This window comes from Pinus tabuliformis, chromosome X, assembly GCF_031772625.1.
Source record: "Pinus tabuliformis cultivar Carrire ecotype Pingquan chromosome X, CPIR1, whole genome shotgun sequence".
Lineage (NCBI taxonomy): Eukaryota > Viridiplantae > Streptophyta > Pinopsida > Pinales > Pinaceae > Pinus > Pinus tabuliformis.
In genome coordinates, this window is record NC_142308.1 from 1,521,211,120 (window position 1) to 1,521,283,208 (window position 72,089).

The 72,089-nt window shown below is 35.1% G+C and overlaps 1 protein-coding gene and 1 pseudogene across 1 annotated transcript; one reads left to right on the forward strand and one right to left on the reverse strand.

Annotated features, from left to right (window-relative positions):
* Window positions 1-21,430: 21,430 nt before the first annotated feature.
* Window positions 21,431-31,703, reverse strand: LOC149145838 (auxin transporter-like protein 4; annotated as a pseudogene).
* Window positions 31,704-32,622: 919 nt separating this feature from the next.
* Window positions 32,623-36,777, forward strand: LOC149145839 (uncharacterized). The gene is made up of 7 exons (XM_089452575.1): window positions 32,623-33,564; window positions 33,820-34,011; window positions 34,534-34,608; window positions 34,735-35,020; window positions 35,102-36,062; window positions 36,193-36,280; window positions 36,385-36,777. The coding sequence occupies exons 1-7, from the start codon at window positions 32,623-32,625 to the stop codon at window positions 36,775-36,777; spliced, it is 2,937 nt and encodes a 978-aa protein (XP_089308701.1).
* The last annotated feature ends 35,312 nt before the right edge of the window (window positions 36,778-72,089 follow it).

Genomic DNA, 72,089 nt, shown 5'->3' on the forward strand with positions numbered 1-72,089 from the left:
AGAGAAAAGAAGAGAAATTTACCTTACTTGTAGAGGGTACAGGTGCTTTCTCTTATCAACCTGAAACCATAGGGGGTTAGAAAAATTAACAAGGAATGTTAAAATAATATAGAAGTTAGTAGAACAGTTGAAATAGGGTCAATAGAGGAGGTCGTTACTTGGTCGTTAGATGCATAAATTAGTACATACACTGCTTGGAAACTAGGGAACCTAATCTCCAAAGTATTGTTTCACCATAATAGTTGAATACAAAAAGAGTGTCTAAAAAAAAATTTCCATAATAGAATCATAAGAATTGTATTCATTGGAAGGATAAACACAAATATCAAACTCAAAACTACTATCAATAATACATTGTGTAGAATACAACAGAGACAAGGGATTAAACCCTACCTCGAGAGTGTTCACTCGCACAACAGCCACTTAAATCTTCCAACTGATGTCACAGGAGCTTGGCAAGGTCAAGGAAAAGCAAAGAGATTAAAGTAATAGGTGAAAAACGAGTTCAAGAAGATGTCAAAGGAACTAATTTTCTAGAACTTAAAACCGGCAGAGCAACTAATCAAATATGACTAGTGTGATGACAAGGGCGAGGGTAGTTACACTAGAAATAACCCTAGTCACTCATAGCCATCAATTAAAATATCTATGATCATGCATCATTAATTTTTGGACATGATAGAAGTATTATATATGATAAAAATAATTCCAATATGATGCCATGTTGAAATGTGATAATGCATTACAATGACAAGGTCTAGAGACTTCAGATATTAGATAGATAAGCTACCAAATGCGTTGCTAAGGAAATTTTCAACATGAAATATATATTTTTATATATTAAACTTCAACCATGTGATGGTGTGAGAAACTGAAATTACATGATTGCCTCGCAAAAAGTAAATGTTATAACTATGTCTATTTCTATGACCACATGGATTTATGTGTTGGAGAAAACTTATAATTAGAAGAGACTTCCCTTTGGGCTATAGAAGAACCCTTATACACTAAGCTATGAATAGGTTTATGTGATTAGTGGTCATCATATGTATATATACATAAAAATTTTATTGGGAAGAAGGGAGTTTATAGAATTTCCTTTGTAGAGAAAAATTATAGTCAAAGGTTAAGCCACCACCTTCGCCAAGAATATTACATACATGTTATACATGTTATATATATCTATATCTATATATCTATATATATATATATATATATATATATATATATATATATATATATATATATATATATATAGGTATGAAAATATATATATATGTATGTGTATATATGTATGTGTATATATATATATATATCTATATATATATATATATATATATATTTTCATGCCTATATATATATATATATATATATATATATATTAAAAAGGTAATAATAATAAAATATGTTCATGAATCCAAGTTTACTTATACAAAACATAACATGAGCAAGGATCTGACATGAAAGTCATAGTAATCTATCGACATAAGTTGGAAATGGGAAATGGGTAATATAACTCACCTATAGATATATTTCAAGTGTAACTATAATGGATGATGCATATAATGGTTAGCTTTCCTTGAATTTTTCTTTAAGACAAAAATTGAGTTTAATTATGTGAGATCTCCTTGGTTGTTAAGAAAATAAATGTTCCTTTTTCATTATCATGGAAGAATGAAAGTTTTTGTTTTCTTTTGTTTTCTTCTTCGGGAGAGAAGTTATTGTTGATGTAAGGATTGAAAGAGTCAATCTAAGAGTTGATATAAATTGTCAAAACCTATTCATGGGTCGAGACCAATGCACACACTTGAACCATTTCTAATATTCCATGCCACCAAACCATCTAACAATGGAAATGATTTTCCAAGGCTTTTTAAACATTTAATGCATTTGCAACAACTTTGGAAGGGTTCCTAAATCATTGGATAATTGAATAACCTTTAAAATATTTTGGTCACATAGTTCATCCCCACACGATACTATCATTTACCATTCTCCATTAACCCTTTGCAGCCAATAATTGACCAAATAGAGGAAACTTTCTTTAGACCCCATCCACCAAAATACTTAGGCTTAATGATGGAGGACCACTTTACAAGGGGTATGCCCACCTATTTTCTTGTAGACTATAAAATTATATGCACAGGCTTCAACTCTCATTGATACTGCCTATAAGCATATAAATTATAGATGACTAAGATAAAAGAATTCATTTCAAAGAAAATTTAACAAGGATGTAATGTACATCCAAAACCACACATTTTTTTTTTATCTTTACTTAATCCAATAAAGGTATGAAATGATTGGCATAATATAATGATAGCTCAAAATGCATGTTTATATATATCCTTTTTATTTTCAATTTGTTTTCCTAAGTTTACAAAGGTTATTAATCTGTATATATTTGTATGTTTAAAGAAGGGATCGGGCTTTGACGACCCATGGGTTTAGAACATCTAAATGATCCTCAACTATTAGTCATACTATGTTGATGCCATGTGAAATATGACTACTATTCATTTAGTATTACTTCAACCCTTTTTCCTTAATTTTTATTTAATTTTCTTTTTTATAAATGTGAATTAAACTTGATATTAGTCCATTCTCAATCCCCTCCATGATTGTCATTAAAGTGCATGTCATATGGGTTCTATTTCCATCTACTAGACATGCAGTCCACAGTTCTTTCAAGGATTAAAATGGACTATTAAAATGGAATAGAGTGATTAGGTGGTAATAGTGATCCTCTTTACCATTTGGTTGGAATGACTGCCCTTTGAAATTTATTTGTTGGTATTGCTTTCCCTTGTCGTCCACATTTTTTGTAATCTTAAACTAGTGTTTGCAAAGTTTGGTTATATAATAAAAAGGATAAACATTCCAGGGATAAGTATTGGTTCTCTTTCATCTACCCACTATAATAAATTAAATGGAAGAGCAATATAACACATAAAATATAGTGGAAACACAAAGACAAAAACTCACAAAACCAAAGCGACACATGTATACATGGTTCAACCAATTTCGGCTACATGCATGGACAAATAATCAATCCTTCCATTATATTAACTAGCAACTAGAATGGATACAACCTAAAATAAATCTATTGTAACTTCATCTTCACTCTAACAGATTCTCCTCTCTTTTTCTCACACACAATAGTAATACACAGTCAAAACAAAATTCTCTCATATAAATTGAGGTTTTCCTTCCAAAGAAAAAATACCAAAATTAGCATAACTACCACTAAGTCTTCCACCTAATGATCAACACAAATTGACTAACTTATAATATTTTATAAGATAATTGTTATCTAATTTTTACTTTAGGGATACTACCCCTAAACCCCCGCCTGGGTGGTTGGGGTGGGGGCTAAAGGACTGATAGTTACCCCCCACCCCCCACCATGACACCAGTCAGGGGAAAGCCCCCCAACACCCTACTATCATGGAATACAATCCAACCATGGCTGAAACAAAATATCTGAATCGGTAAGATAATCAAGATCCATAACCAACAATGTTGATGCCTTGAAATGCTTGTAATGGGCATTTCCATTATTTTCCTTGAAAAGCATAACATTTGCTTAATTTGTCGAGGCTATTATTAGACTAAAACATAAAGAGATGGTTTGTTATTATTAGGTGCATAAAGAAATTTTATCTAACAATTTATTCCTATCGAGAACATTCAAATGGCTTTATGATCATTAATTATTTGGTAATTTGCAGGCCCCTTTCAAAGTAGCTTGACATAATATTGTTTATTAGGGTTTTTATTTTGAGGGTTTCAAAGTTTGCACTCAGTTTTAAAGATGAAATCCTTGTAACATCACTTTATTCTCTTCCTGACATAATTATCTTTTCAATTTACTAAAATTTCAAGCAAGGGTAGTGGCCTAACGAGGTTTAGATGTTGAAACAAAGGTTTGGATTCTGGGTAGTTTCTATTTTTTGACCATATTCCTCTTGAAAGGTAATTCTCACATTATCTATCTTATTCCTTTCATTATATATGGTTTCAGATATTACTTTCATATTTTGACATATTAAGGAAAAGTTTTTACAGTTTAAATACTCTTTCAGTTTGTAAGACAAATATTTTCTTTTAGGATTTCAAATGAAAAACCTATCAAATTTGTAGTGAAATGTTACTTAAACATTAGGCATACCATGGACAAAGATATTTTGTGGCCCTGTATCAGACCCCCTTTTCCCTATTCCAATTTTATTTATTTATTTATATCGTGTTCTTGGGGTTTACGTTATAGAGTTACTCCTCCGTATATCTATTATTCTTCTAAAATAATGTTTTTTCTTATGTGTTGAAAGGTCTTACAAACCATTTCTTTTGACTATTACTATTATTATAAAATTGTGGGTCTGAAAACCCTAATATGTGAACTAAGAAGTGTTTCATTTTTGTAAACCCTTTGTCCTTTTCCTTGTTTATCATCTCTCTAACCCAATACCTAACTTAGTTAATTTTGATTGTTATAGTTTAATGGATTAGGATTTTAACCTTGTGAGTCCTCTCTTTTCATTTTCTTCAAAGCTATAAGCTTTAATACCTTTTGGACTTTTATCTGTATCTATCATTTTTACAGGATTTTTGAAGACCTCCAGAGCTCAGAGAAAACCCCCTAGGTAATATTTACTATCAATAATATCAAATTGGAACACTAATTTAATATTCATGTTAACTTGTTAGATAAGTAACATATTTCAATCTATTAATTCTTTTTGTTTTGGTTTCAAAGTTTATATCTTCACATGAATACTATGTTTGTAATTTTAATAGAAAATTTTGGAAAGGTTGTTCATGTTAAGATTAGTTAGAGACCCTAAGGTTAATTTTCTGTTAGATCTTCTCTATTCCAGGACGTGTTTATGACTTAGGTATATGATAACACCTACTATTTCATAACAACTATGTGTTCCAAATCCAGTTAAAAAAAAAAATATTACACCAAACTTTTGTATTACCACTCTTGGATATGATTCTCATATTAAAATCTATCTGAGAGTAACCACACATGCTTCTTCACATCTTTATACATATTATGGCTTTATATAAAATTCTCATTTCCAAGTGATTTATTACTTCAAAATTTAGCTTTCTTTAACTTATAGTTGGACTTCTAATTAATTAATTTTCTTGGATCCAAAGTGTGCATGAGAAAACCTTTGGGATATGTTTAGTCACTTACTAAAAACTATGTATTTATTCTATGACTCTTAAGCCCTTAGCTATCCATGGTTTGTAACTCTATACCATTATTTTGATATATTTCTTACCTCCTATGCAAGTAGCTTCTCTAGAGTTTCGGATTGATGTCTCTATTTTCATTAAGGCTTATATATATGTTTTTTTGATAAATACCTTGATCTTTGTAAAAAAGATTGCTTGGTGGCTAGTTTTTACATAATTCCCCATCATTAAATTTCAGAAATATTCTTTTAACTATTTCACACATCTCTACTTAAGAAATTAAATATTATCATATCATTAAAGTATTATTTTCTTCCTCAATCAATCCTCTCTATGAAGCTCTTGGCCAAGGTCATTATTCATTTTTTCTAGACAAAATGTGAATAAAAATATCACTATATATTTCCTATGCATATAGGTTATATAACTTCTTTATAAAAGTATTTTAGACACTAAATCACTACTAAATAAAAAATTCATTGTGTTCAACCAAACACTTACATATATATAATTTACAAACATTGGTAATTCATTAAATAAATAAGAACCTTTTTATCGAAATTAATCTTACATTTGCTTACCTTGTTCATCGTATTTTCATATGCATAGCTTTGCATTATTTTAATATAAAATAGGCATGCATCTATTATTTACTTATTACCTGAAATAACATGAAAATTTGTATAAACTACCATATATTTTCTACTAAATACTATTCATTTGTGTCCTTCCTCTCTTTACTAAATACACAAATAATTATTTTTTCTTGAAGTAATCAACCCATTCTAATCTTCACTAATTATTACATTTTAGACACATGTACACTAGACAATTAATATAGTAAATTTTTTGACTTATCTGAACACATGAAATAAAGTGGGAAGAAGCACATTACATCCAACTAGTGAATTTCAAACACAACAATTGCCCTTGAGCCTCATACACTTTGTTGTCAATAACTAGTTATTCTCCAATCATAATTTCTTCCTTAACCATGCATACTCAGAAAGTGCCCTACACTCTTTTTGATTTTTTCCCTCATCTACTTTCATTTCCTAGGAGTTTTTGAATAGAAGCTTATTTTATTTTCATCTATAGCCCTATGTTTCTCTCTAGCAATGGCAGAAGTATCCACTCAACCAAACATAACACTTTTCTCAAGCTAATTGTCTCTTTGGTTATCATTATTCCTCCCGGAATCTTGGCGGATCATTAAAGTTATAACCAAGACAATTGTCACCTTAATTTTCCGAGTACCTTGGACTCCAAAAACCTAACAGTTACTTGATAAAAAAACATCCTAATTACTCATATGTTAGTTGCTGTAACATTTATAGTTAAGGATAATATTTTAATTCTAACTACACTTAATTACTTACATATATCATTCACAATGTTGAATTTTAGTGTTGTCCCCATAGCAAATGTCTCCAACCAAAATATTTACAAGTACACATAAAGCAATAAAATATACAAAAGATAATTTCAACAAGGGTATCACATCCCCCCCCACCCCAGCATTAATGTAAACACCATCGTATGTGTTTGTAATGAATTCATCACATATGGAAGAGTAAAGGAAATGCTTCTCACATTTTTTCTTCCATATCCAAACAAACCTCCTTAGGGATAAATTACTTCCATTGCACTTTAACCTGGGAAATCACTCAATTTCAAGGTAATGTTTCCCTCCTCTATAAAATTTGGTGAGCCTTGACCCAAAACATGGCTTTTTGTTTGACCTGCACCAATTCAAATCAATAATATGTATTGGATGATGAATATATTTCTTTATAAGTGATGTATGGAACAAATTATTCATTTTTATGTTGGATGGTAGTGCTAGTTGTTAGGTCACTAGAACTTCTCTTTTGGTATTTCAAATGGCCCACAAAATCTAGGTGATAATTTAGCAGAAGTTCCTAGTCTTAACATGCTCCTTTTTGGTCTAACTCTAATGTAAATATTTTCTCCCCCATTGTATTCGTTGCAAATTCTTCTATGGTACTGTCACATACCTCTTTCACATGATAAATTTATTTTTTATTTCAATGCTATAAATAATAATTGAGGTATTAGTTTCAAACTCTATATATCATCATTCCATCCTTTATATTGAGTTATGAACAATGCTTCCACTAGTTTATATATGGTTACATATTGTTGAATAATTCCCTTATCTCTATCATCTTATGTTGTCACATAGATATTGTGATTAGAACTCACCTTATAGTACTTTCAATACTTCCCTTCAATATGGTATGAGTTAGGAATTTTTCTTCTCATATATATATATATATATATATATAATTAATTAATTATAATTATAATTATAATTATAATTATAATTATCTTAACCCAAGTCCTTATAATTTTGCCTCTTCAAAAGTTATTTAAATACCTACTCCAAGCATGATATAATATACTTATTCAAAGAATCATAAGCTATGAATGAGCCAAAAGTCTGGTATACGTATTTTGTTGCTCATATACATATATGATAGGGCTATAAACTCTTGTCGTTAACACATAAATTATCAGCCATATTTAATAATGATATATGTCATTACAAGGTTCCAAGACTTATGTATGGTTTAATACCTTATCATATAAGGCATGCAAGTTAAAATGTGGGTCACTTGTTATACCTAGTTATACATTTGATAAGACACATATAGGTCATGTCTTCAACCACCTATGCATTATCGCATGATTTACTTACCATCCATAACTCACATATGAATGAATGGGATTTTTTTGGGAAATCTAATGATGGAGATGCATGAGGGTTTCTATAAAGTAAAGAATCTTGAATAACCTTTCATTTGAATTAATTTTTATTTGTGCTCGGCTGCAAGAGTTTTAGTCGACTTTATTATGTGTCCAAAGGTTTTCTTTGTCTCACAGCTGTTTTCCCTTATTCTATCCATGCTTTGACATGTTCACACTAGAAGAGAACACTGGTCGAACCATGGATCAAGTGGTAATGTATTTTTTTATTGTAATCTCTGTGGTGTTATTTTATATTTCAACTCTGCTTACTCTTTTTTTTTCCTCTGCCAACTTATCCATTTCTTTCCAATGGAAAGTTGCAAACAAAGGCTATAAGTTGGAGAAAACATGGAGGTCTCCTATAATATGCTTCACTATAGGTATTAGTCATTCACTCACATTTCTACAAGGTTAATTAAGTCCACATTTGTTATTTTCTTTGCCTCTCTTCATATATATATATATATATATATATATATATGTTAAGGATTTTCATTAACTCATCTTTCTCACTCTATGCAAAAATTTTCACATCCATGGAGTTAACATGCCATTCCATAAACATGGTTCCCTTAGGTTTTTGGTAAGTTTTTTTTATACCATGGAACTATCAATTTTTCTCATTTTATTATACGGTTTTTGGTCAAATTTTTACCTACAATTAATTAAATAAAACCATAATATCTTTATATTGTAATTTAAGGTTATATTCGTAGTCATGAATTTGGAATTGACGCATCCCACTCTGTCTATAACAAATTTATATTCAATGCATTAATTGGGAATTTTTATTATTTCCAAAAATATAACTGAACTCATAATGAGGATATAATAACAAATAATCTTTTGATAATTTGCAAAGTTTTTTCATTACCGAGTTCTATCCTCACTAAGGTATATACCCTTTACTCTCTTTTTCTTTAATAGGCACAACAGTATAAGTTCTTCTTTCTAATACAATCTCCAATATCTCTTCTAATTATTTTCATATAAGGTTTTCCTTGCAACTATGAATTATTGAATGGAGTTAATTTTCCTTTATTGTACCTTTTATGTAAGCTAATGCTCAACTATCGGCTCTAAAATAATCTCTTTATTATCACAAGTTGGTTGCATCTACTTTGTTTAATATATACTTGTGATCTTACTTTAAATGGCTTGTCGCTAGCAACCTGATTTCCTTTTTCTCTAGACCTGATAGGAAGGTATTCTTCATTTTTATTTTGTAACCCTATGAGGGTTATAGTTTTTCCAAAGTACACATATGTTATGTAACTAGATCATAAAACAAATGAAAAGATAGATCAACAACTTGAAAATAAGACTCTTTGAGGGGGAAACCTCCATTTACATTATATAAATTAAAAAATATTAGATTATTGAAATGAAAAGACCCCCTTTGTATATACAGGCATCTAAGGGGTCATAATATAATCAGGGCGAACATAATTCTCATAATGTAAGATCACAACAATAAAATTTGTGAGATTTTATGGGGAATAAGAATAACAATATTGGGGCTATGCCATTATTATAGGGATCTAACATGCCCATCTCCTCCATAATGGTGTTTATCTTAGCATTTGAGTAATTTTGGATTCTTCTAAATAAAATATTCATCATCCAAGGTGGATTCTTGAACAAGTAAGTTATTTCACTTAGTGGGATACTCTGAAATTTATATCCTTCATAGCTGCTAGATTCTTGTTTTTGTGATTGCTTCACACTACAATATCATTTTTCCTTCGAGATCAAGTTATAGTAATAATCTTTGAATTGGTAGCTTGAAATCTATAACCTTCTTTAAGCATGAAATGTGGAAATGGGGTGTACTTGTGAAAATGTAGGGAACTCCAATTTGTATGCAAGAGTACCAATATTTTGCAACACCTTGTAAAGGCCATCATACATGGGTAAATATTTATTAAACATCTTAGTTTTCTTGATGGAAATTTATTTTTATGGTTGTAGTAATAAAAATACCAAATTATCCAAATTAAAACTTCTTTCACTTCAATTTTTATCTGCCTGATGTTTCATTTTGTCATATGCTAAATTGAGGTTATCGTTTAACTATTGGAGAACTTGTTATTGATCCTTGAAGTGATATTCCACTACTTGAACCCTAGAATTTTTTCGTAAAAATGATGTGATGGATGGCGGATGATTTCCATAAATTTCCATAAATGGGGTCATTTTTTTGTTATATGGAAGGAAGTGTTATACCACCATTCTTCCAAGGGTAACTAATTGATCCATTGAGTTTTTTTTTTATCAAATACAATGCAGCAAAGATATCCTTCCAAATCTTTGTATGCTATCTCAGATTTCCCATAAATTGAGGATGATGATATGATATGTGAGCTAATTGAGTACAAGGAAAATAAATAATTCTATCCAAAAATTTCCAATGAAAATAGAATCTCTATCACTTACAATAATATTTCAGTTTCCATGAAATGTTTGAATTGTTTCTACAAATGTACTAGTGACTATATGATTTGAGAGGATGAGGTAATACACATAAGTGTTCATACTACAATGATAAGATTATTTCCATCAAACTTGGTTAAATTTGTGATAAAATCCATTGATACCTTTTACCAATGGTGACTTGGAATGGATAATGGTTGTAAAATAATTGGGGTCTTAATTGTCTCAACTTTATTTTGTTGGAAAGCTAAACATTCTGCGACAAACTTTGGAATATCAAATTTAAGTCCATTGTAAAAAAAAATCTTCTTGGCCTTGTGGTATGTTTCTAAAAATCCTAAGCTCCCTCCTATTGGAGAGGTGTGAAATTAAAAAATAACTGTGTGTATACATTGGGAGTTCTAGCTAAGATATAAGCGTTCTTTGTACTACAACAAATAATTTTTCCAAATAAGTGAATGAAATGCACTTGGATATTCCTGCAACATTTGAATGAGTGTCCATACATGTTCATCATTCTTTCATTTCTTCCTTTATTTATTTATCCAATGAGTCTAGATAATATAAATGGCACAAAAAAATCCTTTCACAACCTCATCCCTTCTTCAAAGTTCATCTGCAACAACATTTTTCTTTCGTTTTTTGTAGATGATTTCAAAGTCACAACACAACATCTTTGTGACCCATTTTAGCTACTATTTTGAAGATAATATTTGTACCAAGAAGTATTCAATACTATCGTGATATATTTTTACATTCAAACGTCTTCGGTTTAGGTAAGGGAACGATTTCTTCAATGCATGTAGGTTTGCCAACAATTCCTTCTCATAAATATGTTTCTGTAAATACTTTCCCATGATTGAATGAATTTCAAAGGTAATGGGTTTTCCTTCTTGCATCAAAACAACAGTAGTATCATTTCCAAAGTCATCATATTCCACAAGAATGTTTTTGTGAAGCCTCGTGTATCTAATACTAGAGGTAAACACATTTCCTATTTAGGATGTTCAAAGGCCATAGTGTACCTTTCATTAGTAATGTTGTTAGAGTTGTTGTTATCTTCCTATAATTCTTAATGAACTTTTGATAATACCCTATCAACCTAAGAAGCCCTCAAATATTCCTTAAGTTTGTGGGGATATTGCATTCCTTGATGGATTTAATTTGGTTGAGGTTGGGAAAGAAACAATTGGAGAGTTATTTATACAATTGCTCCTCCTTAAATAGTTTGATCAGCCTGTGAACATGTTAAACATGATATGTCCAAGACTTTTTATGGATTAGTATGCCATAAACATTTTCTACCACAAGTTTTCTAAAAAGGTTTTGAAAGTGGAATTCATGAAAAATTGAAATGTTAAAGGTGCATTAGTAAAGCCAAAAGGCATGACCAAAAATTCATAATGACCTTCATCAATTTCAAATGTTGTTTACACAATGTCAATTTACTTAATTATAATTTCATGATATACTAAATGAAGATCCAGTTTGGTGAAGTAAATTTCTCCATGTAGTTCATCCAAAAATTCTTCAATTACGGGAAAGAGAAACATGTCTTTAATAGTCATCTTGTTGATCTCTCTATAATCCAAACACATATTCCATGATCTATCCTTATTCTTCACCAAAACTAATGGCGAAGAGAAATAATTTTGTCTAGTTCGAATTTTACCTACCTCTAGCATTTATGCAACCATATGTTCAGTTTTACTCTTGTTGATGTAGGGTATCTATAAGGTCTAATGTTTAGAGGAACCCTTATTGGAATCAAGTGAATATCATGATCATAATCATGAAGAGGTGGGATACCTTTGGGATTCTTAAATACTTTAGAATGATTGTTAATGTCTCTTTGGATATATGGAGAAATGGATGACTTAGATGTTTGAACATCTAGTTAACATAGTTACACAATTATCCCTTGTTTTTCCTTCTACAAAAGCTTTTCCATGAAATTAGATTTCATTATACTATGAGGTTTATCCATGATACCAATTAATTCAATTTTCTTTCCTTTCAATAAAAATTTCATAAAAAATCCTTAAAAAATAAAAACTATCATCCCCAAAGATTGCAACCATTCCACTCCTAATACGATATATGCTTCACCCATTGGAATGGCAAGAATTAAACTCTAATTACATATTATTCCATGGTTAGACTAATATTATAGGACTTCCCTGAGCAATTTATAGTTCCTCCATTTGAAACCATCACATGACACTATTGTGCTAGATATAGAAAGAAACTTAAATCCTTGGCTATCTTATAATGAATAAAATTATGAGTGACTACCTCAATCAACCAACAATTTACCTTTTTCTTCCTGATATATCCTTCGATGTTGAGAGTTTGAGGAGTGGTAATTCTTGAAAAGTCCTATGTATATCCCTTATGACCTATAATTCTCCATTTTTCTACACATGATAGTTTTTCCCAAGAAATTAACAACTACAATTCTCTTATAACCAATCCATCCCTATCAAAACATCATATCATCCCAGTGATAGTAAATTAAATTCTATGGTGTTAAGATTTCCATTTAAAGTAACTAGGCATGCCTTTTCCCAATTTGAAAACTTCCTTTTTGTTCTAGTGGCTAGCTAAACTAGAAAACGAATTCTATACTTTTTTGACTTTAATATTCACTTTTCTACAACCTAAGCACTATCATAACTTGAGCTAGCACCAAGGTCTATAAATACAAAAACAAGTTCGTTAAGAAAAAATCTTATATATCTACCATTGTGGATTGATGGTATGCTTACAGTTTTTCAATGTTACATTGATGCGTGCTATATCTATGGACACGTCATTAACACTAGAGGCATCTTATAAGCTCTATATATTTTTCACAGGTTAGGTTATAGGGATGATTTCGTAGTAGATATGGTTCTCCAAAACTCCAACATTTTAGCGGTTGGATATCTTTATTGTTACCTCCTTTTCTATGTTTTTCCTATTTGTACATAGCTTGAGGTTGTTTATCTGTCCTTGATGCTTTGATTTTGTTTTTGATAAAAATTTATTATTAATTAGCTTTTCCAAGGGGTATAAATGACCTACATTTTCCATTCTTCCCACTCTAATTCACCATTTATTTCTTCTTATTAAAGTAGGATTTTAAATTTTCATTTATTTTCTTGGCCCATTAGTAGCAAATATAAAGCTTTCTAATGGCCTCGTCGATAGTCCCATTATTTTCATAATTAATTCTCTCCTCTAATGATAGTGAGAGACAATGTAATAAATGATGCACCTTTGCTTTCTTGTCTTTCAAGTACGACACGCAACATAATAAATGACTAAATTTGCTTACTAGTTCATCCATTGTCATTTTCTTCAATTTTAAATCATGGAAATATTTATCCTTATTGTTAAAATAACACATTCAAATAATTCCTTTTAAATAGTCATTCAAATTATTCCCAGTTAATCTATTTCCCTTCTAGATTATGTACTGCTCTCATTTCCTCGCATCATAAATAAAGTTTTCCCTAAATGGGTAAGTTAAGCCATACTGGATTTTAATTCTATAGAATAGTCAAAAACTTAGAAGTATATATTAATGTTTAGAAACCATGCTTTAGCAACCTATTTCATGTCCTTGTCAAACGTTGGGGGTATAATTTTTCTGAATTCTCCATGAAGTTCTATTTTGGGATGCTTTCCCATTTTTTCTTGCATTTTTCAGGACTTATGCTCCTTTACTTTTATAAGCATTTCCTCCTTACTTTCCACCATCTCTTTTGTATTTTTTTTTTTAGATGTTTGACCATGATTTTCATCATCCTTCACTATTTATATTATATTATAGTTTTATTTACCAGTTCAACACTGACTTTGAGTAACTATTCATGTCTTGTACCCAAATTTACCAGACCTATCTGCAAGTTTCTCCTCATGTCTAACTGCTCTCTAGTGTGTATTTATGCTTTTTATAATAATGCACATAAAAATGTTCTTCAATATGTGTTCCTCCTCGTGGTTCATCCATTCTTCTTTCCTTGTACTATTCTCCTCTTACTCTTTGTAATCACAAACATTGAGTAATTAATAAATATGTAGTCATCACAAAGGCCACAATATTGTAACATGGTTTCTTTGGTACCACCTATAAAATCTCTCTCTTTTTACATAGAAAAAGTTATTTATTTACAAAGAGAAGATGTAGTAATTTTTTTTCTTTGATATCAAGAAGGTAAGGTACCTCCTAATCATCAATTCATTCTACTAGATGACTTCTTGTTTGTCTTGTACATAAGTTTACATTATTGGTGTAAGATAAACATTATCTACTATCTTCAATATATGGTCATGGATAATCATTCACAAATTGAGTATATAAATAACAAGTCATTACCATATTCCTTATGTTGGTCTTATACCATCACTGTGGCCATTAGATCCTTTTCTTTTTTCTTTTGGCTACTCATTGCCTCTCTGTATTTCCCTTTCCAGAATATTTTTGTGGTCCTTTTATTCCTACCAATATACATATAATTACACACACACACACACACACACACACACACACACATATATATATATAGATATATACCTAAATAGTTGAACATATATACATACATACATATGTGTGTGTATATATATACATATAACAATCCCCATTGTCCATCTAACGTAATTTGATGCACAGCCTCTGAAACCCAAACTAGATAGGGCTCCAAAATATTAGTGTGGACCCAAACCACAAGTTAGTGATCACGTGATACGAATGTAGGTGTCACCTAGCTCAGATGGTGACGTATTTAACATTTATAAATAAACAAAATAATTATTGTAATACCAACCAATTCTTGGATAAATATAAACTAACCAGGGCTAAAGCAAAGTTCATGTATTGTCATATATATAGGTGTATGTGATGGGCATATGTAAAGCCAACAGTTGTGGACTAAGGCTTGGAGCCATTGTTAATGTAAATTCCCGAAGCTTAAGAGACTAGGGCATAGAGTTAATATATAGGCTAAGAGGTATATTGTTAAAATTTATAAAATTTTATAATATGTGTGTGTGTGTGTGTGTGTGTGTGTGTGTGTGTGTGTTACACAATTTTGTTCAGAACTAATAGTGTTTGGTTTAAAAAATAAAATGTTTCCACAAGACAACACCTTCAACTTGTACACAAGCCCAACCCTAACCCCATTATCAAGATTACCTCCAATTACTTATATATATATATATATATGAACTTTTTCAAGTAACCCACATGTTTCTCGAACATAGGATTGTCATGAGAGGATTCCACATTTTTTATAAAATCAATTATACATGTCCATATTTACCTCTCATTCTATGTTTATTTAGAATAAATTAAAAAAGTAGCTAACATACTCAGTTATTTTCTCTTCTTTATAGGTATCACTCAATAAAAATCCTAACGATATTTTTCTAACTCCCCTCTAGTTGTTATGAGGGCCATAAACACCACAGTTTCAATACTTCTGGGTATTCCTATTCTTGGAACCACAAAGTTAGTCAAAACACAACTCATTATTTTTCAGTCATTAATAACCACAATTAAAAATTGTTCAACCTTAGTTAACAATTTATAGTTTTTCTATTTATCTACCCCAAAGAACCTATTATACATTTCTCTATTTGTACATTGTACTATTGAGTAATTAATCAAATATATACTTATATTATTATTTCAGGGATAGGTTAAAGGATTCAACAATCCTCCCAGCCATAAATTGGCTCTTTATTTGTCCCCCCTTATCTCCATTCCTAGGTGTTAGGAAACTATGCAAAAATATTTATCAAGATTTAACTCTAGAACCCTTAGCATTTTCTTTCTAGTTTTCTGGGTTCAACCCGCATTTCTCCTCCATTGGTAATATCTTTCAAAGATAAACGTATTTATCTCTCATAATACCTTATTATAGAATGATTTCATAACAAATTTCTCTAGTAATGTTCATTTATTAGTGGTATGTCCTTTTGTCAACTTTCTTACTTTTTCCCTCTTGCACTTTTCAAGGGATCTACAAGAATGACACAATGAGTTTTTATTTCTTTTTTTCTACCCCTATAAGAATAACCAACTTTAACTTTTTTCCTAACAATTAAGGGTTAACCTCTCATGGTATCCTTTAACACGTTTTTGAGAGGGTTATTATACCAACACAATTTCTTATTTCATTATTCAAAATAAGAGTAATATTTACATCACATGTCCTTTCATTTTTTTCAAACCTATAAATAAAGAGAAGGAACATAGCAAGTTTCTAAGGGTATTTCAAGGGGGGAAAGGAAGAGGAACGCCAAGAAAATAAGGGGGAAAAGAGAAAGCAAGCTGAAGAGAATAAAATAAAATAAAAGACAAATTATTTATGGGGGACAAACAAGAGAGAACCCATTAAGGGGGGAAGTGGCGGATGGAAGGAAAAATCATAGCATAAAGATGAGGAGAAATAGATTAAATAAAAAAAATCATTGACTATGAGAGGCATAAAGTAAGTAAGGTGATTCAATTAATATTGACCTCAAGACCATCCATATTGAGATTGTTTGTATGTTTCATTATTTCCAAGGATTCTGAATGTGATTTTTTGCATTAATTCCATTTTTTGGCTAGAATTTTTGTGCTTTTTGGGCATATGTGGTGCTTAGTTTTGGAGGAATGAGACGAGTGGAGGGGAAGAAGGATAAACGATAGCATAAATATCTAAATATAGGGATGGGAAATATAACCATTGGTTATGAGGATTATTGAGTGATTAAGGAAAGCCAATTCTTACTAACATCAAGACCATTGTAGCTATTGAGATTGTTTGGAAGCTTAATTATTTACAATGCTTTTATGTATCATATTTTTTATTCGTGGCAATATTTCGCTAGGATTTTTGTGATTGTAATGAATATATGGGGCTCATTTGTAGAGGAATGTTGAACAAGGGTTGACTATGTGACCCTTTCATTTTTTATATTTATTCCATGCTCCATTAATTTGACTTTTAGTTACCTATCTATCTATATAATGCAATATTTTTTATTGGTGAAAACCACTTTAAAATCCCCCTTGACTTGGAGGTGGTTAATCCTATATTTTATAGATCTCATGTATCGTTGAATGGCTTCAAGTAGCCTAAAAGAGCATAAAATGTCTATCCTTTTTATAACTTTGACAACTTTACCAGTAACACCTAGATGTACATTAAGAATGCTTTCCCTTTCAAAGGTTGCAAGTTATTAGAGGAGGAAACTCTTTCTCCTTGTCAATTTTTTATAGTTCTATTAATATTATTCTTACAACCCATGCACTAAATATTTTAGGAAAGTGGTATAACTCGTGCTTCAAATATTCTTTTTCGAATGGCATTAGGGATCTACTTGTAAGCGTATTTAGGATCCCTATCATTTGTGTTTGATGGTTGTGACAATCATCATTCAAATATGTATTTGCGTGTTTCTTATTTATATATACTTAGTGTCCCAATTTTCCATCTCCATTTATAGTAAGAAGCACATATAAGAAATGGATTCCTTGAAACTTGTTGTCCTTAGAGATAGCATTGAGGTGATTTAACAACCTATTTAGGTCATAACTCCCGCGTGTCCATTTCACATTAGTGTCATCAATGTATATTTTCAACTAATTAGTTTTAAGGGATATGGTTTTAGTTATTTCTTCTCAAACATTTCCATGAACAAAGTGGTTGGCATGGGTCGAAGCAGGGATCCCATGGTGTCACTAGTGGAATCTGAAGATAGTAGGCCTTAATCAAACATTTTCAAGTCTTATTGCCTTATGGTTCATAACATATTTTAAAAAAAATATGGCCTCACATAGAGGGATCTTAGAGAAGAGAGAGACAACATCAATTCTTACTATCATGTCCTTGGGATAAATTTTCTCTTATTTTATGAGATTGAAAAAGTTGTTGTAGTCCTTTATCTTTGAGGCTTTGAACCTAAATTTTTGACCAGGGATGCTAGTTACATACTTTTCTAGACAATATGAAGGCGATCTAGTGGTACTGAATATTAGTATTAGTAGAACAAATTCTTTGTTAATTCTTAGGATGCCAGCAATTTTTAGTGTAACCTCAAGCCTAGAAAGAAGTATATTTTTTTCCTGGGAAAAAGTATATTTTTTCCATGGTTCATAATGGTTGGATCCCTTTGATGGCTTTATTAACATTTTTTAATAACCTTGGAAATAAGGTTTTCTTTTATCCTTTTATATATTTCATAGTTTTAGAAGTGTTCCTTAACTATACATATTTATTCATCCTTGTTCATTACTACGAGAGCTCCAACTTTGTTGGTTTTAGTTTTTGAGGTGTTCCATAACTCTAAATATTTATTCATGCTTGTTCATTATTAAGAAAGCTCCAAATTTGTTCGTCTTTAAGATTACTATGTTATCATTGTTTTGAAGATTTTTTATTACTCAAAGTGTTTTATTGTTAAAATTGTATTTTACCTTTTTTGATACCTTAATAATGTAGGAACGTTATTTCTTTTTTTTTTCATTTTATTTAAAGTTTATAATCCCTTCCTCCACACAACATATATTGTTTTCTATTGGGATATGCAAGGAATGATTGCAAAGATGAGTTGTTTCTTTTGTTTCTTCTATGCTTTGCAACTGTGATGGAAGATTCACAACTTTCCTTCAATTGAAATAATTGTTTCTAGTTATTCAATAACTATTATCCACTACATTATGGATACACTACATTATGGAATACCCTTATCTGATCTATCATAGGTCCACTACGCTATTTACATGTGCATTAGTTACTTGAACAATGTTACCCTCTTAATCATTTGACCGAGTATTTTTATCACTATAGCGATCGATCGGCAATATATTTCATATTAATTTAGGTGCACCATTACATTTAACCAATGTTTAGAAAAAAACATATCGTGTCTTTTTGGTTTTATCCAAAGTTTTGTTTTGGAGGTCTTATTGTCGGGATATCGATTGATTTCATATTAATACGATGTACTGATACATGTTATCCAAAGTTCTATGATTTTATATATAGCTAAGGCAATGTTGCATAAGCCTTTGTTCAAAATATTGGAAGTGGTGATTACACCTGTTACTGCTGGCTACCACCATTATTTACACCTATTTCCCATGGCCACAACCCACTGTCACCAACCCTCTACTTGAAGCAATTGAACCAGACATCAGCCTCATTACAAAGCCATTGAAGCAGACAACATCCTCTTTGAAGCTCACATCTGTAGTCAGGCACACTTCAAATGCTAAAGTTCTCCACTTCGCAAGTGAGGTTTCTGGTTTTTCCCCTGCCAAAGTTCTCCACTTCGCAAGTAAGGTTTCTTTCCTGTTTTCAATCTACCTTCAAGCTGCAAGATGTAGAATTAAATAACTCATAGTAGACTTAAACAAGTCATAAAATAAATAGTCATTCGATTCATTAGATTAGCATAACATTTATATGGAAGAATAGAGATTTGAAAACCCTTAGACTCCAGCTTCATTTGCATTAATTAGTTTAAGGTATTTGTTCACATAGATATTTTGCGACACAAAAATGCATACCAAACTATAAAATGGGGTACTCTTATGAGGTTGTAAATAATATGTACCTATTGCTCTGCTTAATGTAGTCACTGGTCCATTGGTCCATGACCCACTCTTGTGCATGTGACCACCATTCCGCTAGCTGCAAGGGATCTACCTACAAAGGATGATCGAGAACATGTTAGTTCTGACCTATAGAGAAAAACGTTATTCAAAATATTTTAAAGCATAAATTTAGCACCATGGCTTGAAGGTGAACATACCAAAACCTTAATCAAAAAATCAATGAGAAATGCATCCATTTCATTCTTTAATTTCCTCTGCTTTAAATGCATTGATTTTTTTTGCTTTAACTGTTTCTATTTATTGCAGGCAATATTAATGATATTGAACATGAAAACCTTACTAAAAAACTCAATGGTAAATGCCTCATTTAGTATTCTCAAGATCTTTAAGGTCTCTGGGAAATTTAAGATAGAAGATAAAGCATTTTGACACTCATTAAACTTAGCCATGCCCAAGACTGATGTCTTCTATGATATTCAAATATCAGTGAACAACATCCTATGAGTTTGCATCAAAACAAATACATTGTTACATTAAAGAATGTCTCAGAGCATTATCTGAAAAAAAGAGTATATTGCAGATTGAGACATGCTTAAGATAAAAGAACCCACCATAGATTCTACAAAATCTCCTGTAAGCACAAATAAAAATTATTCTAATGCGATTTCCAGAGGATATGAGGCACAACACTGAGCTTCAATTTGTTGATACATCTCACAATTGAAATTCAGCAAGAAATGACAAAACATAACAAAAAAGTTGCTAGTGATAACATTACAGATGACCGGATTTGCCAACAGTTGGTGTAAACAGTTGGAAGTAACTCTTCCACATTATCCACCAAGAGTTTATAAAACAACCTTTCATTCTGCTCCTTCCCATAAGCTTCTTCCTGTGCTCTCTTCGCCGCCTTCGTTTCTTGCTTTACAGAATGAAAAATTGCCACTGTGTTGTGCTCTCTTCGCTGCCTTTGTTTCTTGATTTGTGGACTGAAAAACTATTACTGAATGATGGAGCACCAACGACTAACACTTCTAGTGATGAAGGTCGTGGTGGCTGGAAGGTAAAACATCAAAATTTGGGAATCAATAGTTGAGACACCTGGCATTCATGCAAGGTTGATTTACCTTATTTTTTAATTATTTGTTATTTATTAATTTTTTAATGAATGAAATTATCATGGAAAAGTAGCTTTGCCTTGCGTATTTGAGTTGGTGGCTGTATAATGTCATATTCATGTCAAACTCTGAGTAGGTAGCTGTATAATGTCATATTAAGGTCAAAGTCTCATTGGTTGGCTGCATAATGTTGGTAAGAGGAAACTGAAGACAACGTTAACAAATAGTCGTGATTTAGATGTCAATCAAATAGAACTATATCACAAAGAGTCTTGATCCTTCAAAAAAGGGGGAACATTAACTAACCTCTTTTGCAAAAATGAATATTTTCACAATTTGCTACTTGTCTTGAAAGAGCTGTCCTGAAGGTGCACATGTGTGCCATGGTCGGTATGATGTAGACGGTAAAACTAACCAACAAAGCTCCAACTGTGGAATTGATGGGGCCAAAGAAAGGAAATATGATTGCAAGGAACCAGATTGGAATCACTACAGGCAGCCTTGCTAGTGTCCGAAGAGAAATTCTCTTGGTATCATGCATTCCAATGACATTTTCCCAAACAAGGTAGAGAGGGGTACATGCAAAGACAAAGGTAATGAACTGTAAACAAAGAATAGTAAGATAGTATACAGTCAGTGTAACCAAACTAATTTTATTAACAGTTAACAGAGAAAATTAAGTCCAAAATGGGGTCTCTAGGACGTCACATACTAAAATAATTCTAGGATAATTCTAATTTTTGAGTACGATGTCAAAATTGAAAATGTTTCGAAACAATTGTTGATAGAGACTCCAGCTTAACTGGTGAATTAACATAAGAATGCCATCAATGTCACGGAAAACTGACTTGGGGAGCAAAGCGAAAGAATTTGTATGATTCAAGAGCTCATATCTAAAAGCCCAGTAAACCGATATTGCAGATGGCAGCATTAATGTGAATACATGCAAAGTTGCCAAAAGGTAGATACTTGAATTTCTGAGGCTTCCACATGGCATGCATTATTTCACTGTAGAGTAAAAATCCGTAATTGGTCAAATAAATCTGTAGAAAAATCAGCTCATAGAAAAGCTTGAAAATTGATAAAGAGTTGCTTACACTATGACTGCATGACCTCCAAAAGTGTAAAGGATGTTTGTGGCTCCTGTAGAGTATAATACAATCTTTGTTGGGGCTGAATGTTCCACATTATCAACCTGCCCAATTTGGACACTGTTAGATATCACTATGAATTACTCTGGGAACTTCATCCTATTGCAGAGAGAAAACTGTACGAGCTTTGGCTATATGTACCTGTCCATGAACAGCTACTGTGATTGTCATATACCATGTAGTTTATGTTGTCATTCCAAGTCCAATGAATGACCAAATGCTATAGTTATGGAAAGACAGGATGAAGACCATGGTTGCACAACAAGCTCCAAAGATATATGTCCAAGAATATTACAAAAATGAAACTTTGTTGTGTATCAAATGCCTTCATGAAAGAATAAAGTTATGAAATAAAAGTAAATAGGTTTCAAAATATTATGAAAATGAAACTCCATTGTGTAACCCATTACATTATGATTGTGATCACTTTTCTGACTGTCCACCTGTCTGGTCGTGTGGGCTAATAATTTTACTGTTTGTCTGACGCTGTGGGCCAATGATCTTACTGCTTGTCTATCATGTGATAACCTAACATGCACGATGACAACACCTCAAAGGAGCATTGGAGTAATTATATTATATTTTTAAAATTATTAAATAGAGAATTTATTTTTAATTATTTAATTAATTGAAATTAATTTCTATGATCCAAATGAATGATTAATGAAAGAAAATTGGTGTCAAAAAACAACCTCACTGCTCCTTTGGTGTCAAAAAACAACCTCACTGCTCCGATCTAAGGACGTAGTAGGTTCGTTGATTCTTCTATGATGAGCCAAGTTAGAATAATCATGTTCACTGCTCCTTCAACCTAAGGACATCATAGGTTCGTTGATTCTTCTCTGATGAGCCAATTTAGAATAATCACATTGTGTTTGAAACTATGATGCATCTCGCTAACAAAATTAACTTAAGGATTTCATCACGCCTAAATAAAATTAGGAACAAAATTTGCATGCGTTTGCACTACTATTTATTTTCTGTAATCTTTGATTTAGTACCTTCTTTATTTCTTTGAATAATAAATACCTATAATCATTGATTTAGTACCTTATTTCTTTCTATGAATACCAAATACCGTAAGTATATCTCTTATCGAAATTTTTCATTTCCTCGTTCTCCTATAAAATTGGCAAGGACTCCCACTGGTTGCAGTCCTTGTTCACTTGAGTGTTAGTGGATTGAAGCCATCATCTTTATCATTATTTAATTGAGTAATTTTCTTGAATTCATTATTGAAGTCCATGAATTCATGAATTTTGTTTGTTTTGCCACTAGCTTGAGCATTGCTGACTTCATCATTTGTTTAAACGTGAGATTTTATTGGCCATTTGTCTGTATGAATTTAAGTGCTAATATCATTGTCATTATTTCCTTAAATAAGTTAGTTCAAAGTTATGTTCGTTGCAATGAGCTCTTTTAACGTATTTTCTTGTATATTCCTAAAATACATACCTTTTCCTAAGCCTTCAAATCAATTACTACATCCACAATTGACCAGATATCTACACTTATGTGATTGGAATTATTAGGATGCATATACAATGCGTTATGGGATAGGTTATCGAAAGTTGCATGAGCACCTATTATTTCACTTTTTATAATTGATTGACTCAATTTATCAAATTCCCCACAGATTTTTTCTATGCATAGTATGTGGTTTATAGTGGTGATATGGGATAGGTTATCGAAAGTTGCATGAGCACCTATTATTTCACTTTTTATAATTGATTGACTCAATTTATCAAATTCCCCACAGATTTTTTCTATGCATAGTATGTGGTTTATAGTGGTGAAAGGGGACTATAGTGTGGTCTCGAACGTTTTGTCGAAAAAATATGTCAGAAAATATTCTCTTTATTTTAATACATATCATTTTGAGTGAATGGATCTCTACCAAGGTCTCCCTTTCATAATAGAATTAATTGTCATTTGTAGATTTATGTGCTTAGCTTTGTTAGAGTTTAGAATTCTATGAGAACCCATAGTTTCCATCCTTTTTTGACCGAGGTTTAGAATATAAATGAATGTCCATCTTTATGATGAGTTCTTGAGTGAAGATTTATAAAGGACAGTGCATATATACATGCAAAGTAGTAAAGAGGCGCCTAAAATCTTGCCAACTAAGGGAAAAAGAAGAGAAGAGCGGAGAAAACCTAGAAAATTAAAGATAGAATAATAATATTAAAATATAATTTAAATTAATGAGACAATAAGGATATAAGAATATATTTTTAATAATAATTATATTATATTAGTCAATATAAATACATTTAATTATTACTTTTATATCTGTTCATTCATATTATCTTACTTATATTTAATTCAATAAATATATATATATATATATGTTTTTTTTCAAAAGTCACATTAAGATATAATCAAATATAATATAAAAATATTTTTTTTTATTAAAATAGAATATAAAACCTAAATAAAACTATAAACCTATGTAGAGAAATATTAAAATTAAAAACCTAGAATACAATACAACAAGAACTTGATAAAAAGAGGACACACATTAGATTAGGAAGAAAAGATCCTTACATATTTACAAAGCAATATGTGTGCAGGAGAGTGATAAAAAACAAGCAGAAAAGTTAATGAACAATTAATTAATTAATTAACTATATATATATATATATATATATATTCTTTAATTTTCTATAAATATAGAAAATGCTAAAGAAAATGGTCAATAAACACAAAGCCACAATATTGAATTAATGTATGTATATTAAAATTCATGTGTTAAATTAATTATACATATGTTGTTTTTATTTATATGTTAAACTTAATTTATGTTTCAGGTTCTATTTCAATCTATATGTCAATTTATATTTCTATCTCAATTTTCACTTAATTTCTATTATAGTGATTTCAATGCGCATTGATTGAAAATGTTATTGTGATGTGTATTTAAGGATTTTTATGGAGAATATTTTGAATAAAAAATAAAATAAAAATATTCATTCAATTTACACCAAATTTAATTAAATATGTACTACTTCCATTTTAATGTTAATTTCTATTTTAAAATAATGTTTTTTTTTATTTTTTTTATCCATGAATACTTTGAATTTCACGAAATTGTCACGACTCTACTATCACTATGCTAAAGAAATTTTTTTTTTCCTATCCCTATCATGTGTATCATTAAAGTAACCATAAATCATTTCGCTCTAATTATTTCATAACCATAATCCCCCTTTTTTTTTTTCTTTATTTTGCAGACCTATTCCTTAATCTAGTGGTAACCATAAGTTAAGGGGTTGAGGCCTTATGTGTTAGTTTATATACGTACTTGTGTGCCCCCGTCACATTATCCCTAATGTATCCATAATGATATATATTATGGTCTACTTGGGTTTAATCTAGAATGTCGTATGCTGCATTTCAGATTAATGACACGATGACCATTGTTAATGCATACCTAAAGCGGTTTCCTCGATGCACATTTAACCTCCTCTTCTCAATACAACATTCTTATTTTTTATTTTTTATTTCTCTTTGTCTGATCTCATATTGGGAGTGTGGTAGACCAATCTACTTGTTCCACAACTTCCTACTTCACATGGAGGGAAGGTGGCTCATTGGGCAATGTTCAACAACGGAGATGATTCGTCAGTCGATCATGGGTAGAGATCAGCTTTTCCAACCCCTAATCCTCTTTTCTATGGATAGTTGGTAATTGTGCAGCATTTGCTGCAGCACTCCACTCCTAGTGGCTTTTCTTTGTGGTTTCGACCATCGTCGGTGGTGCATGACTTCCATGTGACCCTGAATAAATCATGGTGGCGCTTCAGAGATGGAATCCCTTACACTCGATATTTTTTTCTTAATACTTCTAGGTATCACTCGGGCTTAATTATTAAATTCCTCTCTTCTAGTATTTTCGTGAGGAAACTATATTGTTTGGTATTTCTATGTAATGACGATATGGCTAATCTCTCTAGGTTTTGAATTTATGTGGATTTTTTTCTTTACTTCTATCTTGTTTCTCAACCTTTTTGTATTCTCGTTGGTGCTTAACTACAAGTTCCATGGATAACACTTCTTGTGGAAATTCTTGTGGTTTTGAGTTCATTTGTTACTATGACCCCTCCAGCTAACTCATTACAATCCCATTTTTAATTAACATTAATTAATTTAACTCTGCTTTCCTTATCTTGGTGAGAGTAAAATTCTTCATTTAAGGGTGTGAATACAATAATTTTTCTTCTTGGTTTCATAGGAAAATTGGAGGAAAGATAAGGGATTCACTCCACCACTGAGTCGGTTTAGGGTTTTTGGTGCACTATCTCTCTAGTTCGCCACACAAATTATGGTAAGGTAATCCATGCTTTCATTCTTCTTGCCCTTTATGGGTGAAATACTTTTCCCCTACACAGGGGTTTAATCTACTAATTAATATATTTACTTAGCTTAAAGGAACAGACTCTGTGATTTCTTCTATCTCACATATGTAAGACTGGTTTTCCTTCGGGGCTTAATGGTTCTTTGTTGAAATTGATTTGCAACGATAATCTTATCTAATTCATTCTCTGTATTTTATGATTTGCACGTAGTCATTGCTCCTTCCATTTACACCTTTGATATCCATTCCCATGGTTGGCGTGGTTTCAGGTTGGTTACATTTGTTTTGCCATAGCAGAGGCTACTAGACTTATTTAACTTATGGAAAATTTATGGTATCACAAGGGTTATAGCTTTATTATGGGTTTAATGTTCAGGCATTGAGGAACTTTTGTGCTATGAATTTATGTTTTATCTATTCGAAGTATTTTAGTTTGTGAAACCTCAAATGATGAGGGTCCATACTTAGCACATTGTGTGATGAGGCATCAATTTATATATAGGAAAAAATTAAACGTTTGGGTCACCTGATGTTAACAATTTATATTCTAGTGGTGTTTTGAAATTAATTTTCTCTTTGCGCACCATTTAGTTTAGATGATCCAATTTTGGGACTATAATAAAAATTACATATTTAGACAATTACTTGTATTCGTTAATATATTCATTTTCTTCTTCGCTAAACAAAATGCGAAGTTTTCATTTCTCTACTTTCTAGGAATAATACCGGTATACAGTCATGGTTATATCTCAAGGTTATTTATTTTTGTGATTTTATATATATATAAATGTATTTACGTAATACGTATCTATTATGTTCGCGTACCTTTTTTATTCCTTCAGAAATTTTAGGTGTTCATTTTTTATTCCCTCTATATATATATATGCTAAAGTTAATTATAAATTGCAGTTTTGGTCACACACTGCTAGTAAATATCTATTTGGCCATTGAGGACAATACATTTCTTACTAATTTTGTACATCCCTTTTAGTTTAATTTTTCAAATTTCTTACACAAGAATTTAATTAGTGTTTGTGTAATTTGTTTGTCTTCTCGCAAGCTTTATCTTAGGTTCCACTAACCAATTTTTCTTATGCGCTCACCCAAACTCTCTGATTTCTACATGACTTGTAAGGACCCTACCTGAACCACTGCTTTACCAATTAAAATTTAGATTTAGATACCAATTAAGAGGCTTTCATTGATCATAATCTAGATTCTATTATTATTATGCTCTGAAGCCATATTTAAATTGACTATTTAGTCTCTGATTCCTTCTTGATTGACTAATGAATTATTTGACATAATAGATTATGTGAATTACACGTCTCATATTTCTCATTCACTTTCTTATATTGATTTATAAATACCTTCCTCTCATAAGCTATTTACATGTAACTATTTTTAACTAGAGTTCCTGGTCATTACTAGAATCAGTTCGTAATATTCATGAGATTTCATAAGTGACATACACACTTAGTTGGGTTGTAAAACAAATCCTTAAGCCCTTATATTTTCTAATCCAAACCTCATGTCGGGTAACAGTAAAATAAGCCTAATAGTAAATAGTTTATTACCATGACCTCGATACATATTAATTGTAGAAACAAAAAAATTATATCGCTAAACTTGTAGCATTTCATTTGCAAACAGTTAAATTTATCATCACAGATTACATGCATAACAAAAATGAAACTTAATTAAGCTTGTCTAAATTCATGATGATAGAGACTAACACTATTTGAGGTTAAAATCGTAGAAATATGTACTTGTGAATTAAAAATTACAAAATACCTTTAACTGAATTCAAAATACCAGACATGTCTTTTTCTGATTTCAAATTTTCAAAAATATTTTTACTTGAATTCAAAGTCACCTTCATATCTTTACCATGAATGTATTATCCAATCTAGAAAGGCTAATTGTAAATTGACATCTTCCAAAAGGCAACATCTAACCAAAATTTCATGCATTAAAGAAGTAAATGAATACAACAACAACTTAACTAGTATCACGGTGTGAGGAACACAGACTTCGGATTTTAAAACCTTAATCGCCTGACCTTGAACTGATTTCCTCCAGCTAAGCCACAAGACGAGACTCACTTACTAGGGTATCAAAAAACTCTATTGAACCCTTACATAGGTATTTCATACCTCTCTTCAATGATTAATTTCCTTCAGCGGTGTCACCCTTTTGTGGTCCTTTTTATGCACTTTCCTATGTTTATCCTTAAAATCCCTCTTTTCTCTTCTATGACTCTTTATTCTTATCTAGGCTTAACATCTTTCACTAGTTAAGTGATTGAAAGGCTTTTCTCCCCAATCCATTAAATAGTTTTCTAGATTTTTTTTTATCATGGAAGAATTATTCCAACTCATTTATAAATGACATTTTTGCCTTTTTGCTTTCTTCGGCAAAAATCTCATTTTCGGGTGTTTCATTCCCAAGTACGTAAATTCAATTTATTTATTAATAAAACTACATATTTACATAAAATTTCAATGTACATAATGAATTTTCCACCATTCTTACTAACATAATTTAGTCTAAATAAAAACATCATTACAACAGTGGAGGGATATTACATTATCTCCCTTTTTATTCACACCATCCTCAATGCTTATTTTGCAGTTACTTCCTTCTAAAATAGTGATGGATATTTTTTTTTTCATTTCATCCTCTCGCTCCCATTTATCCTCTTTATGGGTAAAGTGATTCCATTTCACTTTAACCCGAATGGCAGCTCGATTCTTGAGCGCGATCTCTTTTCGATCTAGAATATAGAGATGTTATACCAGGAAGTATCCTTTGAGTTCTAATTGTAGCATTTTCTAATCGATAATGTGAGGATTATCATGTACCTATTTTTTAAGTGACTACACATGAAAAAAATTATGAACATTAATGTTACTAGGTAATGCTAATTGATAAGCTACGAGACCAATTTTGTCCAGAATTTCAAATGGTCAACAAAATCATGGTGTCAATATTGGACAGGTTCCCATTCTTAATGTAATTTTCCTTTGATTCACCCTCAAATATACATGATCTCCAATTTTGAACTCCATGTGCATTTGTTTCTTATCTGCATAGATTTTCTATCAATTCTGTGTAGTTTTGATGTTCTGCTGAATCCTCCACACTATTTTCTCCATTTATTATGAAGCATCTAGCATGAGTATCAATCTATCATTCGGTTGATTCCAATTTATAGGTGCTAAGAATTTATTGCCATATGTGGCTTCGAAAGGTCACATTTTAATCGATGTTTGATAACTATTTTTGTAGGAAAAATCAACTAAATGCGAGAAATCCTCCCATTTTGTAGGCCTATCCATGACATACACTCTTAGCATGTCTTCCAAAATCTAGTTGGTTCTCTCAATTTTTCCATTTGTTTGAGGATGATATGTTGTATTATAATTTAATTTAGTGACCATGCCCCCAAATGGTGTTTTTCAAAAGTTTGAGGTGAATTTTGCATCCCTTTATGATACTTTGGGAATTCCATGTAATTGAAAAATCTCTCATAAAAACATCAGCAACTTGTGTCATGCCAAAGTAGATTGTACTGATGCAGGAGCATCCAGCTCCAAGGAGACATATGACAGTTGACTGACTCACGGGAGAACAGGAACAAGACAAAGATTTCAGGCTTGGGGGGACAGGTCACTAAGTTGGTTGTTGTCTTTTCTTTAATTATTGTTTGCTTCATTTTATTTCAGAACATTTTAAATTACAAGTTGTTTAGCTTAGGAAAGGAATAATGTTTAGTTAATCTTTTGTTAAAAGAAACTAAATGACAGTTACAGGATTCAGGTAGAACAGTTCAATAAGCAGTTATGCTTTCCATGTAATTTAAAAACAAAAAAAAGAATAGAACAGGGAGAGACCCCCTCAGGCGGAGAGTAACAGATAGCAAGACAAAAACCTCTGTACAAAGTTATTCTATTTTACAAATGAGATAAACTACTGCTGATATTTTTTCCATACGTTGTATACAATCTTTACTGTGTATTTTAAGAATGAGTTGGAAACAAATAGATTCTAACTGTAACAGGAATTGAAATAACGAAGGACGTTACAGGCATCTAGTAGAAATCAAGTCTACAACCAGCATTGTACAGACAACCAATATACCGAAGCACGGAAGAGACATCGCAGTCACACATCTCCAGCAAACGAGTTTACAGAACCTTACAAGGGCAAACAGGTACCAATAAACATAACCACTGTTTCAATTTACTTTCATTAAAAAATAACATAGCCATTGTATTCAGAAGGGAAGGCAAACTGAACAAAGTCTGCCACAAGATTACGGACCATTACTGTGTCTAAAATTTACAAAACCCTTGCTACTACAGTTTCATACAAACCCTTGCTACTATAAAATTACTAAACGCCTTTCCAAGGCCGAAACCGCAAAGTTGTTGCCAAGGAACAGAGGCATAGAAATTACAAATGCCGGAGAAGGCACGGCCGAACCCAAACAACCAACGCAGGGAACACTAAGTTGTTCAAACCCTCCACAATCTACAGCTGTATCAAAGAAATCTACAGACATATTAAAGCGGGAGCAAACCCTACCAGTTTGCGAAGAGAGACAGGGTCGAATGGAGCCGGATGTTGTACGAGCCCAAAACCCTCGATAGCAAGCCCCAGATCAACCTGCGTACAGAGCAAAGCAAGGTTAGACAGAAAAATAGCAACCAGGGTTATCACGAAGCGAGAGAGCCAAGAAACAAGAGGTGTGTAGCGTGAGGAGGTCACAGAACATACCGCCAAGTCGACCAGGAGACCGCCGAGACAGAACCCAATAACCATAACTGAAAAGGCACAAGAGCTGTGAGTAGTTGTAGCAGAAGCAGGAGCCGAGTAAATCATAGAACAACAAATTACCTTCGAAGGCGAATAGGAACTCAGCAGAGCGGGAGCGCCGAAGTTGCAGGCCATCTGTACAGAACCACAACTAAGTAACGAAAGCCGAAAAGAATCAGGCGACAGAGAGCTCATATAAACACCATACACTTACCATTATACACAGTGAAGACCAACAGAGTCATGCGTGCCCAAACACCTCAATAACCCAACAACGAAAGCCGAAGACACAGCATATCATCAGAACCCGCAACAGGGTGAAACCCAAGTCATAGACAGAGAATAGTGTCCATCGAAAAGACTGAGGAGCAGACCAGGTTCGAGTCCGGAAGAGCAACGCCACAAGAAACGCAGAGCAAAACTCGATTGAGCGACTAAGTGTAAAAATGACCCGAGGCACAACATTTAGGGTTTAACAAGAGTGGGAAACACATAGACCGGGTGAACCGGCAAGTGGCCTTACCAACCGGAAGAGGGGTGTATTAATTAGCTGCAGATTGGAGGTAGGTCAAGATCTACGGAGATTGACTTTTAAACGCAACAGTGACCGCCGAGGACCTGTAGGGTGACCACGTGGTTATGTTGTCCACGTCACCGCAGGGCTGGGCCATCAAAAGTGGTATCAGAGCAGGTTTTGTTGAGTAGGAGAAAATGGAGGTTGGCAGAAGAGGAAGAGGAAGAGGAAGAGTCCGGAGGGTAGCAGAAGAGGGACTCCGTGAGGAGATCCGTGTCTTGCGAGAACGATTAGAAGCAGTAGAAGCTGGAGGAAGGAGAAACCCAGCAGATGACAGTGATGAAGATGTGGCAGAACCAGAGGATGAATTGGAGGGGGCGACACCGGAATTCCGACTGTTGAAGTCAGTTTTGCTGTCGAGTCATAAACCAAAACATGAGATGTCTACTTACGACGGAAGTCTGTCTGCAGACGTGTTATTGGATTGGTTAAGTGAAGTCAACAAATATTTCGAATTTGAGGAAACTAGTGAGGATAAACAGGTGAAGTTCGCCGCCACCAAGCTGAAGGGACATGCGTCCTTGTGGTGGGACAGCATTCAGGCGGAGAGGAAGAGGCTTCAAAAATAGCCTATAAAGAAATGGTCCCGAATGGAGGCCAAACTAAAGGAGAAATTTCTGCCGAAAGATTACCAGATTATGCTATACAGGCAGGTACAGAACTTGAAACAAAGGGGAATGATTGTTAAAGAATTTACAGAGGAGTTCTACAAGTTGAATTTGCGGGCAGGATATGTGGAAGACACCCCGGAGAAAACAGCCAGATTTGTGAATGGTTTGAGGGGGGAAATCCTGGATGAAATCGGTATCCTTTCACCCCGGACATTGGATGAAGCCTATCAGTTTGCACTGAAGGCAGAGGAGAAAATTAACCGGAAGCAAAATGCCAGGAGAGGAGGTGGAACTGGCAGGGGGAAAGGTAAGATGTTTGGAAGAGGCCGAGGTACAGGTTCAAGCGAAGAAGGCAGCAGCTCTAAGTCTGCTGGAACAGCAGAAAAAGACAATAGCACTAGAGGAGGACGACCACCTCAGCGAGGGCGAGGAAATGGTCGGGGCAGGGGGACTGTCCAGTGCTATCGCTGCCACAAATTGGGACACAAGTCATATGACTGTCCTGAAGGTGAACCAGCAGGTGGAAGAGGGGCTTATGTTGCTCAGCCAGAGGATGCTGAGGCAACACCTCAAGAAGCAGAAAACGCACCAGAGACAGGTGAAGCTTTGGTGTTGAATAAAGTGCTGTTAAAACCAGCAAAAGAGGTTGCAGAACCGGATCAGCGAAAGGCTTTGTTCCGCACTGTCTGCAAGTCACGGGGTAAGTGCTGCAAACTGATCATTGACAGTGGGAGTACCAACAATTTAGTGGTTGTGGAGATGGTAGAAAAAATGGGATTAAAAAAATTGAAGCACCCTACTCCCTACGAAGTGTCATGGCTGCAGAAAGGATATCAGCTGTTAGTTGACGAACAGTGTGAGGTGGAGTTTCAGATAGGTAGATACAAGGATAAGGTTCTCTGCGATGTCATGCCAATGGATGTCTGTCACCTACTGCTGGGACGACCTTGGCAGTTTGATAGAAGTGCAGTTCATGACGGAAAAACCAATTGCTATAAGTTTGTTAAAGATGGGATCAAGCACACGCTCGTACCCATCAAGGAGGAAAATATAGCAGAAACCAGTGGGGTGAAGGCATTGCTGATGGGCGGAAAGGAATTTTTAAAACAGATTGAGGATAGCGAAATAAATTTTGCTGTCATAAGAAGACCGAAGGCAGTGGTACTACATACACAGATTTCAGAATTGCCCGAAGAAGTTCAAAATTTACTGCAAGAAGTTGGGGACATCGTGGTGGATGACCTTCCAGATGAACTACCACCAAGGAGAGGTATTAGTCACTATATTGACTTTATACCAGGAGCAAGCCTGCCAAATAAAGCAGCTTATCGTATGAGTCCTAAAGACCATGAGGAAATCAGGAAACAGGTCCAGGAATTATTGGACAAAGGGTTGATTCGAGAAAGCATGAGCCCCTGTGCAGTACCGACTGTTTTGGCTCCAAAGAAGGGAGGAGAATGGCGAATGTGCACAGACTCCAGAGCCATAAACAAGATTACTGTTAGGTACAGGTTTCCCTTGCCAAGAATGGACGATATGATGGATTGCTTGAGCGGGGCAGCTTATTTCTCGAAAATTGACTTGAAGAGTGGATATCACCAGATTCGAATTCGAGAAGGAGACGAGTGGAAGACAACTTTCAAGACAAACGAAGGCTTATATGAGTGGCTGGTGATGCCATTTGGGTTGAGCAACGCTCCTAGCACATTCATGTGCTTGATGAATGAGGTACTGAAGGAATTTAATGGTAAGTTTGTAATAGTTTACCTGGACAATATTCTAATCTTTAGTAAGACTAAAGAGGAACATTTCAGGCATTTGCAGAGTGTGTTGAGGAAGCTGCAACAAAACAAGCTGCTAATTAATCTGAAAAAATGTACCTTTTTCCAGCGAGAATTGGTGTATCTGGGTTTTGTCATTGAAGAAAATGAACTGAGAATGGACCCAGAAAAAGTGGCAGCTATAGTTAGCTGGCCTTCTCCAAAAAGTTTGTTTGAAGTCCGAAGTTTCCACAGACTAGCCAGTTTTTATAGGAAGTTTATCAGAAATTTCAGTGAGATCTGCGCACCTATGTTGGATACGATCAAGAAGGTGAATCAGCCTTTTCACTGGACTGAAGCAGCAGAAAGTAGTTTTCAGATTTTGAAGAAGAAGATTACTGAAAGACCGATATTGAGGCTGCCTGATTTGAACAAACTATTTCAAGTTCGTTGCGATGCCAGTGGTACAGCCATTGGGGCAGTCCTCAGTCAGGAGGACAGACTGGTCGCTTTTTTCAGTGAAAAGCTAAGCAAGAGTAGGCAGAAATACTCAACCTACGACAAAGAGTTTTATGCAATTGTACAAGCTTTGAAGCATTGGCGACATTATTTGTTAGGTAACGAGTTTGTTTTATTTACAGATAACTCTGCATTGCAGTACATTATGCAGCAGCATAAATTGAACCATAAGCATGCAGCTTGGGTTGAGTACCTGCAGAATTTTACGTTTGTACTAAAACACATTAGTGGACAAGCGAACAAGGTGGCGGATGCACTGAGTAGAAGAACATTGCTTCTACAGGAAAGCACGATGCAGGTCTTGGGCTTTGAGCACTTAAAAGAGCTGTATCAGACTGATACCGAATTTAAGGAGGCCTATGAGGCTTGCCAAAACCCTCTGTTAAGAAATAACAGCATGTGGTTAGACTATAATCTACAGGAAGGATTGCTGTTTAAGGGAGGGCAGTTGTGTATTCCCAACTGTTCTATGCGGGAAAACATTATACAGGAAAAACACAGTGGGGGTCTGGCTGGACACTTTGGTATAGACAAAACGATTGCTCAGGTGCGGCATTTTTATTTCTGGCCAAAATTGCAGCGGGATGTGCAGAGGTACGTGAGTAGATGTAAAGTTTGTCAACTGGCAAAGGGTCACAGTCAGAACACTGGTCTTTATTTGCCGTTACCTATTCCAAACCGACCATGGGATTCAGTGAGCATGGATTTTGTTCTGGGTTTGTCGAAGACACAACGGGGTTTTGATTCAGTAATGGTTGTGGTTGACCGATTTTCGAAGATGGCACACTTTGTACCTTGCAAGAAAACCAGCGATGCCACTTATATAGCACACCTTTTCTTTACTGAAATTGTTCGGCTGCATGGACTTCCAAAATCCATTATCTCTGACAGGGATGTAAAGTTTACCGGTCATTTTTGGAGAACTCTGTGGAAAAATTTGAATACCCAGTTGCAGTTCAGCTCCGCTTATCATCCGCAGACTGATGGTCAGACGGAAGTAGTAAACAGAAGTCTGGGAAACTTACTTCGGAGTTTAACAGGGGAAAATTCTCGGACGTGGGACCGTGTACTTGCTCAGGCGGAATTCGCATACAACGATTCACCTAACCGCAGCACTGGTTACAGTCCGTTCCAGATTTTGTATGGCATGCATCCGCGAGGAGTGCATGAATTACGAGATTTGGGGAAACTCGAGAAACGAAGCGCTGATGGGGAAGATTTCGCTCAAGCGATGAGCAATTTACACGAGCAGGTCAAGCTGAAATTGTAGGACAGTAGTCAAAGGTATAAACAACGAGTTGATACAAGGCGTCGGGAAGTTCAGTTTAACGTTGGGGATGAAGTCCTTGCGTATTTACGTAAGGAGAGGTTTCCAAAACGAGAGTACAACAAATTAAAATTCAAGAAGATCGGTCCCTGCAAAATCATCCGAAAATTTTCTACGAACGCTTATGAGATACAGTTGCCACCCGGGATTGGTATTTCTCCCATTTTTAATGTGGCAGATATGTTTCCCTATGTCGCTGATTCAGAGAGTGATGCAGCAGCAACAACACCACGGAACACCAGCTACGGAGAAAATTCATGGACGAGACAGTTGCCAACGGCACCACCCCTTGAGATTGAAAGCATTCTGGATACACAGGTAGCCAGGCGCACACGCAGGAAGGAATATCTGCGGTATTTGGTCAAGTGGCAGAACCGTCCAATAGAGGACAGTTCATGGCTCAACGCAACGCAGATACAAAAAGCGGGCTATTCTGTTGACAACCTCATGGAACGGAGCCATGACGTTTTACCACCCCGGGAGCCTGATGCAGGAGCATCCAGCTCCGAGGAGACATATGACAGTTGACTGACTCACGGGAGAACAGAAACAAGACAAAGATTTCAGGCTTGGGTGGACAGGTCACTAAGTTGGTTGTTGTCTTTTCTTTAATTATTGTTTGCTTCATTTTATTTCAGAACATTTTAAATTACAAGTTGTTTAGCTTAGGAAAGGAATAATGTTTAGTTAAACTTTTGTTAAAAGAAACTAAATGACAGTTACAGGATTCAGGTAGAACAGTTCAATAAGCAGTTATGCTTTCCATGTAATTTAAAAACAAAAAAAAGAATAGAACAGGGAGAGACCCCCTCAGGAGGAGAGTAACAGATAGCAAGACAAAAACCTCTGTACAGAGTTATTCTATTTTACAAATGAGATAAACTACTGCTGATATTTTTTCCATACATTGTATACAATCTTTACTGTGTATTTTAAGAATGAGTTGGAAACAAATAGATTCTAACTGTAACAGGAATTGAAATAACGAAGGACGTTACAGGCATCTAGTAGAAATCAAGTCTACAACCAGCATTGTACAGAGAACCAATATACCGAAGCACGGAAGAGACATCGCGGTCACACATCTCCAGCAAACGCGTTTACAGAACCTTACAAGGGCAAACAGGTACCAATAAACATAACCACTGTTTCAATTTACTTTCATTAAAAAATAACATAACCATTGCATTCAGAAGGGAAGGCAAACTGAACAAAGTCCGCCACAAGATTACGGACCATTACTGTGTCTAAAATTTACAAAACCCTTGCTACTACAGTGTCATACAAACCCTTGCTACTATAAAATTACTAAACGCCTTTCCAAGGCCGAAACCGCAAAGTTGTTGCCAAGGAACAGAGACATAGAAATTACAAACGCCGGAAAAGGCACGGCCGAACCCAAACAACCGACGCAGGGAACACTAAGCTGTTCAAACCCTCCACAATCTACAGCTGTATCAAAGAAATCTACAGACATATTAAAGCGGGAGCAAACCCTACCAGTTTGCGAAGAGAGACAGGGTCGAATGGAGCCGGAGGTTGTACGAGCCCAAAACCTTCGATAGCAAGCCCCAGATCAACCTGTGTACAGAGAAAAGCAAGGTTAGACAGAAAAATAGCAACCAGGGTTATCACGAAGCGAGAGAGCCAAGAAACAAGAGGTGTGTAGCGTGAGGAGGTCACAGATCTTACCGCCAAGTCGACCAGGAGACCGCCGAGACAGAACCCAATAACCATAACTGAAAAGGCACAATAGCTGTGAGTAGTTGTAGCAGAAGCAGGAGCCGAGTAAATCATAGAAAAACAAATTACCTTCGAAGGCGAATAGGAACTCAGCAGAGCGGGAGCGCCAAAGTTGCAGGCCATCTGTACAGAACCACAACTAAGTAACGAAAGCCGAAAAGAATCAGGTGACAGAGAGCTCATATAAACACCAGACACTTACCATTATACACAGTGAAGACCAACAGAGTCATGGGTGCCCAAACACCTCAATAACCCAGCAACGAAAGCCGAAGACACAGCATATCATCAGAACCCGCAACAGGGTGAAACCCAAGTCATAGACAGAGAATAGTGTCCATCGAAAAGACTGAGGAGCGGACCAGGTTCGAGTCCGGAGAGCAACGCCACAAGAAACGCAGAGCAAAACTCGACTGAGTGACTAAGTGTAAAAATGACCCGAGGCACAACATTTAGGGTTTAACAAGAGCGGGAAACACATAGACCGGGTGAACCGGCAGGTGGCCTTACCAACTGGAAGAGGGGTGTATTAATTAGCTGCAAATTGGAGGTAGGTCAAGATCTACGGAGATTGACTTTTAAACGCAACAGTGACCGCCGAGGACCTGTAGAGTGACCACGTGGTTACGTTGTCCACGTCACCGTAGGGCTGGGCCATCATGTACCAATATGGAATGGGTTGTCTTACCTAAGATATCCACCACCACCATGATGGGGTCATGTTTCCTCTTTGTCCTCAACAGTGCTATGATGAAATATAAAGAAATTATTTCCCACTTCCATTAATGGATAGGTATTGGATTCAATTAAACCCAACTGGGTGTCAATCCTCAACTTTTATCTGTTGACACTCTAAACATTTTGATAAATATTCAACCACCTCTTTCTTTATTCTTGGCCAAAATATTTTTTTTCTTAATTTTGTAATTATCTTTTGATGCCAAGGATGTCCCACATAAGGTTTCTTGTGATATTCATCAAGTATAATTTGTTTATGGGATTGTACATTAGGAAAGTATAATCATTTTTTGTAAATCAACAATTTATCAGAATTCTCTGCATATCCAAGAATTTTAATCTATTGTAATGTTTTCTTTCGCTTTTATATGTCTAATGTCAAATTCCAACTCACTAAGAAACACCATCCTGTTTTGGAGAATTTAGCATCTACAGATAAATACTAATTCCCTAGATAAGTAGTTGTATCTAGAACAATAGTTTAAAGTGTTTTAGACTTTTCCTATAAGAAATAGATAAGATGAGAAGATATAAGGCCTACATGTAGTTCTGCTCTCCTCTCGTCTCCCTTGTGTCCATTTTGTCACTCCTTCCCATACATAATCTGCTTGAGAAGTACCCTGTAAACACAACAAAAGACAAAAATCGATCAAAGCATATGACCTATTGAATATAAGTGAAAGGAATCAGATACAATTAACACATGTAAGCATTATGAAACAATAAAAACATATGGGAAAAGGGTGCAGACACTTTATTAGATAGATGAAGGAATTACAACCATTTGTGTCTGATTCAAAGCCCTCTAGCTTGGATCCCATCCACATCACATCAAAAGCATGACAAACTTGTAGCATCATAATACTTGCTTCAAATCCAAATCTCATAGGAGCATTATCTCCTTACAATTCAAAATAGTATAGCACCCTGATTACTTATGAGTGGTAAATTTATAGGAGGATGATTGAGGTTTTGTCATTAATGTTGGCATTCAATGGCCTTCCATACTTAAAATTAGTTCCATGGAGGAAGGGATGAGAGGATAGGATGCACCTTAACTCATTCCTCGTCCATTTTCGAGCTCATAGGAGTTGATAAGTCAAGGAAACATCTATATGACTCCAAAAAATAAGAATATTCCAAAAACCCTATGTGAATTTCACTCATTATCACCTAGCAGAGGTGAAAGGAAGCCTAAGTGCTCTGCAGAGCACCCTGGCAGTGGGCTTAACTGCTTTGCAACACACCTTCATAAGGGATTTCCTGTGATGGTCCCTCTAGAGGCTATTTCAGGATGTCTTCAAGTCATGAAACTGTCTGGGAAGGAGGCATTCAAAGGGGTGACCTGTTTATGGCATGAAGCAACTAAAATTAGGGTTTTATGAGCCCTAAAACACTGATCTAGATGTTGGGATTTGATGTGCCCAAATGGATCTCTAAAAAATCCACCTGGCTTGCCTAACATTGATATATAATTGGCTGAAGATATATTTTAGGTTGATATGATTCATTACCAAAGAGAATTTCTTCCCTAACAAATAGTGCCTCCACATTCTTAAATTGTGTATGACAACAACTAGCTCTAGATCATATATAACATAATTTCTTTGATGTGCTTTGAACTTTCTAGAATCAATGATATTACTAAACTTTCTTGCGTCAAAACTCCCCCTAGCCCCTCCATACAAGCATCAATGCAAATTGTAATTTATTTATTTGGATCTTCAAGTTTTAAAATGGGAGACACTGTGAATAGATTTTTTAGTTTATCAAAACACTATTCACATTCTATAGAGCAATGAAGTTTTACTCCCTTTGTTTGTAAAGATGTGATAGTATATGCTGATTTCGATAATCCCTCTATATATACGGTAATATGTTGTGATTCCCATAAATGATTGAACAATAAATGCATCCTTTGGTATGGGTCAATTGACCATGGCTCTAACCCTTTCAGGGTCAACTACTAGTCCTTCCCTTGAAATGTTGTAACCCAAATACTGTATTTTGTTTCTATAGAACTCTCATTTAGTGAATTTGGCATGCAACTAATGTCCCCTTAGTGTTTGTAATACCAATTCTAATTGTTCTTAATGTTCTTCTTCGTCCTTATAGTATACAAGGATATCATCTATAAATACTAACACAATTTTTTCCAAACATTTGCTAAATACATTGTCTATTGGGAACATAAAATTTGTTGGGGCATTAGTAAGGCCTAATCGTAACACTACAAACTCATAATGACCATATCTAGTTCTAAAGTCTATCTTATAAATATCTTCATTTTTTATTCTCAATTGACGATATCCAGTACTTAAGTCATTTTAAAAAAAATTGGTTTCCCCTCTGACTTGATGAAATAGATCATCAATACGAAGAAACAAATATTTATTTTTGATAGTTAACAGGTTTAGTTGTTGATAATTGATGGATGTCCTAAATATTCCGTATTTCTTCTTGACAAATAACATGAGATCCCACCATCATGAAACACTAGGCCTAATATAGCCTTTCTCGAATAAGTCTTGTAGATGCATTTTCAGTTTCAGTAATTCAATTGGACTCACTCGATAAGGAGCTCTAGACAATTGGGCTACATCAAGTACCAAACCAATGGAAAAGTCTATATCCCCGCGGGGTGGTAAAATTGGAATCTCCACTGGAAAGACATCCGAGAGTTCCTTAATAATTGGATAGGTATCTAAGTTTGGTTCCTCACCTTGATGTATACCCACTTCTACATGAACCATAAATAATTGGGACTGCTTTTGTGCACTCTTTTACCTTTGTAAGGCTTAAATTTGACTAACATATATAGGTTCTGGTATGCCTTGAATTATTTGAGTTTTCCCTTGCTGGTTCACACACCTCATGATTTTTTCTGAATAGTTTATAATGGCTCCTTTCTTTTCCAACTAATCCATATGTATTAATACATCATATGATCCTAGAGGAAGTACATTTAGGTCCATAGTAGTAGAATATCCTTTTAAATCACTACTGCATCGCTTTACTTGGATAGTCACTCTTCTCTTACTGCTAGTTGCTAACTCTACCAGCCAGGAAGTCTTATATTTTTCAGTTTTAAGTTTACATTTTGCTACCACTTGTGGTCCAATGTAACTTAAATTAGCCCCTGGGTCAATTAAAACAAAAAAAGGTTGGTTGGAAATATTATCTTCAATCTCAATCATTACTGATTGATATTCTACTTATCTATCCTCCAAGGTTGTGCTTATTTTTAGGATGTTTATGGAAATATCATTCACTGTAGTGGCTTCATGTACAACTTAAATATTCTTAATGGATATGGGTTATGCAGAAAATCCCTCAATAAATGAGGTTCTCCACACACCCAACACTTCTATGGTTATTTTTATTTTCCTCCTCTGACATTTTTGGTGTTAAAGTCGATCTATTTTTATCTAGCTTGATATTGAGCTGGTTCATTCACGTTCCCCTTGGTGAAATATTTCCATTGATGGTCCTTCCTAATTTTTTTGAGATAACTAGGTTTCTACCATTTTGCTCCAATTGTAGGTTTAACTTTGTCCTTATTTTAACAAAACTTGTGGGCTTCACCCTTCTAAATTTTTGATAACATCGTATCACCTTTCTGAGTGCTTCATCCATGGTTTTATGATTATCAAATTCAATGTGTTACTTATTTACAATGGGCAAGTAGTTCACAAAGAGGTGCACCTTGGTTTTCTCTTCTTTAATGTAGGTCAGATACCGTAGTAAATTGGTAAAATTCACCACAAATTCATCCATAGTTAATTTCCCTAACCTTAACTCATGGAACTCTTTGGCATAGTCATCATAATAAAGTTCACTTAACTATCAATTTTTAAACTGCTTTCAGAACTCCTCCTAATATACTTGCTTTTCTTCTGGAAGATGCACACTTTTAGCTTCTTCCTGTGAGAGGGTAAATTTACCCTGCAGCTGATAAATGGCCAATATAGCCTTTAATTTTCCCTCATACTCATAAAATTGGAAGTATTTGGTCATATTAAGTAACCATGCTTCTACGTCCTATTCCTTTCCCCATCAATGTTAGGGGGATTGATTTTCCTAAATTTCCCTTCTTGTTCTATTTGTTTCCTTTTCTTCTGTGTTCTAGGATATGTTCTATCAGAATCCCCTCCCCCTCTTTCAGATTTCTCTAATTCTTTGCCCCTTTTTGTTCCTATCACTATATTAGGTTCCATTGGTTTATGGCTAGAATTTTCAACCAACCCTCCTATCATTCTTTCATATTCCGCGTTGGTCTGTAGCAAACACTCATTGCTACTCCTTTAATATGTGAGTTCTTTCTACAAATTCATAATAATGTCCATCAATTGAGTAGTTCTTGGGGCCTCATCCCCAATTCAACATATATGTTCTCCCCTTCAGTGATGGCTAGAGCCTCCTCTACCATTCTTCTATCAACATACCCATTTATTATTAACCTTATTATGCAAAAAAAATCAATTGACAATTCTTCTCTATGTCAAACTTGTTAATAGACACAAGTTTGTTTTCTTAATCTATGATGATTTCTTAAGGCCCCACTGGTGAGCTTGGGCTCTGATATCATGTATCATGGCTCTACGATCACTATGCCAAAGAATTGTTTTTTTCTATAACTATACTTGTAGACACAAATTCATGTGTATCATTAAAGTGATCATAATCCATTTCCCTCTAAGTATTTCATAATATTAATCTCCTTCTGTCTTTCTTTATTTTTGCATACTTATTCTATAATCTAGTGGTGACCATAAGTTAAGGGGTTGAGGCCTTGTTTTTTATATGATATACTTACTCAGTTTATGTACTTTCTTATGTTTCCTCGTCAGATTATCCCTAATGCATTCATAACAATATAGCTTCTATGGTCTATTTGAGTTTAAACGTTATAATTAACAAAACTCTAGAACTTAATTTGTTTCATTCTAAATTAATGAAATTACAACCATTGTTAATGTAGAACTAAAGTGTTTTTGTCGATGAAAATTTAACCTCTGCTTGCCAATACAACATCCTTATTTAATTTTTTTGATTTATTTCTCTCTACGCGGTCTCATCTTGGGAATGTGATAACCAATCTATTTGTGCCTCGACTTCCTCCTTCAGATGGAGTGCAGGTGGCTCGTTGGGCAATGTTCAATGACTAAGATTATTTTTGAGACGATCAAGGGTGGAGATCAACTTTTGCAACCATAATCCTCTTTTTCCATGGATAGTTGGGCATTATGTGACATTTTTTGCTTCCTTCCACTCCTGGTGTCTCTGTTGTGTGGTTTCGAGAGTCATTAGTGGTGTATGGATTCCATGTGACCCTCAAGAAACCATGGTGTCCATTGAAAGATGGCCTCCCTTACACTCGACATTTTTTGTCCATGCTTCTAGGTATCACTACTGCTAAATTGTTAAATTCCTCTATTCTAGTATTTTTGTGAGGCAACTATATTGTTTGGTATTTCTATGTAATGACGATATAGTTAATTTCTCCAGGTTTGGAATTTTCATGGAATTTTTTTTTCCTTTTACCCTGTTGCTCACTCTTTCTGCGTGCTTGTTAGTGCTTAACTATAGGTTTAATGGATAATGATTCTCATGGAAATTCTTATGGTTTTGACTTCAATTATTACTATGCCCCCTCTAGGTAATCAGTTACATTTCCATTCTGATTTAACCTTACTTAATTTAACTCTTCTTTCCTTATCTTGGTGAGAGTACAATGGTTTAGTTAAGGGTATGAATGTAGTAATAGATCTTACTAGATTCATAGGAAAATCAGAGGAAGGATAAGGGATTCACACCACTACCGAGTCGGTTCAAGGTTTTCGATGCACTATCTCCCTAGTTCACCAAACAAATTACTGTAAGGTAGTCTATTCCTTCATTATGCCTACCCTTCATTGATGAAATACTTTTCCCTTGCACCGATGTTTACTTTACCATTTGAGCTTAAAGGCAAAAACTCCTTGATTTCTTTAGATCACACACAAGCGAGACTAGTTTCCCTTCAGTTTTTAACAGTTCTTTATTGAAATCGATTTGGAATGATAATATTACCTAAATAATTCTTTGTCTTCTATGATTTTCTGGTAGTCACTACTCCTTCCTGTTACACCTCTAATCAATGAGGTCATCTTGTCATCTCTTATATCCATTCCCATGGTTGTTGTTGTTGTTTTAGGTTAGTTACATTTTTTTCGCCATAGTAAAGACTCTTGGACTTATTTACCTTTGGGAAAATTTCTGGTATCATAATGGTTATATCTTATGGTTTTAATGTTCTGGGGTTGAGGAGCTTTTGTTCTATGAATTCATGTTTTATGTATTCGAACTATTTCACTTTATGAAGCCTAAATTGATGAGGGTGAATACTCAACACACTGTGTGATGAGATATTGATTTATTTATAGGCAAAATGGAAACCTTTGGGTCCCCTGATGTTAACACTATCTATTCTAGCGACGTTTTGTAATTAACTTCCTCTTTGTGCAACGTCTATTTTAGATGATCTAATTTTGGGACTATAATAAAAATTACATATTGAAAAAATTTCTTGTATTTGTTCATATATTCCTTTTGTTCTTATCTAGATAAAAAGAGATCCTTTCATTACTCTACTATATGCGAATAATACTTATATACAATCATCGTTATATCTTCGAGTTATTGTTTTTTGTGTTTTCATATGTATAAATGTATTTACATTTCCAGTAATATGTCTCTATTCCATTCAGCTACCATTTTTATTCCTTCGGAAATTGGAGGTGTTAGTTTTTTATTCCACATATATATATATATATATATATATATATATATATATATATATATATATATATATATATATATATATATATATATATATATATATATATATATATGCTAAGATTAAGTACAAATCACAATTCTGGTCACACCCTGCTAGTAAATCTCTATTCAACCGTTGACGACATCGTGTTTTTACTAATCATTTGCTTCCCGTCTAGTTTAATTTGTCAAATTTCTTACACACGAATTTAATCCCTTCTATGTAATATGTTTGTCATCCCAAGAAGCTATATCTTAAGTTCCAATAATTAATTTTTCTTATGGGCTCACCCATACTTGCTATCTCCTACATGACTTGTAAGGATACCAGTTAGGCTATGGTTGTATTGATTTTCTTCTCTAATGCGTAAATTTTGGTTAAATCTTGGCTTTATGAAGGCTACCAATTTACAATTATTCTTTTGAGATTGGATAATATAGCCAAGAAAAAATATATGTCTGTGATTTTCAATTCAGTTGAAAGTATTTTTGAAAATTTGAATACAGAAAAAGATATGTCTGTGATTTTGAATTTGGATAAAAGTATTTTGGAAAATTTGAATTCATAAAAAGATATGTTTGATATTTTACTGATATGGAACTGAGGTATTTGACGATTAGTCAAACTTGTGCTTGATGTTTCCATTTCTGAGTGTACAAACAAACTTTCTACCTACTGGTAAATATGCTAAAAACAATGCGCGCTCAAAAATGATTTTTATTGTTAGTAAAAACACTTGTTTTTACACTAACAAAGTTTAACCTGCTTCGATGCCATGTTAGTAATGTTTGGCAAATTTAATTTTCATTTTCATGGAGGGGAGAGGCAGAGAATTATAACTTTAGCGAATCTACTTTTGTGAAACTAGGTTTGCGCACTGCGAAGTAGATTTCGTGGAGTTACCTTCGTGAACCGCAAGGCTAATTTCCCAGACTTGGATTTCGTGCACCTTGGAACTATTCCAGAGACTCAATGAATACTCATAGCAAAAATAACAGGATAGGTTTGGAGCAACACACTAAAACTTATTATTCATTTCTTAACCATAAAAATACATTTGCATGAGATTGTGGCTCATTTACAAAATAAAATAAAATTTTACAGAGATTTAAACTTATGCGGAGTAACACATGGTAAAGCAGAGTAACTGTTGCTTTCAGGCCCCCAACAAAAATCCCTCCACCATTTTCTCCATAGAGACTTGCACTCTTTTCTTACTATTTACTCTCTAACCTCTCTGCACAGTCTGAAATTTACAAAATGACTTTTACATTCAAATATAACTCAACATACAATTTTACATTTAATTCATGACAGAGCGAAATTAATTCTGATGTTGTTGTTGAGTGTGATCAGAATTGCGCAGGTGTTTCTAGAGTGTGGGCAAGGTTGTTGAATTAATGCTTGCCCACATCAGTTTACCTAAATATATAAATTTTTTAAATGCCTTTTCAGAGTTTCTGAATGGTTCGCATCTGGCTTTGGTCCTTTTATCTTCACGCTAAGACGCAACCTGCAAACGTTTCTGACATGTATGGCTGCGAAAGTGTCTCACATGTATGGTTGTTGTCTGACTGTTTATTGCGGTGGTTGGGATTATTATTTTCAACACTCCCCCTTAATCACAACCACCGCAATTGACAACTCGCAAACAATTTTTGAGATAAACAAAATTTTCTCTTGCCAATGGCTTTGTGAAAATATCAGCAAGCTATTCCTATGACCTGCAGTGCTGCAACAAAATTTCATCATTGTTAATCAACTCTCTAATAAAATGATATTTAGCATCAATATGCTTGGTCCTTTTGTGGAAGTCAGAATTATTTGACCATGCAGTTGTTGAGGTGCTTTCGCAGAAAATAGTTGTCGCGCCGTCCTGATCATGACGAAGATCCCTCAACATCCATCTCATCCAAACTGCCTGACAGGCTTTTGCTATTGCTTCGACATATTCAGCTTCTGCTATTGACAATGACACTATTGGCTGCTTCTTGGAGGCCCATGAAATGGCTCTAAAACCCAAATGAAAAACATATCTTGATGTGCTCTTTCTGTCATCGACACTACCTGCCCAATCACTGTCAATGTAACCAACCAGCTTGAAATTACTGGTTGTTGTGTACAAAATTCCATATTGTTTTGTCCCATTGACATACCTCAAAATATTTTTCACTACTTGCCAATGTGTCTCCTTGGGTGTCTCCATGAACCTTGACACCAAACTTAATTCATACATTATATCTAGCCTAGTGGTGGTCAAATACTTCAGGCTACCTATCATGATTTTATATAATGTCAGATTGACATTGCTGCAGCAATCTTCTTTGTTCAACTTCAACCCTATGACAGTTGGAGTTGGTGTGGACTTGTTGTTCTGCATTTTAAACCTCTCCAAAATTTCTACCACATACTTTGCTTGAGAGACAAAAACTTCATTTTTTTTTTGCTTCACTTCTATGCCTAGAAAATATCTTAGCAATCCCAAGTTAGTCATTTCAAACTCACTCTTCATGACTTCTTTAAAATCAGCGATGAGGAAATCATCACTACTTGTAAAGATCAAATCATCTACATATAATATGATAATGAGAATCTTACCTTCGCTCTCTTTGATGTAGAGAGTAGGCTCACCATCACATTTGTTGAAACCATTGTCCAACAAGTAAGCATCTATCCTGTTGTACCATGCACGTGGTGCTTGCTTCAATCATTAAAGAGCTTTCTTCAACCAATATAGTTTGTCTTCTTGTCCTTTAATCTCATAACCAACTGGTTGCATGACATACACTTTACATCCATCTGATACACTGTCCATTTATGCTACGCGACAATCACCACAAATGCACGCACTATCTTCATCCGCGCGACTGGCGCAAACATCTCCAAATAATCTCTTCCATGATGTTGCTTGTATCCTTTGACAACTAGCTTTGCTTTGTGCCTTTCAATCTTTCCCTCAATGTTGCTTTTGGTCTTATAGACCCACTTCACTCCATTGCCACAACCCATTTTTCCTCTTTGACTACTTCTTCAAAGTGGATTGGGTCATCTACATGACAAAATAATGCAAATAAGGAATTTAGACTTGCGCTATTATCAGCTTCATCTTGCTCATAAGTTTCATTTAAATTTTTGAACTTTGATCTTCTTGTGCTTGTTGAAGATGGGCTTTTCATGTCACTTGGTGTCGCACTTCGCAGTGTGCTTGGAGAAACACTTGCTTGGCTACGTGAAACTATCCTATTATTTGTTGATGGCATTGCTTGTTGCTTGCTTTACTACACTGTAATAGGAGTAGAGGGAGTTAGAGTTGAGGAATTACTTGCTATTGTTAATTCCTCTCTATCCTCATTTGGTATGCTTCTTTGACATTGACTGTCTTTTGTAAACTTCCATCCCATGATTCCTCTTCTATGAACTGCACATCTCTACTGATTATGACATTCTTGGTTAATGGATTGTAGAGTTTGTATTCCTTGGATTCATCACTGTATCCAACAAATATGCATTTCTCCCCCTTGTTGTCCAACTTATTTCTCAACTCATCTAGGACATGTGCATAAGCTACACATCCAAAAACTCTCATGTGAGTAACAATATGCTTTCTTCCACTCCGTGCCTCTTCAGGAACAATGTTCTGGACACTTTTGGTTGGACATCTATTCAAGATGTATGCTGCACAAGTGACAGCTTCAACAAGTCATTTGGCAAATTCTTTGCCTTCAACAAACTCCTTGCCATCTCCATAATGGTCCTATTCTTCCTTTCTACCACACCATTTTGTTGCAATGTATATCTTATTGTAAATTGCTTATGGATTCCATGTTCCTTGCAAAATTAAAGGAATTCATTTGAGATGTATTCTCCACCTCTGTCTATCCTAAGGACTTTGATGAAATGTCCGCGTTGCTTTTCAATAAGAGCCTTGTACTGGTAAAAGTGCTCAAACACTTCACTTTTATGTTTTAGGAGAAAGACCCATGTCTTCCTTGTGTAGTCATCTATGAAGGTCAGTGCATAGTGACTACCACCAATTAATGGTGTCTGCATTGGTCCACATAAATCTGAGTGGACAATCTCCAAAGGTGCCTTTTCCCTCACTGACTTTCCCGCTAGAAATGTCTCTCTATGTTACTTGCCCAAGATACAACCTTCACATATGCTGTCTACTTTTTCTATGAGTGGTAAACCCTTCACCATGCCCTTCCTATGCAGCAAATTCAAACCTTCAAAGTTGAGATGTCCAAATCTCAAGTGTGATAACCAGTTTTCATCTTTTACCTCTGCTTGAAAGTTTACTTGCGTGACAACTGCCCCTTTTCTTCCATTTTCTTGTGAGTTCATAGATAGTTGTGCTTGTGCACCTTCTTTCTACAAATCTGATATTATTTTCAGGGGAAACATTCTATTGTCTATCACATGAACCTTTGAAATCAATTGTCTGCTTGGAGGCTTATCCAAAATTGTGCACACAACATTTTTGAAGAAGACATTGTAACCTTTTTGCATGAGCTACCCAACACTCATGAGATTATGTTTCAGACCGGGGACAAAGTAAACATCAGAGATGTATTTATTCTCCCCCTTCTTTGTTAAGATATTAACTCTTCATTTTCCCATGACGGAGACTTTGCTATCAGTCTCTAATGTCGCTTCAGATTTCACACTTTCATCTGGATCAGAAAACATTTCTATGTTTCCTGACATGTGGTTGCTACACCCTCAATCTAGATACCATATATCACTTTGTTTTTCTTGTGCTACATTAGAAGCTAGAAACATGCTATCATGGTTCCAATTTTCTCTTGTGAAATTTACACTTGGTTTGTTACTAATTCATATCGCTTCTTTCTACATTCATTTGCATCATGACCATATTGCTTACAGTAATGACATTGAACTTGAGATTTTATCATACCTTTGACCTTGTGCTTGGTTTTAACTTGGGCTTTGACTTCGATTTTTATTATTGCCTCTTCAATTTGAGCTTGAAGGGCTGCTTCTTCCACCTCTGTGTAGGCTTCTTCCTTTTCCTCTAGCATACGATCTTCCTCTACCTCGACCTTGACCAGATGATACTTGTGTCTTGAAGGCATGCTCCAATGAGGAGCTTGCTACTATATTCAGACTATGTTCATGAGAAATCACTGATGCATTAAGCTCATCCACTGAAAACTGTGAGAGATCCTTTGTCTCCTCTATGGCCACAACGATGGCCTCAAACCTTGCTAGCAAACTTCTCAAAACTTTCTCAACTATTCTTCTTTCCTCAAGTGTCTCACCATGAGACTTGATTTTAGTAACCAACCCACTTACATGTGTAAAAAGCGAGTCTATATTATCAGACTCTTTCATAAAAGTGTTTCAAAATCTCTCCTTAACATTTGCAGCTTTGTTGTCTTGACTTTTACCATGCCTTGGTAGGTTCTGTAGAGGATGTCCCATTCTTGCTTGGACTTCATTGCTACTGCAACCCTTGGGAAAATACTTTCATGAACTACTTGAAAGAAATAAAACAAGGCTTTTGAATCCTTCTTCCTGTTGTCCCTTAACACATCTCTTTCTTGTTGAGATAAGGCATTGTATGCTGCTACATCTGTTGGTTCTTGAAAGCCATTCTCCACCAAATACAAAATATCTTGAGAAGAAAATAGGGCCTTCATTGTAATAGCCCAATAATCATAATTTTTGCCATTAAACTGAGGTATTTGAGGATTATTTCAACTTGTGCTTGATGTTTCCATTTCTGAGCATGAAATCAAACTTTCTACCTACTGGTAAATATGCTAAAAACAATGCACGTTCAAAAACAATTTTAACTATTAGTAAAAACACTTGTTTTTAGACTAACAATGTTTAACCTGCTCTGATACCATGTTAGCAATATTTGGTGAATTTAACTTTCGTTTTCATGGAGGGAAGAGGCAGAGAGTTATAACTTTCACGAAGCTACTTTCGTGAAACTAGGTTGGCCCACCGCGAAGCAGATTTTGCAATGGTTTGGCGAATATATCTTTCGTTTTCATGGAGGGGAGAGGCAGAGAGTTATAACTTTCAGGAAGCTACTTTCGCGAAACTAGGTTGGCCCACCATGAAGCATATTTCGCGGAGCTACCTTCGCGAACCACGAGGCTAATTTCCCATACATGGATTTCACCCACCTCGGAACTATTCCAGAGACTTAATGAATACTCACAGCAAAAATATCAGGATAGGTTTGGAGCAACGCACTAAAACTTAGTATTCCTTTCTTAACCATGAAAATACATCTGCATGAGACTGTGGCTCATTTACAAAATAAAATGAAATTTTACAGAGATTTAAACTTACGTGGAGTAACACACATAGAGTAAAGCAGAGTAACTGTTGTTTTCAGGCCCCCACCAAAAATTTTCTCCACAGAGACTTGAGCTCTTTTCTTACTTCTTACTCTCTAACCTCTCTACACGGTCACATGTACAAAATGACTTTTACATTCATATATAACTCAACAAACAATTTTACATTTAATTCATGACAGAGCGAAATTAATTCTGATGTTGTTGTTGAGTGCGACCAAAGTCGTGCAGATGTTTCTGGATTGTGGGCAAGTTTGTTGAATTAATGCTTACCCATATCAGTTTACCTAAGTGGTTGTTGAATTAATGCTTTCCCATATTAGTTTACTTAAGTACATAAACTTTTTAAATGAATTTTCTGAGATTCTGAATGGTTCGCATCTGGCTTCGGTCCTTCTATCTTCATGTTGAGATGAAAATTAGAAAAATGTTTGATATGTATGCTGCAAAAGTGTCTCACATGTATGGCTGTTGTCCGACTATTTATTGCGGTGGTTGGGATTATTATTTCAAACATTTTTGTAATTTTAAATTCAGAGAAAGATATTTCTGCGATTTTAAACTCAAATAGTGGTATTCTTTCTCATCATGAATTTGGATAAGATTAATTGAGTTTTATTTCTATTATGCATGTAATATGTGAAGATAATTTCAGTTGTTTACAAATGAATTGCTACAGGTTTAACGATATATAGATTTTGTTTCTACAATTAATATGTGTGGGGGTTTTGGTAACAAACTAATTACTATTCGGTTGACTTTACTATTACCCAACATGAGATTTGGATTAATAAATCTTGGGGCTTAAGGATTTGTTCTAAAACCTCTCTAAGTGTGTATGTCCCTTATGAAATCTTGTGAATATTATGACCTAATTCTCATGATAACCAGGAATTCTAGTTAAAAACAATTGCATGTAAATAGTCAATGAGAGGAAGGTGTTTATAAATCAATATAAGAAAGTGAATGAGAAGTATGAGGGGTCTAGTTTTCATAACCTAGTAGGTCGAATAATTCATTAGTCAATCGAGAAGGATTCGAAGACTAAATAGTCAATTTGAATATTGCTCCAAAGGGTAATAATAATAAAAACTAGGTTTTGATAAATGCTGGCCTCTTAATTAGCAACTAACTCTAAATTTGAATTAGTAAAGGAGTGGTACATGCAGGATTCTTACAAGTCATGTAGAAATTAGCAAGTATGGGTGAGCCCAAAAGAAAAATTAATTATTGGAACCTAAGATATAGCTTCTTGGGATGACAAACATATTACATAGAAAGGATTAAATTTGTGTGTAAGAAATTTGACAAATTAAAATAAAAGGGAAGCACATGATTGGTAAAAACATGGTGTCATAAATGGTTGAATATAGATTTACTAGGAGGGTGTGACCAGAATTGTGATTTATAATTAACTTTAAATAAAGGAATAAATACAGTTAAATTAAACCAAAACAAAACCAAGTGGGTATTGCATGCAACAACGAAGTGGCTGCCCCTTCTAGATCTTCGGCCTTCTGCTCGAAGATGAGATTATTGGTATCGAGCTTATGAAATGGATTTCCTTATCTGCAAATATTTTGTTGTCTGCAAACACAACCAATGCACAACTTTGTTGTCTGCATTCACAACTTTAGTTGTCTGTATTCACATGTGTACAACTTTTGTTTTCTGCATTTACTCGTATTGGATCAAGCAACACTGATTACAGTGTTCACTCGTATTGGAGCAAGCAACACCGATTATAGTTTTCTAGTGGTAATATGAAAGCAAGTAACGTTCATTGGTCCGGTAAGGGGAAAATCCTCTGGACGCCAAAAGAAAGCTCAAATGATCCCTTTATGGTATTGACGCAGAGCACAAGAAGCCAACGATGAAGACAAATAAATAACATGAATGCTCCTGAAAACTCAGGCAATGAAATATTGCAACAGGGATTCGACTTGGCAACCTATTTATCATGATTGAATGTATGGGCAGAAATCCTCTTAAATTTGAATCTTTGTCTGTAGAATTTGTCATTGTTTCAGTTGATTGTATCCAACATGATGGTTTCCCTTGGGAACGAGGGCAAATGAATGAGGTGGTTTCTAGCGGATGAGGGTATTGGAGGAAACATCATCTAGGCACAATTTATGATGGGAATTTCTGGTAATTCCAAACAACAATGAACAAAGGAAAATGCTTTGTTTCTTAACACAACGGAAAAAAAAAAAAAAATAAAAAAAAAAAAAAATTAAAATTAATTAATTAATTAAAAAAAAATTGTTTTCTAAATAATAGAGTTTTACATATGCACAGAGAAACTTATATTCATTAATAAAACTGCCTGTTACAAAAAAAATGTCTTTCTCTCTTCTGAGGGATTACAACAGGAACGCTTCAGATTTACACAAAAAAAATTACTCTGTCTCTCCTTTGAAAATTTACACTGTTGTGTGTAAAAAATCTCTTCATTCACGCTGCTGCAAAAGAACTCTGTCTTTGCTTTCAAATTCTTACACTGTTGTGTAAAGAAAATTTCTTACATACATTGTTGCGTTGTTCACATTCGTTTTCTCAACGAACAACAACAAAAAAAAATTCAATTGCGCTGCTGTGCATTCCATTACATTGTCAGTTCAGAACAAAACATAAAAACAACATTACATAGTCAACGGGCAACATAAAACAAAAATACACTTGTAAAAAAAAACAATGAAATTAAAAGTTTTACCAACGTTTACCAACCGTGGTAAAATACATTAATTACTTTACAAAAAAATTGTCGTTAATAAAAAACTTTCACTTCACGTCAAGTCCTTGGTGCAGGCCCGTACATCACTTGATATCAATTCGGACGGCTGTAAGGAAAATCACGCAGTCAAACCATACGGGCTTTCAAGCTGCTACCATAACACATGGCAATATATTTTCTTTTAATAAACATAGATCTGTCCCAAAATTAATCGGATGATTGTTTGCAATTGCCGGGAGGTCCCTTCCTACTGGTCTTTAAGCGTAGGGGAATGGTTGTTTTGGAATAGTGCTTATGGCTACGTGTCCATCATTGATTGTGATCGCTTCCCTCGGAGGAAAAACAACTTTCGGCAAAAGGAGGTGCGGGGAATCGTTGGCTGTTTTGGCGTTGCAAGGCAGTTGAAATTACCATTTCAATACTCCCCTTTAATTTCAACTATTGGGTTATCAGTCATACCCAGACATTTCCTCAAAAACTCAAAACTTTTCTGCCCCAATGGTTTGGTCAGAATATCAGCGACTTGCTCCTGAGTTTTGCAGTGTTGTAAAACAATTTCTCCATTGTTTACCAATTCCCTGATGTAATGAAACTTTGTGTCAATGTGTTTCGTTCTCTTATGAAACACAACATTCTTGGATAATGCAATAGCTAAGTTATTGTCACAAAAAATCACAGTTCCTTTTGCTTTCTCTTGGCATAAACTCCTTAACGTCCTTCTCATCCAAATTGCTTGACACGCTACTGCTATAGCTGCCACATATTCTGCTTCTGCTGTAGACAATGCTATAATAGGCTGTTTTTTAGAAGCCCATGAAATGGCTCCTGAACCCGTGTGAAAAACATAACCGGATGTGCTTTTCTGATCATCTACACTTCCAACCCAATCACTATCAGTGTATCCAATTAAATCTGAACATTCTGAAGTAGTATATAAAATGCCAACCCTTTTAGTACCTTTAACATACCTCGGAATCCTTTTTGTTGCCTGCCAATGTGCTTCTTTTGGCCTCTCCATGAATCTGGAAATTAAACTAACAGCATAGATTATATCCAGCCTAGTTGCAGTCAAATACATGAGGCTGCCAACTATGTTTTTGTACAAACTAGGATCAAAATCCTTGTTGTTGTCCTCTTTGTTGAGTTTTAATCCCATCACTGTGGGAGTGATTGCTGCTTTTCTCTTCTGCATATTAAATCTTTCCAACACTTTATTAACATATTTTGCCTGTGAGATAAAAATCCCATTTCCATTTTGTTCTACTTCTATTCCTAAGAAGTATCTTAGCAAACCCATGTCAGTCATTTCAAATTATTTTTTCATGACCGTTTTGAATTTTTAAATAAGATAACCATCATTACCTGTGAAAATAACATCATCAACATATAACACAACAATTAGTAATTTACCATCCTTTACTCTGATGTATAGGGTGGGTTCTCCCTCACATTTTTCAAATCCATTTTCCATTAGATAGGAATATATCCTACTGTACCACGCTCTTGCTGTTTGCTTCAGCCCATAAAGAGCTTTCTTCAATCTGCACACTTTGTGCTCTTGGCCTTTCTTTTCATAGCCCAGAGGTTGTTCAATGTAAACCTCTTCCATTAACACTCCATTTAGGAATGTTGACTTCACGTCCATTTGGTAAACTTTCCACTTGTTTTGTGTTGCTATGGACATCACTGCTCTCACTATTTCCATTCTAGCAATTGGTGTGAAAGCTTCCTCATAGTCTCTCCCATACTACTACTTATATCCTTTGACAACCAGTCTTGCCCTTTGTCTTTCTATTTTGCCTTCAACATTACTCTTGGTCTTGTAGACCCATTTAACTCCAATGACTTCCTTTCCTTCTAGTAGTTCAACTAAATCTCATGTCTTGTTTCTTTCTATGGCATTGATATCCTTATCCATAGCTTCTATCAATTTCCTATCGTTAATTGCTTCTTCGAAATGAACAGGGTCATCAACATGACAATATAAAGAAAACAAAGAGTTCATACCTTCATTTGTTGCCACTTGTTCATAAATGTCACTTAAATTTCTGAACTTCTTACTTCTTTCATTTGGTGTACAAGTGCTTGAAGAAGCACTTGCATTCCCTCCTTGTGTTGTGCTTGGAGAAGCACTTTCATTTCTCCTTAAAGGTGTCCCTTGCTCCCCTTGTGTTGGTGCTGCTATTTGGGGATGTATTTCAACCATCTCCTCATCATCTTCATCCTGTGATAAAGAATTTTTAACATTCACTGTTTTTTCTATGCTTCCATCCCAAGCTTCCGCCTCAATGAACTGAACATCTCTACTCACAATAAGCTTCTTGGTGGATGGGTTATACAACATATAAGCTTTGGATTGCTCATTGTATCTAATGAAAATGCATTTCTTCCCTTTGCTGTCCAACCTCTTCCTTAGTTGATCTAGAATGTGTGCATAAGCCACAAATCCAAAAACTTTCATGTGGGTGACTCCTTGCTTTGTCCCATTCCATGCTTCTTCCGGCACTCTATTCATGACTGATTTTGTAGGGCATCTAATCAAAATGTACGCTGCACAGTGTACAGCTTCAGCCCAATAATAATTTGGCAAATGCTTTGCCTTTAACATACTCCTTGCCATATCCATGATTGTTCTATTCTTCCTTTCGGCAACTCCATTTTTCTGTGGAGTGTACCTAGTGGTAAACTGCTTATGAATTCCATTTTCTCTACAAAAACGTAGAAATTCCTTGGAAATATACTCTCTTCCTCTATCAGTTATTAGAACTTTGATACGTAGCGAACTTTGGTTTTCTACAAGTGCCTTGAAATTGCAGAATCTTTCAAACACTTCACTTTTGTTCCTCAGGAAATACACCCAAGTTTTTCTAGTAAAATCATCAATAAATGTTAGTATATAGTGGTTGCCTACAAGTGATGGAGTTTGCATCGGTCCACATAAATCTGAGTGGACAATCTCTAAGAGTGATTTTGCCTTTATTCTTTTCCCAGATGGAAAACCTTCTCTGCGTTATTTCCCCAAGATACAACCTTCACAAAGGCTGTCTGGTTTCTCTATCAACGGTAATCCTCTTACCATTCCTTTTCTATTCAACAAGTTAAGACCTCCAAAGTTGAGATGTCCAAATCTCAAGCGCCACAACCAATTTTCATCTTTTGGTTTGCTTTGGAAAGCCTCTTGTGTTAGTGTTGTTATTTCTTCTTCATTTTTCAAATCTTCTTTCATTCTGAGAGGGAACATCCTATTCCTTGTCATCTTAACTTCAGCGATACATTGTTTGCTCGGTGTTTTATCCATGATGGTGCATACATCATCCACAAGAAAAAATTGTACCCCTTTTGAATAAGCTCTCCAATACTTAAGGGGTTACATTTCATTCCAGGAACATAAGAAACATCTGATATGGTTTTCTTTTCACCTTTCTTTGTCAAGACATTTACTTCTCATTTTCCCATAACATAAACTTTATTATCACTCCCTAGTGTGACTTGTGACTTCACACTCTGATCTAACATAGAAAACAGGGCTATGTTTCCTATCATATGGTTACTGCAACCACAGTCTAGAAACCATACATCTTCACTCTTTTCTTCAGCCATATTACAAGCTAAAAACAAATTATTTTGGCTGATATTTTCTCTAGTGAAATTTGCACTAGCTCTATTATTCATATCATGTAGCTTCTTCCTACATTCATTTGCATAATGCCCATATTTTTTACAATAGTGACATTGGACATTGGATTTGTCATACCTTTGTCCTTGAGCATGATGTTGTCCACTTTGTTGACTGCTGCCTTGGCCTTGGTTCTGATTTGGATTGCTTCTTCTTCCTCTCTTGTTTCCTCTGCCTTGACTTCTTCCTCTTCCAAAGAACATCTGGGTCTTAAAAGCATGTTCTAGAGATTATTTTTCATTTCTACTCAATCTCTGCTCGTGTGTTATAAGTCATGCATGTAGTTCATCAACTGAAAAGTTTGTGAGATCTTTTGTCTCTTCTATGGTGGTGACAATGACATTGAACCTTGAGGGTAGGATCCTCAATTGTTTCTCCACAATCCTCCTTCTTTCAAGAATATCTACATGAGACCTTATCTTTGTGACCAAACCAATCACATGTGTGAATAATCAGTCAATATTATCTGACTCCTTCATGCAGAGAGTCTCAAAATCTCTCCTTAGCAACTGTAATTTTGTTGTCTTCACTTTCTCCATGCCTTGATAGGCTATCTTGAGAGTTTCCCATGCTTCTTTGGATCTCTCAGCTGCTGCTATCCTTGCAAACACACTTTCATGCACTTCTTGATAAAAAAAGTAGAGGGCTTTAGAATCCTTCTTCTTATTGCTCTTCAATAGATATTTTTCTACCCGAGTTAAATTATTAAACTTATTTTCATCTGTTGGTTCTTCAAAACCATCATCAACGAATTCCCATAAGTCTTAGGAAGCAAGCAGAGCTTTCATAGTTATTGCCCAATAGTCATAGTATTTCCCATTAAATTGTGGGAGCTGAATATTACAGATACCCATGCTAGTGCTGGCTCCAGCCATTCTTGCACTCTTAACTATGCTTCAAAATACTTACTGTTTATTTAAAAATAACTGACTGTCCTCAGTAGTAACACAGAAACTAACTTGAGAAATACCTTCGATTTTTTTTACTGAGTCTTCACTCTGCTGGAGAAGCTACTGCATAAGAAACCCTTCCTTCAGCTTCTTTGACAGCTTCAAAGAGCCTGGATAAGCTCTGATACCATGATGGGAATTTTTGGTAATTCCAAACAATAATGAACAAAGGAAAATGCTCTGTTTCTTAACGCAGCGAAACAAAAAAAAATTGTTTTCTGAAGAACAGAGTTTTACATATGCACAGACAAACTTATGTTCATTAATAAAATTGTCTGTTACAAAAAAAAATGTCTTCCTCTTTTCTGAGGGATTACAACAGGAATGCTTCAGATTCACACAAAAAAATTACTCTATCTCTCCTTTGAAAATTTACGCTGCTGTGTGTAAAAAATCCCTTCATTCAGGCTGCTGCAAAAGAAATCTGTCTCTACCTTCAAATTCTTACACTGCTGTGTAAAGAAAATTTCTTACATACGCTGTTGCGTTGTTCACATTCGTTTTCTCAAGGAAGAACAACAAAAAAAAAATTCACTTGGGCTATTGCGCATTCCATTACATTGCCAGTTCAGAACAAAACATAAAAACAACATTACGTAGTCAACTGTCAACATAAAACAAAACTACATCCGTGAAAATTAAAAAACAATAAAATTAAAAGTTTTACCAACATTTACCAACCGTGGTAAAATACATTAATTACTTTACAAAAAAATTGTCCGTCAATAAGAAACTTTCACTTCAGGTCAAGTCCTTGGTGCAGGCCTGTACATCACTTGATATCAATTCACACAGCTGTAAGGAAAATCACGCGGTGGAACCATACGAACTTTCAAGCTGATACCATAACGCATGGCAATATATATATTTTTTTAATAACCGTAGATCCGTCCCAAAATTAATCGGACGGCTGTTTGCAATTCCCCAGAGGTCCCTTCCTGCTGGTCTTTAAGCGGAATGGTTGTTTTGGAACAGTGCTTGTGGCGATGTGTACATCGTTAATTGTGATTGCGGCCCTCGGAGGAAAAACAGCTTTCGCAAAAGGCGGTGTGGGAAACGTTGGTGGTTTTGGCGCTGCATGGCAGTTGAAAATACCATTTCAATAGCATTTCAACAATTTACACGGTCTCAGATTCGAAAAGCGAGAAGAAAGGAGGAAAAACGATAAACGATTTAGGATTTCTGGGGCAGGAGAGGATTTGATATCCAAGGTTGAAGAAATGAGGGTTTTTCTAGAGGTCGATGCAGAGAACGTGCGTTACAAATGTTGATGCGGAAAAATGATAAACATGCTTTCTTTATCTAGTATAACCCTAGAGTGCAGAAGACAAATATGTTATTAGGATCTAGGAGCAAAACCCGAATGCCATTTCTTTCACACGTTAGGTGAGGGGCCCATTCTAGAGCCTACTTATCTTCCAAAATATGCATATCCTAGCCAATTCAAGAGACCAGCATCCTTTTGCTTGGGTTTAGATTCATCGCAGTAGGTCAATGAGCTGCCACCGTGACTTCCCGGGGCTAGGAATATCGACAAGCCCTGAGAATTCCCACATGCTTTATGCTAGCGCAGATGATATTTCAGATTCACTTGAGCTTCAACCACAAGGTAAGCGAGAAAAATTACAATTATTTATACCCATTGATGAGTCACATAATTTCTGAACACGCCTAGAACTCTGTGTTATTGTAATCATCAGGTCCCTTCAAGTACTCGTCACTGTGATCTAGCAACGGAATCTTTAAGTTTATAGACGAGAGAGACATCACGATGAAATAAAGCAGGCTATGTTTTCGGTGTAGATCAAAAGAACTCGCCAAAGTCCAGAACTGGTACACAGAGGTGGAAGGCTCGAAGGCTCCTCGAGGGTTTTCTGCTTGTCATATAAGCTTTGGCAGGGTTACACAGCCTTTGGTGGTAAAGACTAGCTTTGACTGGTGGTCAACATGCATATATCTCTATGAACAAATGTGTGAACGTATCTGTGAACAAATGTCTAAACCTCCTTAGGCAAGGCGGATTTCATTGACAAATGTCTAAACTTCATGTAAATACAAATACGAGAAGTGACCAAAACTTTCATGTAAATACAAGCAATAATAGAAACTTTACATATCAGAAGAAGAGAAAACCTTGATAACATTTAATACTGTAAACTAATACTAGCATTAGTTTACACTTGTGAAATATACTAATGAAAAAATCCATATAATATATAGTCTGCCTCTGGAAGAGCCCAAATAAGACTATCAAACTGCAAAACTATTTTGTATGCTATGGTCAGTACATGGTAATACAAAGCTGAATGAAGACTTACCCGCTTAAACTAATGTTAAAGCCAACATATCAATTACTATATTCCCTGGGCAGGGACTAATAATACATATATGAACATTTCTCGCCATTTTAGACGCTGATATAAAGGTTCAGATGTTTAATTATATGAAATCTTCAGAGGGTATAAGTTGGTTGAAAACCCCTTTTATATGGCCATCAAGATATAAAATCTTCAATATATGAAACTCCCAGAGTACATTCTTAGATAGGCTAGCAACATAAATACTGAGCCGATATGCGGCCCGACTTAAATATCGACCACCATTTGGTGGAGTACATAAACTGGATCAAAATCCTTCTCAAATGAACATAGGAAGAAATATTCTTAGTCATAATTATTTATATTAATCCTAAGTTGATCTGGGTATATAGTGGTTCAAATAATTATCAGCTACCGTCCTTAAATTCAGCGTGACATCCTAAGAATAAAGAAGATCAGGACACACATAGAGCACCTGAGATATGATGAAATCCCACAAAATATGTAAAGAGGACTCTCAAGTATCGAATGAGAAGATTGTCAAATCTCTTTCTTTGGAATAAAACGAACATCTTAATCATCCACACCAGACATGAGCCTGCCATCAGAAACCGGCTGTGTTTCAAAGAACTCAATGAGAACGTCCTATCGTGAAAGCATTCTTTCAAATTGTACATTAAGTTTGCCTCAGAATTTAAATATTGCCAGTGATATGGAAATTTTATAGTGTATTTTTTTCAATTGGGGCAGTTTTTAAGGCGTATATAGTTTTTCTCAGATTAGAATTCTAAAATTCATAAGACCAAATTTCCACACATAATTATTAGAAAACCATGTAAAGAAAAATCTCTGTGTATAGTGTATACCCATAAAGAAGAACAAAATGATAAGATTTCTATTATTTGAAAATTAATCAAAATCTTTTGACATGCTCATAGAGAAAAAGATTCTTAAATTTTTGAAACAATAGACAAATCGGATCATCATTTTTCACGTTCAGGGTCTGCATCATACACATAGACATAATTATAAAGATAAAACCTGATCTGACTTAAACAAATTCCGTCTACCGTACCCACGGCATCATATATACAGTGACCGTACTGACGGACAACATTTTTAATAAAACATGTAATCTGATAATTAATGTCGCTTTCGCTGCATATTGTAGATTGGTCTTCAAGTATGCTGATGAAGTGAAGAGCGGTAGACATTGCTGAGTACTGACATCACTAATATGAAAAAAAAGAACATCAGAGACACAGATAAAGCCAACGCCAACTTATTAACACGGCCAGATCTCCCCAAATTGATAAGGGCGATTGCCGTTAAAACAACGCCTATTGAACCGATCATTACGGTCAAAACTGAACCGATCATCAACAAACGGTTTCTTTCAGTCGACTCCATGGGAATATTCCACCTTGAAGGCATTCTGCTTCGTTCCACTTTTCCTTAGTCCTCTATTTTAAACTGTACCTTTATACTCAAGCACCCACTTTAAAGACTGCGTGCCCTGCGCAACCATGAAATTGTTGTTCAGATTAATAAATTGACAAAGACGATTCTAATATCGTAAAAGGGCATGCATCTTACCTACCGATACGAAAAAGCTATGCTCTAGCAATGAAATCCGATTCTGGATGAATAGCTTCTAGCGAAATTTCCTCTCTGAATATAATCACCAACATGCAAGTTAAAAGATGCTCATCTTTAGTCGATCAACGGCTATATTTTATTATAGATTTTTTAAACTAAATTTGGACTGTGCCGACTTCATATATCGTACACAACAATACTTCTTAAAGAGGTAAATTTTGTAAGTTGCATCCGGACATAAATACTTACTCCCTTTAATCGGATTGTTATTTTTAAAATGTATTTTTAACATTTATGTTTATCGAAGCTTTAAATATCTACTACCTATTACTTTTATAAGTTAATATCATTGTCCAGAGTCAAATCTGCTTTTGTAAGTATTAACAGTGACAAAACGTATGCTTTGAATTAAATTGCCAAAAGGACAATCAACAAAATTGATGGTGAACACCGTATTTTAAACGGAAGAAAATAGAAAAACAGATCCGTTTCTCAAGAAATACATTTCATGAGAAAGAAATTTTCTCCTCTCTTTATTACTGGTTATAAAGCACAAACTACCCAACTATCTAGTTAACTTTGCCAAGCTTCCACTGGCTAGGTTGATGTTGCTAGGTCAGTGTGCTGAAGTGCCCATGGTTGCGAGTACATAAAAGGAAGGAAAATAAATAAGAAGAGAAACTTATGCACCAAGATGTTCATCGCAAAATAATTAATCATATATAATATCCTTTGGTAATTGTAAATATTTCATTCACTTATGTGAACTTATCTTTTTGTCACGTGGAAGGTCATGTATGAAGTGAATGTAAATAAATGTTTTTATTATTAATAATAATAAAGGATGTACTTAGTTAAGTATGTAAATTACAGTGGTGGGAAAAGATGCTAGGAGAAAAAAATTTCACACATAAAGTTAAGGAAAAATAAATAGCAAAGTTCGAGAAGGGAAGAAGGGCAGAGGTGGTTGTTGCCCAAATTGTTTCTTCTAAAGACAAATTATCTTAAGTCTCAAAAAGTTGGCAAAGAAGGTGAGAGGGGAAAATCAGGTTCTTGTGGTGCTACTTTCCTCAAGCAAAAAAGTTGTATTGAACAGGTAGGACATTGTTGGGTGAAGGTGATTATTGGACCTAGAAAAGTCTTTGTTCCATAAAAATTGATCTAATTGTGAAATTGGTTTGGGGCAGTGTTGGTAGAGGTGCTAGTCTCATTGGTTGGGTAGAACATCTCTCTTTCAACTGAAGCAGATAAATGAATTAGTGTTTAATATGTGTTATGTTTCGTGACTTTTAAATTGTGATAAGCTTGTGAATGACTTAAAGAAAAATGGTGTTATGAAATTTCCAACATGAAACTAGTTGTGATGTTTGAAGAGTGTTTATGTTTTATAATCCAACTAAGAAACTAATTTTGATTTTTTCTAAAATAATTTGATTCTATAAGCATGTGGAAGAAATTCAAGATTAGTCATTGAATCTTATTGGGGTTAGGTTAGTGACCTAAGCCAAGGGACTACCAGAAAATTTGTGAAGTAGACATATGCACAGAGTCACTCAAACAATTTGTATATTCAATTGAAAGCCAAATTACAAGGCACATAAATAGGGCTCATGAGATCCAACAAATTCCAAACAAGGAGAATATTGCTGAGAAAATCTCTCAACAAGACTCTAGCAACCAACAACCCAATTCTACCTCTAGACTAATGTAAGCATTATTCAAGTGCCCCCTTTAATACTCATATTTACATCATTACAAATGTTATTAAAAGAAACATAAATTACATTATCCCCACTGTGAATTATCCCTCACAATGCTCTTTTCACCACCAGAATATTAGGGATTCCCATTCAAGTTATTTAAGACACAATCACCTCTGACCATCTTTGATGAACTTTCTATAATTAGGGTTTCTCTATTTTTTGGAGGACAATCTTGATACTTAAGTGTATCCAGCAGTTAGTGAGTTATGCAACTGAGCTTTCTGCAAACATGACTCTCATAATAGAACATTTAGCTGATACTCTTGAATCCCGAAGCACACCAATATAAAATTAAGATATAACAGATTCACACAATTAACTTATGATACATTCTCTCAGTACCGAAAAACGAAGAGAAACTAATTTAATTATATTACTCTATTGATTAGTTGATTAATTGTTTCTGCACATTTTAAAAATAGACTACAAAACAATGAAACAACCACCTCATGACTACGAGACCAATAACTACTAAATGAATACTTTTTTGTCACTTGAGCTGCACTGTCTGTAGAAGAAAATAAAAAAAAAATGCTAAGAAAGATGTTATGAAAGTATCAAGACTTTGTTGCAAGGCATATTGAATAACTTCCCACGAGGCATCGATATCGGCCTTATTGTATCTCCCCAATCCCCAAATAATGCAAACGACTGCCAAAGTTCTTGGCGATATAGGAAAATCTATGGAAAATGTGAAACTCTTCAGGTACTGTAAATTGCCTTCAGAAGAGGACATTTGTTCAAACTCATTCATGACTGCATGTTCACCACCAGCTGCCATTGGTGCCTTCTGAAACTACAAATTCCTCCCCACACTACGCTATCAACCATTTACTGAGAACTTTGTTGGCAGTTTAAAACTACAAATTCCTCCCAAACGTGTAGATCACTAATGGCAGATTCCATCGACCACCAATGGGGGTTTTCCATATTAAATCTTGTTGAATTGGCGATTGTGGCCGAGCTATTCCCACGGATCCATACCTTGAGTCATGCGATCCTCACACATCACTATAGCGACAATCGCGCTACGTGAGCTCCACCATTTCTACTGAACGGCCAGAGGAACATGGCCCTAAAAGAATACACCCTCACTGATATTTTTTCTTCAAGACACGTGTTGGAATGGTAATTTCAACTTGCAGAATTTTTCCTCTGCGATGCAATCGCAGATCGCATATCGCACTTTCCCTCGCCACCCTTCGTTGCATGCTTGTATTATCTGCGATGCGATATTTGCGATGCGATCGCAGATCACAAATCGCATGATTTAAAGGTTATAGAGGCGGTGGCACATCCTCTCTCTTGTTGCGATGCGATGGTGTGATAAGCCATGCATTAAATTCCAGCAAGATATTTTAAGGCGTGAAATTAATGATATTTACTAGGGTTGGTAAATGTAGGTGAAATCTTAAATTTTATTATTTTTTATTTTCACGGAAGTAGGGAAAAGCAACACGTATTGTAAAAGATATTTTTGTGTTGTTCGATATAAAAAGAATGCAAGAGCAGAGACGCGTAGAGAATGTGGAGAATATTAGCAAGGAGAGCTCTTTCTTCTCTGTAACGCACAACAGTGCTGAACTATTTAGTTTTCTGAGGTTATTGGACTCAGGTTCTGGAACTGAAGTTCCTGTTGTAAATCCCTCTAAGCAGAGGAAGACTATTTTGTAATAGTTTTTATTTTCTGTTGTTTTCTAATAAATATCCTGTATTAGAAACAGAGTGTTGTTCTCTGTGTTATTTTTTTTTGTGTGTTTGAAAATAAACAGAAATTTCCAACATGGTATCAGAGCTAGTCTAGGCACTCGGTGATTCAAACACAGAAATTGTTTTTTCACTGTAGGAGTTGTAAGAAGCTTATTGAGCATTTTTTTTTTTCTAGTAGAGAAAGCTTTTTGCTAGTTTTCCAAAATACAGTTTGTATCTCTTCTTTACCAATACAGGTTAAGATGGCAGATGCTGGAACTGGTTTGACGAATCCCCAACTGCCACAGTTTAATGGGAAAAATTACAGTTATTGGTCCATAACAATGAAAGCATTGTTTGCTTCTTAAGGAATATGGGAGCTGGTTGAAACTAGCTATGCTGAACCGGCAGATGCAACAACGTTGGCTACTTTAACAGCAGTAGAAAGAGACCAGTTGAAGAGTGACAAGAAGAAGGATGCCAAAGCCCTCTTTTTCCTCTCCCAATCAGTGCATGAAAGTGTTTTTCCACGGATTGCAGCAGCAACAAAATCTAAGGAGGCATGGGATATTCTCAAAACTGCCTATCAAGGCATGGAGAAGGTGAAGACTGCAAAGTTGCAGATGTTGAGGAAAGACTTTGAAAATCTCAGCATGAAGGAATCTGATACAATAGATTCATTCTTCACTCAGGTTATTGGCCTAATAACCCAAATAAGATCTCATGGTGAGATTCTTGAAGATAGAAGGATTGTAGAGAAAATATTGAGATGTTTACCCTCAAGGTTTGAATCTATTGTGGTAGGAATAGAAGAAACAAAAGATCTCTCACAGTTCACGGTAGATGAGCTGAGTGCTTCTCTTTTGTCTCATTAACACAGACTGAGTAGAGGAACAAATTCCTCTTTTGAGCAAGCATTCAAGACTCAGATGTCTTTTGGCCAAGGAAGAGGTCGAGGCAGAGCAAATAACAGAGGTCGTGGAAGAAGCCAAAACAGAGGCAGAAATTATCCTGCGAGCACAAGCAGAAGGAGTTGCAATCAGAACCAAGATGAAGGTTCAAGCAAATAGCAAGCTCATGGACAAAGGTATGACAAATCCCAAGTCCAATGTCATTATTGTAAGAAATATGGGCACTATGCCAATGAATGTAGGAAAAAGCAAAGTGACATGAATAATAGGCAGAATGCAAATTTTGCAAATGAAGAAGATAAGAACTCAAAGAACGTGATGTTAACATGTAACATAGCACAAGACAAACAAGAAGATTTTTGGTTCTTAGACTCAGGTTGTAGTAATCACATGACTGGAAATATTGCAATGTTTGCCAATCTGGATGAAAATGTGAAATCTGAGGTAACAATAGGGACTGATGATACGATATCTGTCAAGGGTAAGGGAAGAGTCAGTATCCGAGCAAAAAATGGAGAACAGATGATTGTGCCAGATGTATACTATGTACCTGGTCTGAAATGTTATCTTTTGAGCATTGGACAGCTCATTAACAAAGGTTACAATGTGTTCTTCAAAGATGATTTGTGTACAATCAGAGATATACCTCCAAGTAAGAAGATCATTGCACAGGTGCAAATGACTAGCAATAGAATGTTTCCTCTCAAACTCAGGGCAGATTTGAAGGAAGGAAGAACTATTGCAGCTGTAACACAAGAAGTCTTTCAAGAACAAATGAAAGATGTGAATTGGTTGTGGCATTTGAGATTTGGACATCTCAATTTCGGAGGCCTGAATCTGTTGCACAGAAAGGGAATGGTAAAGGGATTACCATTGATCGAGAAACCAGAGAGCCTTTGTGAAGGCTACATCTTGGGCAAGCAACACAAAGAAAGCTTTCCAGTAGGAAAGAGTATAAGGGCAAAAGCACCATTGGAAATTGTTCACTCTGATCTGTGTGGACCGATGCAAACACCATCATTTTCCGGAAATAAATATGTTTTAACTTTCATTGATGATTACACCAGAAAGACATGGGTGTATATGCTGAAACAGAAGAGTGAAGTGTTTGAGAAATTTCGCCACTTCAAAACTCTTGTTGAAAAGCAGTGTGGGCATTATATCAAAGTGCTCAGAACAGATAGAGGAGGAGAGTACATCTCCCAAGACTTTCTGCATTTTTGCAGAGAGAATGGCATACAAAAGCAGTTTACCACAAGGTATACACCTCAGCAAAATGGTGTTGTTGAAAGAAAGAATAGGACCATTCTTGACATGGTCAGAAGTATGCTGAAGGCAAAACACTTGCCGCATGAGTATTGGGCAGAAGCTGTCACTTGCGCAGTTTACATCTTGAATAGATGCCCAACTAAAGCTGTCATGAACAAAGTACCAGAAGAAGCATGGAGTGGTCAAAAGAAAACTGTCACTCACATGAGAGTATTCGGTTGTGTGGCATATTCACATGTACCGGATCAGCTAAGGAAGAAGCTTGACAGTAAGGGGGAGAAGTGTGTCTTTATTGGCTACTGTGATGAGTCAAAAGCATACAAACTCTATAATCCATCCACCAAGAAATTGATAGTAAGCAGAGATGTGCAGTTCATTGAAGATGAAGCTTGTGATGGAAGCTTAGAGAAGACAGTGAATGTGAAGACAATTGTGTCTCACGAAGAAGAAGAGGAAGGGACAATAGCAAGTAATCCTTCCTTGGTGGGTCCTCCTCCACCACAGCAAGTACAACAAACCACACCAAAATCTGGAATTCGAACAGCCTCAAGAAGTCAAGGAAGTGCTTCTCCAAGCACACCACAGGGATCAGATATACCCTCAAGTTCGGATGGAACTCCAAGTACACCAAGATGACCAAGATTCAGAAATCTGAATGAGATTTATGAACAAGGAGAGGTAAGTAACAATACCGGTCTGAATTCATTATTCGCTATGTATTGTCCTGTTGATGACCCAGTCCATTTTGAAGATGCTGTAAATGAAGATAAATGGGTTGAAGCAATGAATGAAGAAATTGGTGCAATTAAGAAGAGTAAAACATGGGAGTTAGTGGACCTCCCTGTAGGCAAAGATGCCATTGGAGTTAAGTGGGTCTATAATACCAAAAGCAATGCTGAAGGCAAGATTGACAGGCACAAAGAAAGACTTGTTGTGAAAGGCTACAAGCAGCAACAAGGCAAAGACTATGATGAAACCTTTGCGCCAGTAGCAAGGATGGAAACAGTCAGAACAATGTTGTCTATTGCGGCACAACACAGGTGGAAGATTTATCAGATGGATGTTAAATATGCATTCCTGAATGGGGTGTTAAAAGAGGAGGTTTATGTTGATCAACCTCCGGGCTACAAAGTTGAAGGCCAAGAGCATAAAGTTTGTAAACTGAAGAAGGTTCTTTATGGGCTGAAGCAAGCTCCAAGAGCATGGTACAACAGAATAGATGCTTATCTGATTGAAAATGGGTTTGACAAGTGTGATGGTGAACCCACACTCTACATAAAGGATAATGACGGTAAGATTCTTATTGTTGTTTTATATGTAGATGATTTGATTTTTACAAGCAATGATGCTTCCCTCATTGCTGATTTTAAAGCAGTCATGAAAAGTGAATTTGAAATCAATGACTTGGGCTTCTTATGATATTTTCTTGGAATTGAAGTAGACCAAAGTGAAAATGGTTTTTTCATTTCTCAAGATAAATATGTAGAAGCAGTGTTAAAGAGATTTAACATGCAGAACAGCAAAGCAGCTGTGACTCCAACTGTAGTGGGGTTGAAATTGACCAAAGAAGACAGCAACAAATATTTTGATCCAAAATTATACAAGAGCATAGTTGGCAGCCTTATGTACTTGACTGCAACTAGGCCGGACATTATGCATGCTGTGAGCTTAATCTCCAGATTTATGGAAAGACCGAAAGAGACTCATTGGCAGGCAGCCAAGAGGATTCTAAGGTATGTGAATGGAACGAAGGGGTTTGGTATTTTATACTCCTCTTCTGAAAGTTTCATGTTGACAGGTTACACTGACAGTGATTGGGCTGGAAGTGTTGATGATAGGAAAAGCACATCGGGATATGTGTTTCATATGGGATCGGGAGCCATCTCATGGGCTTCCAAGAAGCAACCAATCATAGCTTTGTCAACAGCAGAGGCAGAGTACGTGGCAGCAACGGCTGCAGCATGCCAATCAGTGTGGCTGAGAAGAGTTCTCAGAGATTTGTGTCATGAACAGGAAAAGGGCACAACCATTTACTGCGACAATAGCTCGGCAATAGCATTGTCCAAAAATTCTGTTTTTCATAAAAGGACAAAGCACATAGACCCCAAATTCCACTTCATACGTGAATTGGTTAATAATGGTGAGATTGTTTTGCAGCACTGCAGAACAGAAGATCAGCTAGCTGACATCTTGACAAAACCATTGGCAAAGAAAAGCTTTGATCATTTCAGGGAATGCCTGGGTATGCAGAAAAAACCCAGAAGTTAAAATTAAAGGGGAGTGTTGGAATGGTAATTTCAACTTGCAGATTTTTTCCTCTACGATGTGATCGCAGATCGCATATCGCACTTTCCCTCGCCACCCTTCGCTGCATGCTTGTATTATCTGCGATGCGATATTTTCGATGCGATCGCAGATCGCAAATCGCATGATTTAAAGGTTATAGAGGCGGTGGCACATCCTCTCTCTTGTTGTGATGCGATGGTGTGATAAGCCATGCATTAAATTCCAGCAAGATATTTTAAGGCGTGAAATTAATGATATTTACTAGGGTTGGTAAATGTAGGTGAAATCTTAAATTTTATTATTTTTTATTTTCACGGAAGTAGGGAAAAGCAACACGTATTGTAAAAGATATTTTTGTGTTGTTCGATATAAAAAGAATGCAAGAGCAGAGATGCGCAGAGAATGTGGAGAATATTAGCAAGGAGAGCTCTTTCTTCTCTGTAATGCACAACAGTGCTGAACTATTTAGTTTTCTGAGGTTATTGGACTCAGGTTCTGGAACTAAAGTTCCTGTTGTAAATCCCTCTGAGCAGAGGAAGACTATTTTGTAATAGTTTGTATTTTCTGTTGTTTTCTAATAAAGATCCTGTATTAGAAACATAGTGTTGTTCTGTGTGTTATTTTTTTTTGTGTGTTTGAAAATAAACAGAAATTTCCAACAACACATACGTCTTAATGGGAGGACTCACCAAGCAGTTGACGAGAAAACAGTGAGGGATAAGCGGTTGACAAGGATGACGTTGGAGATAAAAAATTCAATTGCTTCTTTAGGATCATAAGCTTTGTTCCCGACATGCTTCCACATACATCCAGAATGGTAAGCAGATCGATCGGCACGCGGACACGCGATATTAAGTTTGAGGAAGTCATTTATGTATCATGTAGTGTGCGTTGCATAGCCCTTAGATGTACAAGAGCTGTTAAATGGCATGAATTTGCGGCAGACAAATTGTCAACTTTGGATTTCATGCATGCAGCTAGTTTCCCAGTCCTTTTCCTCATT

Bases quoted from the DNA above. Each gene is read 5' to 3' on its own strand.
- LOC149145839 (XM_089452575.1), top strand. From the start codon at position 32,623: ATGGAGGCCAAACTAAAGGAGAAATTTCTGCCGAAAGATTACCAGATT. The intron at 33,565-33,819 runs GTCTGTCACCTA...CTACATACACAG, and splicing joins GCGATGTCATGCCAATGGAT to ATTTCAGAATTGCCCGAAGA. The intron at 34,012-34,533 runs GTCCAGGAATTA...ACCTTTTTCCAG, and splicing joins ATGAGGAAATCAGGAAACAG to CGAGAATTGGTGTATCTGGG.